We start from the raw sequence: 72,089 nt of genomic DNA on the forward strand, positions 1-72,089 counted from the left end.
GATCGATGGTAACATGAGATAGGGGACACGATGTTTACCCAGGTTCGGGCCCTCTTGATGGAGGCAGTACCCTACTACTCCTGCTTGATTGACTTTGTTGAATATAGGGGTTACAAGAGTTGATCTACCATGAGATCGTAATGGCTAAACCCTAGATGTCTAGCCTATATGATTATGATTGCCTCTATAGACTAAACCCTCCGGTTTATATAGACACCGGAGGGGGCTAGGGTTGTACAGAGTCGGTTTACAGAGAAAGGAATCTTCATGTCCGCACACTAAGCTTGCCTTCCACGCCAAGGAGAGTCCCATCCGGACACAGGGAAAGTCTTCCGTCTTGCCTCTCCACGACCCATTCGTCCGGCCCATATCACATAGCCTGAACGCCCGAGGACCCCATAATCCTAGACTCCCTCAGCAGCCCCTGAACCAGTCATCATGATGAAGTGTCCGGAGCGCAGATTGTCTTCGGCATTGCAATGCGGGTTCCTCCTCCGAACACTTCAAAGCAGTTGATCATTACTACTATATCCGGCTCTGTACAACAATCATACCTCGGAATCACTGGGGTAGAATATGGATAAGTTCTGTCCTCTGAAGATTTTACTGGTGAGACATCACGTCCGGCCATTTTATTATTTCAAACCATTTTTGATCTCCGTTTCATGTTTTGAGACGCAACCACCGACGACACGTCTTGTCAAAGTAGAGATTGTGCCCCTTATTACGGGATTCTCATCAATACGGGTTTGTGAAACCCAACCGTGCCGTTTTGCACGACCCCTTGGAAATAGGCGAGCTTTAAGGCTCGTGGGGGACACATGATATTCACTTCTTTTATAAGGAGATAAGATTCCCCCTTTTTACCCCATGCCTTCCCCTTCCTCGGCCCATCCGTCCTCAAGCTCCAGCACCCAAGCTTCAATCATGTCCGTTCCCAAAAAGTACTCCAGCCATGTCCGGATCGGGAACATAGGGAAAATGGATGGCTTATTCGATCACGGAGAAAAATATCAAGGAACTCCAGGAAGCGGTGTACCTGGCCAAGGAGATCGCCCACCGGCTCCCAGCCAAAAAGTGGATCATCCCCACACCAAAGCCCGGCGAGAGGGTAGTGTTTATCCCTCCTTTCCTTCGCAGACTAGGGTTTCCCCTTCATCCTTTCATCCTTGGACTCATGTTTTACTACGGCCTATACTTCCATGATCTAGCCCCAAATTATTTCCTCAATATTTCGGCGTTTATCGTCGTATGCGTGGCATTCCTCCGCATTTCCCCCCACTTCTTCCTACGGCCCAAGGTCTTCAATGTGAAGTCGAAAGTGGTGGATGGCCAGCACGCAAATTGCGGTGGCGCTATGGTGAGCAAACTTCCCAACGTCACTTGTCCCAAGGGCACCTTCGTGGAGACCGTGAAGGGATGGCAGCAGGGGTGGTTCTATGTCATAGAGCCCCGTGACTCCACATGGGATGTTCCTACGGAGTTCAATTCCGGTCCCCTAATGCGGCTGGCATCCTGGCTCCACAAGGGCCTGGACTGGGCGTCGTCTGACGAGGTGATGATGCTGCAGAAGCGTATAAAGAGCGTGGTAGATAAGAATACCAGCCTCGCTAGCATGGTCCAGGTGATGCTCTTCCACCGGATTCTCCACTGTCAGGTGCGTCAAGAGTTTATGTGGGAGTTCAACCCGGCCAGTCCCTGGACCCTGCAGCAGTTCTTTGGCACGAAGCACGAAGACACGTGGAAGCAGCACTTCAAGACCTAGAATTCATGGCCTAAGACAACCGAAGACCTCGGCTACGACAGCACCCATACTGCGACCCCGTAAGTTCTTTGATAACCTTAATTTTCTAGTCCAAGAAGCACACTAAACTCTCCATTTTCTTGCAGGGCTGGACGAAGAAAGCAGAACGGATTCACTGTCCGGCTCCGATGCCCGAAGACTCAACTATTCCTCTATTGACGAGGATGCTAGTCCCGACGCCGTACCAGGCGCCAGAAAAGAAAGCCAAGGAGAAGGGCAAGCCGACCAAGAGTGGCCTCCACCATAAGGGTGCTTCGGACGTAGCATCTGAGGACACTAGAACCCTCTCCTCTCCTGACGAAGAGGAATAGGAGGAGGAAGAGAGCAACTCCCCCCTAAGGGGGAGAAGAAGAAAAGGGCAGCCTCCACTAATCTAGAGGCGGAGGCATCCAAGAAGGGGAGTACCTCCCTTACGGATGACTCCGAGTCGGACGCCGAAGAGTGGCGCCCCAGGCCGAATCCCCTGGCCGGATCGTAAGTACTTGAAGGTATATACATGTCCGGCTTTTTTGGCTTATAGTTATAATATGCTTAAATTGCATGCTGCAGCCCGATTCATGTCCTCCCCCAGCGATCTTCCTCTTTTGAGAATTCGCTGAGTGCAAACATGATGGAGAGCCAGTCGCCTCCACCGGCTTCCTCCCCCACTGCAGCGGACTACACCGAGGTGTCGTCCCGAAGGACCCTTCCAGAACAGGGAGAGGTGCTGGAGGCTGCCAAGACGGTGCCGAAGGGTGAAACCTCGGCTACCGAGAACATGGGGGAACCGACTCCCATGGAGACTGGAGACGGGGGCCATGTCCAGTTTGGCCCCCAACCAAATGTCGCTCCGGAAACCTACACGGTTCTGGAAACAGATGAGCAACCCTCTTTGCAAGAAGGGGGCACACCTACTACACTGGCGACCTCTGTTAATGCGGAGGCGCGAGACACTCTGGTGAGAGCGCTTCAGAGCACCACCATTGTGGAAGAACATTGTACCCTTTATGGGTACGGTGATTGAAAAGGTTTAGTCCATGAAAAGCGGATTGAGCGAAGCCTAAAGTACCCTTTTAAGAGGCTTTGAGGTATGTGCTTTATAGTGTCTTTAGGTGTATAAAAAGAATGCATGTGTATAGATAGTAGCCCCTGAGACTCTATTTGGTGTTCGGAAAGAAAAACCGAACAGAGGATCTAATAACTCATGCAGGAGGTTAACGTACATATCTGTTTGAACAAACAGGCAGCGAAACAGGCGTCGACTGCCCATGCCGCCGAAGCTTCCGAGCTAAGGCGGAAGATAGAAGAAAAGCAAGGTATGTAATACTGCAACATGTCTGAAACGATGTCAGCTATGATGTGGTATCTCAATGAGTTTCATAATTATGTTTGCAGCTGACATGTCTGAGGTCGAGGCCCTCAAGAGTGCGCTGGCCGAGGCCAAGAAGGAGGCAGAGGAGGAACGAGCCTCCCGCCTTAGACATGAATCACGGGTGGAGGAAGTCCAGCAAGAGCTCAAGGATGCCATAGGAAAATTCGAGTCCTTAGAGCGCAAGAGTTCAGAGAAAAAAATATGAGCTTGGTAAGGCACTCCAAAGCACATAGGAGGCCCGGGACGAAGCCCAAAGAGTTGTCCTGGAAATCCAAGAGGCAAAGCAGATTCCGGTGGGTAAGGCCTTTAACATGCAGAGCAAATTTGTGAGGAAAAGGTATATCTTGCTAACCCGGATTTGGAGTTCTCTAGGAGTGTTTGCGGATCTGCCCCGGAGTGTTGCTGATGCCGCGGAGTTCTTTCAGGCCGAAGAGGGGAGCTCAACAGAGAAGTTGTTCTCGTCGCAGTACCTTCCACCAGAGCATCCCGTGCCCCTCATCGATCAGCTAAAGAAGTGGACCGAACTGCATAGGGTAGCCGAATTGGCCATGCGGGATTTGATAATCCATCTTTGGCCCGCCGAACCCATGCCCAATAGCTACTTCGGTCTTGTGAAGCGACTGGTTAGTGTCTTCCCTCGGCTTGATGCCATGAAGCGGTCGGTCTGCATCGAAGGTGCATGGATGGCCTTCGCCCATGTCATGGTGCAGTGGGCGAAGATGGACGCCGTCAAGCTTGCAACCGAGGGACCGCCCGCAGGCAAAGAGCACTACACGCCGGAGCGGTACCTCGATGATGTCCTAAAAGGATCCCGCATTGTAGAGGGCCAATGTTCGAAGGACATCCTTTTTGAATGAATGTATCTATGTTGTTCAATCTTGTATCATGAAACAAGGCTTATGTATGATATGTTGCTTGTATTATTTTAAAATATCTCCTCCTGTGCGGCTGTTTACGACATCTAAGAGTTCGCCAGTCGTCGGCTTCAGCCCCCTCGTAGGTAGTATGGGGGTGTTCAGTATGAAACTTAAACATGCTTGACCCAACGTATTGGTCCGTGAAGGAGGTGTTAGTGCGGTGAACCAGGCAATCAGACTATGTGGCTTTATCGCCCTCACTTAGCCATAGGAGTTTTACAATAGGGGTGTGGGCGCAACCCGTAGTATTGTTCGATTATCCGAACTTGGGTGCTGCAAATGCCCGGCCGGGTGAAGGCTGGCCTATCGCATAATGCGGAGAAATCGCGAGAGATTTGGACTTAGTCACCGAATAGCTGACCAGCTCTCGCCGCATCATGGCAGTCAGTTTTTGGCTTTCTCTACTGAGTTGTTTGTCCGGATGAACAGAAACACAGTAGTAGTAATTCTCCCTTTACTACCTTAGCCGATCAAGCGGAACGTAAGATAGTAACCACATGAGCCGGGCAACCCAACCTTTGACCAAAGACATGATTCGGAGCCAATGCACATAATGTTATATTCTGGACGCCGAATTTCACTGTGAAAGTTTTCGGACTTTGTTTTAGTATTTAAAAGATGTACACGGCTTAATAGAGCCCCTGATAGTTTAGGTCATACTGAGGTGTACATGACAATCGGACAAAAACAGGGAAACATATGTTAAGAGATAAGCCAACGGCATGCAGGTTTGGGCTAAAAACTGTTTCCATTGTAGTCTGATTGATACTCCAGAACGTATTGATACAAATAGTGCAATAAGCAACTAGGCTATTTTACACGCCGAACACAAGGGGAAGCTGTGCATGCGTCCTGAAAGCGGATGGGGTGATCTTTAAGGATCCTTTAGGTGCTCTGGCACGCATCTATGCTGCTTTTCTCCTTGGTATATTGTCCTTTGAGAGGATCATCGACCTGTGTTTTCATAGTAGGCCACGGAAAGAGGCCTTGGTATCGTCGAAAGGGTGGTGTGGGTTGTAAGGAACCTGGAAAAATAAAAAAATAAAGAGGGAAAGTGAGTGTCCCGATATGGTCTAGTCGTATTGTGGACCTTGCCCTTATTATGCATCCATCCTTTCCCATGTTATTTTTAGCGTGTAATTATGTACGCGTGGTACATATGCCACAATTTGGTAGGGGTGAGATGGAGGCCGAATTGCTAATCGTGCTCCTGACGAGCTGGACTGTCGTACAGTGGGGTAGTCCGGACTCGTTTAACAGTGTCCGAGGACTTGGCCGCCGACGTAATTGTTGGCTTGATGAGGCCACCCTGTACTTCCGCTGCCAGGGCCGTGGTGTGCTCCTTAGTGCGGAGGGAGCATTCCATGTTTCCATTCACTGTTTCAATCTTGAGTTTGAGATAGGCGTAGTGCGGGACTACATTGAAGCGAGCGAACGCGGTTCGTCCGAGCAGTGCATGGTAGCCACTTCGGAAGGGGACGATATCGAAGATCAAGTCTTTGCTGCAGAAGTTGTCTGGCGAACCGAAGACCACTTCCGATGTGATTTAGCCCGTGCACCAGGCCTCTACACCGAGTATCACTCCTCTAAAGGTAGTTTTAGTGGGCTTGATTCTTGACGGATCAATACCCATATTGCGGACTGTCTCCTGATAGAGCAGGTTAAGGCTGCTGCCGCCATCCATGAGGACTCACGTAAGGTGGAATCCGTCGATGATTGGATCGAGGACTAATGCGGTCGAACCTTCGTGACGGATACTGGTCGGATGGTCCTTGCGATCGAAGGTGATCGGACATGCCGACCATGGGTTAAATTTTGGGGCGACTGGCTCTATCGCATAGACGCCCCTTAGCTTGTGCTTGCGCTCCCTCTTGGGGATATGGGTGATGTATATCATATTCACCATTTTGACTTGGGGGGGGGGGGGAATTTCTTCTGTCCCCCTGTTTTTGGTGTGTGAGGTTCGTCGTCGTCATCCTCGCTGGGCGACCCTTTCTCCTTATGTTCGGCATTTAACTTGCCAGCTTGTTTGAAGACCCAACAGCTTCTATTGGTGTGGTTGGCAGGCTTATCAGGAGTGTTGTGGATCTGGTAGGGTCAATCAAGTATTCGGTTCAGGCTTGATGAACCATCTTTCTTTCGTTTGAATGGCTTGTTCCATTGACCGGATTTGCAACCACTAAATCCGGCATTGACTGTCGTATTCTCTATGTCATCATTGTTGCTCGGACTCTTATGTTTGTTGCGTCAGGGTCTTCCATTGCCGTTTCTGGCTTTGGAATTGCCGGGGTCGCTGGTACTGTTACCGCTACGGGCTACCCAGCTATCCTCTCCCGCGCAGAAGTGGGTCATTAGTGCTGTAAGGGCTGCCATGGACTTCGGCTTCTCTTGGCCGAGGTGTCGGGCGAGCCATTCATCGCGGATGCTATGTTTGAAGGCAGCTAGGGCTTCAGTGTCTGGACAGTCGACAATCTGGTTCTTTTTAATTAGGAACCTGGTCCAGAATTTCCTAGCCGACTCTCCGGGCTATTGGACTATATGACTGAGGTCATCGGCATCCGGAGGCCGGATATAAGTGCCTTGGAAGTTGTCTCTAAAGGCATCTTCCAAGTCTTCCCAGCTTCCAATAGAGTTTTCTGGGAGGCTGTTTAACCAGTGACTAGCTGGCCCCTTAAGTTTTAGGGGAAGGTATTTGATGGCATGTAGATCATCACCGCGAGCCATGTGAATGTGGAGAAAAAAATCTTCAATCCATACTGCGGGATCTGTTGTGCCGTCGTATGATTCGATGTTCACGGGTTTAAACCCTTCAGGGAACTGGTGCTCCACTACCTCATCGGTGAAGCATATGGGGTGTGTGGCGCCTCTGTATCGGGCCAAGTCACAACGCAGTTCGGATGAAGTCCATACGCAGTTTTCGGCCTGGGTGTGATTATGCTTGTCACGCCAGGCTTGATAGCCGTCTTCTCGCGTCGGTGCACACCCCCGCGATTCGTAGATTGATCTGGTCTGACCTGTTCTATTTTCCAGGTCATGTCGTAGGTCATATGTGTATTCCCGAGATGTTGTTTCTCTGCTTTTGGGGTGAGGTGGTGCAGGTTAGTGTTCTTCTTGAGTTGTCGTTCTGTCCCGGCCACGTGGTGGTCTATCGGGCCCGTCAGCCGCATTACGCACGGGTGGTATGGGCTCCAACGCCTCATCGTCGAATTGGGGTAGCAGCTTATGCTTCGGGTTACTCTTTTTTGGTCGCTCGAGGCCGTATTCTTCGGCTGCCAGGACATTAGTCCATATTTCGTTGAGCATGTCTTGGTCAGCTTGAAGCTTCTGCTGTTTCTTTTTTAGGCTTCTAGCCATGGCTATTAGTCGGCGCTTGAAGCGCTCTTGTTTGAGGGGTTCCTATGGCACGATAAAATCTTCGTCGCCGAGGCTTACGTCATCTTCGGAGAGTGGCAGATAATTCCTGTCCTCCGAGTCATTGTTCCCTGTTTGTTCATCAGGGTCAACTTGCCCGTCCTCCCGATCATCCTGTTCGGATGTTGGTTCGATGGGGTCTTCTTGGTCTTCGGCGTTCTCCGGAGTATGGTTGTCTTCGGTGCCGGTATTGATGTCCTTTCCGCGATGCGATTTAGAGCGGCGCCGCTGACGTCGGTGCTTTGGTTGTATCTCAGGAGGTTCGTCCTTGACTTGATTTTTCTCATCGTCGTCGCCTTGTTTAGGTGTGTCCACCATATATAAGTCGTACGAGGAAGTGGCCGTCCAGCGTCCGGTGAACGGCGGGTTTTGGGTCTGTTCCTCTCCGGCGTCCTTGTCCATACCGTCAATGTCTTCAGAGGCGTAGTCAAGCATGTGGGTTAGATCTTCGACAATGGCTACAAAGTGGGAGGTGGGTGGGAAGTAAAATTCCCTATTTTCAGCCCCTAGTCCGGGTTGGGCGTAATTCGGGAGCGGTTCCTCTGTGATGACGAGGGATCACATTAAGTCCAGAGCCTCGTTTAAGAGCAGGGTTTGGACGGGGTCGGAAGTTTCCGGGCTGAACTCGTATGACGCGGGCCTCCAGGGTTCGGAATTAGTATCCGGAGAAGAGTCCAGCTTTGTAATGATTGCCAGAGACACTATTCTCTCTGGTTTTCCGGTGTTGAGTGCTAAGGCCACAGAGAGTCTGACGGGCTCTAGACTCCCATCTTCGGACCTGATGACGTGCTCCGGATCTAAGGCCGGAGCGGTGGTTGGGGCTGCGAACCCTTGGAAGATCAAGTCTCCTCGGATATCAGCGACATAGTTTAGATTTCCAAAACTGATCTGGTGACCAGGGGCGTAGCTGTCGATCTACTCCAGGTGGACAACTGAGTTGGCACGCAGTGCGAAGCCGCCGAATACAAAGATCTGGCCTGGGAGAAAAAAACTCCTTTGAGGTAGCATTGTTGTAGATTATTGATGGAGCCATCGAGCCTTTCGACGACGACACATTGGAACTCTCAATGAAAGCACCAATGTCGGTGTCAAAACCGGTAGATCTTGGGTAGGGGGTCCCGGACTATGCGTCTAAGGATTGATGGTAACAGGAGATACGGGACACGATGTTTTCCCAGGTTTGGGCCCTCTTGATGGAGGTAATACCATACTTCCTACTTGATTGACTTTGATGAGTATAGGGGTTACAAGAGTTGATCTACCACGAGATCCTAATTTCTAAATCCTAGATGTCTAGCCTATATGATTATGATTGCCTCTACAGACTAAACCCTCCGGTTTATATAGACATCGGAGGGGGCTAGGGTTGTACAGAGTCGGTTTACAAAGAAAGGAATCTTCATGTCCGCACGCTAAGCTTACCTTCACTCCAAGGAGAGTCCCATCCAGACACGGGGAAAGTCTTCCATCTTGTATCTCCACGGCCCATTAGTCTAGCCCATATCACATAGCCCGGACGCCCGAGGACCCCATAATCCTGGACTCCCTCAGCTGATGCCGCATCCCAACAGCCCTTCTAGCTACAGCCCTACATCCCAGGTTCATCTTCCTTTTGGAGCCGGCTTGCTCCACTGCCGCAGCTCCCCACGTAGCTCCATCTCCATGTTGATATTTTTCTACTTCTACCGGCTTCTACTTGTGATGAGTTTATGTCTCATGAACTAGTGCCAGTACTATTATTCTAATCACACTTCTTCAATATCTTTGCCATCATGGATGCTCAGCTCAATTTTAGTGGAACTGCACAAAAGCATCGTATGATTTGAGGGTGCCAACCGTCTTTCGTTCGATAGGTTCTACCTAGACAAGAAATTAAATCATATTTAGGGTATAGGGTTTAAGTCGTAGTGACCCCATCAGTAGTTTTTCTTTTGTACACGCTTTCACAACTTTTATCTTTAGTTGTGAAGTAAATATTGGCTATGATCTGTGAATCATTGAGATGCATCAACATGCGTGTTAGTTTTCCTTTGTATTTGATGGAATGTTGTAATGGGGCAACCTTGGAGTAGGAATTAAAATGGAGTGGAAAGTTTCCATTTTTCCAGAGAAAAAATGGAAACAGGGAGAAACCAACGTTTTGTTTCGTTGGATCGCGCCATCAAGCAAAACCAACGTTTAAATCATGTCTGTCACGTTCGTGTGTCACCCTCGTCCACGACTCCACCCCACATGGTCGCTCGGCATGCCACTCACCGCAAACCGAGTATACGATAACTTCCCCGCCTGCTTGTTGATCGATTGCGCCATGGAGTACTAGCACTACTGGAAGAGATTGATGAGTTGGGGGAGGACAGATAGCTGCAGCATGGACTCCCAAGAACTTTTTACATGCATGTTGTGGCCGGCTATTGCGACCTTTGAACACGGAGCAGTCGTGTGCACCGGGAAGCGGCGCGGTGACGCTCTCTCGGCCGGCGCGCCGCTTCAATGTTGGCGCTAGTGAGAGGTCGCGTCCGCTCTGGCCGGGCATGAATGCGGCACTGACTGTTTCGGGCGGGAAGCACATGTGGGTGATGAAGGGGGTTCGGGTTGGTCAGGAGCGGGCGTGGTAGCGGTCCGGATGCCCACAAACAAGAGATGTTGTACGTTAATATTGCTGCGTATATAATTAACAACGTAAATAATGTGCCAGTTGGACAAATATGATTGGAGATGGAGATGGAGATGGAGATGGAATTTTACGTAAACACGGATATGCATGTCTATATCTATGTGTGTGTGCGCGACGACTCTCGCGATCTACAAGCGGGGGCGTGTTTTTGATCAAGTTTTCTTTCTTGGTACCTTAAAAAATTGTCCGCCAGTTTTCATTTCTTTTTTCCGGGAACACGCGTATTCTATTTAAAACCACAGATATGGAGAGATTTTTTACTCCATTGTATACATAGCCTCTTGTTTGATAGGGTTTCTCGCATCTCGCTCTCTCACCCTCTCCATATCAAAACAAGATGGCAGTGTCCACTCTATCTCTCTCCTCACCAGTGGTCACAGATCCGGCCGAATACCGTCCTCTCGAAGCATTGACGTTGTCGCTGTCGGTGATGGAGGAAGCCGATGCGCACCGTCCTCTCGGAGCCGGCGCTGGCGCGGACGAAGGTCCTCCGCGCCCTTGTTCGCTGCCGTCGTGTGGGCAGATCCTGCCCGCCCTCCTAAGTGATATCTCGCCCACCTGAGGTATAACTTCTTGTACTAGTCCAGCTCCCCAGGTTGCTGCATGCGGGTTTTCTTCTATGCGACTACTCCCCAGCTCCCCATGTACAGTAGCTAGGGTTCGTCGGCTGGTCCAACATCAGCTATTATTATAGAGGAAATGCCACTCGAAAAGTTGTCTTGGTTTATGCCTCGGTGGAGGTATACATGTTGTTTTGACAAAAAGTACATGGTGGTTGTGTGGTCATTGTCCATATGCTCCTATTGTTCTTGCTAATCTAATATTATCAGTGGTTAAATGAAGAAATGCTTTTTTTCCCGAGTATCCTGGTTTAGTTCCCATCAAGATAATCATGATGCTTCTGTTTGTTGGTGTACTTTTCATTAGTTCTTATTGACAATTGAGATGTCGCTGTTAATCTTGTACCACTGCCAAAACAAAGTAACAACACTATATCCCTTTTTATATTTTTGCAAACAGCGATGTGTATCTCCATACCCGGGCATGTCTTCCTCAATTTTGGTGGAAATGCACAAAATTGGATGGCCATTGTTGTTCCGCCTCACTATCCTCTGCCACGTGGTTCTTCCTTCCTCGAGCTTGATCACTGAGAAGAAACAGACCACGGTGAGGATTTGTCGAACATCATAGGTGCCTCGCCCAAACTTGATGCCAAATGGATGATGCATCACTATGATGACCTATCGATGCTCATGGTTGTGCCTCATGGTTGCATCAGTTCGTGGAGCTAATCGATTTTCAATGAAAAACAAGTTGTCTTCCATCAGTGCTCTTTGCTTGTTACCCACGAAGATGATATCCTTCATCAGTTCACCTTGGTTGCTTTGGAGACGCAGTCGTCTTTCACCTTGGTGCAATTTTATCACACAATTGGCTATGAACCAAATGTTTCCTCGAAGAAGGATTGACGTTGGTACTAAGAGCATAAGTTTTGTATTGATTTCTAAGCCTTCTCACAACTTCGTCTTCAGCTCCCCTGTAATTTTTTTTCCAGCTATTAACTTTGATTAAAAATGGTGTGGACTAAAAACGCGGATGAACGTAGTAGCCCTCCATTTTTATTTACTCCGCATATTAGATTTGACTGAAGTCAAACTTTGTAAAGTTTGACCAAGTTTAGGCCGAACACAACAAACCATAATTATTGAGAGAGGGCAAACTATACATACTCTCAAACCTAGATTTGCTGAAAAAGGTACACACATCTGTAAGGAACCGATCTCTTTGTTGAAAAAGGAAAGAAATTGAGGGGGTTGGGTAGTTTGTGCAGGACTAGATTTGCTACCCTCACATATGAAATAGGTTCAAAGAGAACAAATATGGGACAAACACAGATAAGCTGCTTGGCAACATACTTTGCATCACCCATTTATACGTGTGGATGCACATGGTGCTGGTATGTCCCATGTCCCATGTCCCATACAACCATTTTGTTGTCGTTAATCTAAGAATGCCACCGGAAAATTGAAGCAATGCAACTGTTTAAAGTAAATTACATTTTTAAATGTTGTTTTAAGAGAATGTCTCTGTTAATATGAATCAATGCAACCGTTTTAGGAATGCTACTATCCTACTTTGTTTTCCATCAAGGTAAGTTAGATGCTTCTTTTTGTTGCCGTTTGTTTCATCCTCCTTTATTGGCCAGTAATTGTTTCCTTTTTTGCCTCTGTGAATACAGGGATATCTATTCAACTTGTTGCTATAGCGAACTTAAATGTCACACCGGCAACTTAGCTTGATTTCAGTGCAATTGCACAAAACGAGATTGGATTTCCTATTCGGGTTGGTAGATTCGTATTTTATCTTGGTCGTCTCATGAAAGGTCAGTACAGGCCTTCGTCCACATGATTGTGCAATGTGCTTTGAGATGCTGTGCTACTTGTATTGGTACCATTTTAAATAAATGTTGAATTGAAGCTATTGTATTGCTGTCTTTTCCCATTAAGTAGTGAACAAAAATGGGACCAACCCAGACATGATGCTTGTTGCTTTGTTACAACAAACTCTGCATCACCCCCTTTATAAGTAGATGGAAACACATGGTGTTGTTGCGCCCACTCTCCCCTGGAACTGTTTATGCTTTTTGTTAATCTAATGCCGCTGGTAAAATTAAGCAATGCCACTCTCAAAATTAACTACTAAATCTTAGTTCAAAACTGCAACACTTGTTAGGGATTGGTGGGATTTCCATTTTTGTGGCCTCATGTTTCATCCTCCTTTTATTGGCCAGTAATTGATTCCTTTTTTGCCTCTGTTAAAACAGGGGTATCTATTCAACTTGTTGCTATAGCAAACTTAAATGTCACACCTTCAACTTTGCTTGATTTCAGTGCAACTGCACAAAACGAGATTGGATTTCCTATTCGTGTCGGTATATTCGTATTTTATCTTGGTCGTCTCATGAAATGTCAGTACATGCCTTCATCCACATGATGGTGCAATGTGCTTTGAGATGTTGTGCTACTTGTATTGGTACTTTTTAAATAAATGTTGAATTGAACCTATTGAATTGCTCTCTTTTCCCATTAAGTAGTGAACAAAAATGGGACGAACCCAGACATGATGCTTGTTGCTTTTTTACAACAAACTATGCATCACCCCGTTTCTAAGTAGATGGAAGCACATGGTGTTGTTGCGCCCACTCTCCCCTGGAACTGTTTATTCTTTTTGTTAATCTAATACCGCTGGTAAAATTAAGCAATGCCACTCTTGGAATTAACTACTGAATCTTAGTTCAAAATTGCAACACTTGTTAGGGATTGGCGGGATTTCCATTTTTGTGGCAGCAAGCTTCATCCTCCTTTATTGGCCAGTAATTGATTCCTTTTTTGCCTCTGTAAAAACAGGGGTATCTATTCAACTTGTCGCTATAGCGAACTTAAATGTCACACTAGCAACTTTGCTTTATTTCAGTGCAACTGCACAAAACGAGATTGGATTTCCTATTCATGTTGGTAGATTTGTGTTTTATCTTGTCTATCTCATGAAAGGTCAGTACATGCCTTCATCCACATGATTGTGCAATGTGCTTTGAGATGTTGTGCTACTTGTATTGGTATTGTTTTAAATAAATGTTGAATTGAAGCTATTGAATTGCTCTCTTTTCCCATTAAGTAGTGAACAAAAATGGGACTAACCCAGACATGATGCTTGTTTCTTTGTTACAACAAACTATGCATCACCCCGTTTATAAGTAGATGGAAGCACATGGTGTTGTTGCGCCCACTCTCCCCTGGAACTGTTTATTCTTGTTGTTAATCTAATACCGCTGGTAAAATTAAGCAATGCCACTCTCGGAATTAACTACTGAATCTTAGTTCAAAACTGCAACACTTGTTAGGGATTGGCGGGATTACCATTTTTTTGGCTTGTTGTTTCATCCTCCTTCAGGTCTTCCTCACAAGTTGTTTCAAATCTTGGTCTTGAAAGGTCAGTACCAACTTTCAGTACCGACTTTCCTCAGAATTAACTACTGAATCTTAGTTCAAAACTGTAAAACTTGTTAGGGATCGACGGGAGTACCATTTCTGTTAGGGATCGGCCGGAGTACATGTTTAAGAAATGTATTGTTCGGATAATGTCTCTGTTATTATACATCGGTTACAGTGTTTTAGAAATGGTACTATCCTGCTTTGTAGTTCTTTCTACATGTTTAACCAAGGTAATGTTAAGACAATGTCTCTATTAAAATGAATCAGTCGCATTGCTTTAGGAATGGTACTTTTTCTGCTTTGTCGTTCTTTATACATGTTGAAACAAGGCATTGTTAAGATAATGTCTCAGTTAATATGAATGAATCACACTAATTGAGAATTGCTACTCTCCTGCTTTGTTTCTCATTAAGTTAAGGTAGATCGGTAATTGTTTCTCAGTAATTGTTTCCCTTATTATACTTACTAGTCGTCAACCCATGCAAATGCACGGGCTAGTTTATCGAATTAGGATGTGAATATTTCATATTATGAACTACCTTGTAACTTTTGTCCAACTCTTATTGGTGGTTTGCATCCGATTCATCCATGAACGTTTTCTAGCGGAGGTACTATCTGGCCGCTAAGCTTCATTAAATAATACCATGGATTTTTTTTTCAATGCAGGATGTGAATATTTCATCATAAGAACTACCTTGTAAGTTTTGTCCAATTCTTATTGGTCGTTCGCATCCTATTCATCGATGGACCAATTCCAAGCATATATAGGAACTATCTGGTCCCTAAGCTTCATTAATTAATATCTTGTTTTTAAACAATTAATTAATTAATACACTATTTATTCTGTAATCATCCATGCATCTTCCACACTTGACCATATATCTAGGAATCCACATTCTTCATTGTCTATTTCTGATATTTTGGCACATATCTTTGTTATTACTTTGTTTATCAATTGCCTATTACATAAATTTTATACAAGATATTAATTGATATATACAATTTATAAGTTACATGACTTAGGATTATTCAGTCTATTTTTTGAGAAAAATATAGTAGGTTAAACCCCAACCGTGACCCGTTTTCTATTAATATGATGGATGAGGTACATGTGTATATGTACAGGAGGAGAAGAAAACAAATTACATGTCTTTCTATATGTGACCCCTCCTTTAGGCTAGGTTTTGACGTCTTCATGATGATACAAAAATGCTTCTTGAAACTGAATAGGCACGTCTCTATATTAGAATCTTTGTTATCAAAGATGTTTCTATGATTCCATATAGACCAACACCCACTACTCATGATCTTATTAAAACATATGATGGTATTGCTGTTATTTGCTTCATTAAGCATATCAGTGTCCCATCCAATACCCAGTTTCCACCGAAACAAATCTAACTGAATGCACCTGAGAAAAACGTACATCATAATTTCATTTGTGTCTTCCTCACATAGGATACAATTTTTATACCCAGCAAAAAAGTCTCTTCATCAAATCGCTATTGTTAAGTCTCTCCTGTATAAGAAGCCTGAAAAAAATTATTGTTTGGCTAAGCAAGAATATTTGCATAACCATTTGTATGGTGCTCGAGTAGGTTGAGGATCACCAATAAGGGTTTGGTTCTGGTACATTATTTTCCATTACCCAAGTTATATGACCAGCTGTCATATTGCATAACATCATTCTCAATGTTCAAACTCTGTATAACTGTTGTAGCTGTAGCTGTTGGACAAACAATGGATAACACATGGATGAGAAATAATTCATAAATATCAGTGTCGTCATGTAATCTAGCTTTGTTATGATCTTTAGCATATGAGTGCAACAGGAGGAAAGTTCTAAAGTGGTTGATCCTGCAAACTGTTACGCCATAATAGAATTGAGTCTAATTCATGGTCAGAGTTACATCTCAAAAATTATAAGCAGCCTCTTTTTGAAGTTGGGGGTAGTAAAATATTGCACAGTATCTATAATCAACAAAATCCAAGTGAAGACCTAACAAATGCTCGTGACTTCACTTAATACGTCTATAAAGTTAATGTAGATGATAAAGTACTAAAAATGGAACATTTGTTTGGCAGAAAAATATATGTCAAAACAGCAGCAGTTATTTCTATAGAAATTTAGTTTCATAAGCAGTCGCTTGACACTGCTTATTTTCTGGAAAAACTCAAGTGTCGTCACTAAAATAGGAAGTATTTCCAAAATTTTGCTAGACTTGCATGTAAACTGCCGTATATTTGTAATAAATAAATAAATATTGAAGCATTTAACTGCGTACAAACATTAGTTTTGCAATTAGTGCATCAAGTGTCCAACCACAAGTTATTAGAATATATGAATTATTATTAACAACAGCGCCTTATGTAGAGGAAAATGGATTTTGCAATGAGAATTACCATACATACACACTGTTTCTTTTCAGTCCAACAATTTCATCCACCTGAAAATAGAGCATAATATAGTGAATCATGTGTCCCCATAAGAATTTTCTCTGCGAACCAAAACATAGTACATCTAACTACTGTGAATGTATGAAGTAACCAAAGGTGTGATCTGCATTAATGGAATGGAACCTCACCAATACCTTTCAAAACTGAAAATGAAATCCTTGCAATTATTATGCTCTTAATCCTAACGCAAAGTCTTAGGAAATTACAGATATCACAACATAAAAACAGAGGCCAAAATCATATCTTGATATCTTTTCATGCTTGCAAAGTTCTAATATCAGGACACCATATAATTGTAGTAGATCTATAGAACTGCTAACGGAGCTCAAGTGTCCAACTAAACCTTATTAGAATATAGAAATTACTATTACTGCAATGCCTTGTGTAGAGGAAAGTGTATGTTTCAATGAAAATTACCTTATATACGCATAGATTTTTTTTCCATTTCCAGAAATTTCATTGGCCCGAAAGCAAAACAAAATACAGTGAATCATGCGTCCCCATAAGAATCCTCTCTGCCAACCAAAACGTAGTACATCAAAATATTGTGAATGTACGATCGAACCAAAGGTGCGATACATATATATGCTAATATCTTGTCATGCTTGCAAAGTTCTGATGCGAAGACATCATATAATTGTAGTAGATCTACAGAACTGCAAGGTAAGTACAAAATTAGGCATGTTGTGTAGCTTTCTCTGTAGAAACATACTAACACCTTCCAACACCTGAAGGAAAAATTCTCATAAAGATGATGGCTCTTATAATCCTGAGTAATGGACTATCAGCAAAATAAAGAGAAATCACAGAAAAACTAATAAATTGTAAGCTTCACAATCTTGTTTTCTAGATACACATGATAAATAAAACAAAGTGTAATTGCAAATCTAATTAGATACATATGGGCAACGATAATCAAAATCGTTTTCCACAACATCGATGAACATATCGGGCAACATAATTCAATGGTACAGATAAGGTTTTAAAATGTCTCAATCAGGTACAAATAAGGAAGCAACAATGGTGTCTACATCTATTGTACGTGGTCAGGGCATACTAGAACTCCCATAATCAAATCCTTCAAAACGAAGAGCAACAGTAGTTGATAAATTTGACATGCACATTGTTGCGAATTATTTTCTAAAAACATTCCTGAGTACAACTAATTCGAATGTACATGCAACATACCCAAATCATGTCAGTCTTCTTCTCATACAAAGCATCATGTCTGTAGCCCATGCAAAAACTGCAGGAAGAGAAACGAAGTAACCAAATGATGTTCAGTAGATGTGGGGAACTCACAGCTTCTTTTTCACAACCCTTGTTGAATGTAGGAGGCACTCAGTGAGCAGCATTTGCTGGGAAGTTGTGAGCACTTTGTGAGATGGGTGTGTCTCGCCAATAAATTGTATCACCGGATCCGAGTATGGAGCATGGGTAACGTTCCAGCGGATATGTATGCACACATTATTTCCCAGTTGGAGATAGAGCAAACATATGTGAGAGTTCCTTTGTGTTGAGGTTAATATCAATTTAGAGTATAACTTCTATATTACCCAACAATGCCATGATTAATCCTAGTTGATAGCACCAATTATTTCACACACCATTCTATTTAACCTAAAATTGTCAAAAAAAGGGCATTGAAATTTAGTAGTTGTCAGTTGTAACGCACAATTGACAGAAAATCAATCCCCATACTTATAGAAAGTGTAACAGCAATGACACTCAATGCTTTAGTAGTTGTCACATGCCATTGCTTTTATAAACCAATTGCCCGCAAAAACATTCAGATTTACAACACAAAACTATCAATGCTCTAATAGTTGACAGAGAGCTTCATTGCCAAGTGTTCCACAATATAACTATCTAACTGAAAGAGGATAAGAAGAATGTTCATCGGAAGTCAATTATCTAACCTACAATGGCCAGGACATGCCAGCTTGGGAAGGTACTTCCTTGAACAGGAGATTGTGGTAGACCAGCAAAAAAAGAAATCAAGAAAAGATATTAATCCTGCCATATAGGGTCCCTGGCATTTTTTGCCCATACAAAAATTGATATAGGAGTGGTTTAACCAATGGCATGTTAAAAACTGACATTAGCTCCTTCACGTTTATGTTTGTTTAGACAACATGTTTCTTAATTTATAAACTCACCTGATGAGCATACTTATGCCTCGACCGATCTTAGGCTTCCATAGGTTGTACTGTAGGTGAGAATATTCTAGATTGAATCCCTTGAGCGCACAACACTATCTGAAGGGGAAAACTAAGGCATAGCCTAGTGGTGGGAAGGGGCTGATGCCTTCCCACCCACCCAGGTTCAAGGCACGGTACTTGCAATTTGGGTTTGTTACACCAATTATATTGTAGGGGGTTCCCTTACAGTGTTTCTGTCAAAAAAACACTATCTGAAGGGGTGATTGAAAAAAAATTGAGTCCAAACCTGAAGTTAATGTGGATTCAAGTATAAACCAGAAAGAAAACAAATCCAGAACAAAAAAAATGTGGGAAAACGAACCTGATCCAGAGGAGGAAAATAATCTTGACGCAACAAGCTCCTTGATTACACAGGATCCATGCCTCAACTTGGTTTTGAGAGAGACGTGGATTTGTTTTTCATTGGGGGGAGGATAGAGAGGACTAAGGCGAGAGATGGTTCACGGTGGTGGGGAGCAGGGCGGCGGCGCGATCCTTGGTGAGCGACGGGTGGGGTGGTGGGCATGGGGGAATACAGGAGGACAACTTATTTTTTTACCAAATCAAGGGGAAAGGAATGTGGGCATTCAACCTTGATGAAAGGACGAATTAAGCACACCATTAAGGGAAAGTTACATGGGTTAATATCCACCCTAATAACTCGGTCCCACCAGAGATGAACGGTTCATAATTTTAATTAATATGGTAATTTCTTCAGAGTCTCTAATTAGTATGGGTATAGATTGTTGCTTACAAGGATATCAAAATTGAAGCTCGGTTTTATTCCGACTTTGATTTTAGTTGAACTGCACAAAAGGAGCCAATGTGACTAAGGCAAACCGCTGCATTAGTGGGTCCAGTTGGTCTTAACACTTTGCAGAAAGAAGCAATCACAGTTTGCGCTACATTAGAGAAGGAATGATTGAGAAGCTTTACAAAGTATTAGTAGATGTTGGTGACATGACTAGTCTGCAGAGAGCATAGGCAACTCTACAACACGCGGAGTGCACTGGGCAAAAAGTGCCCAAACAAGTACAAGAAGTCAGGACAGGACTCAAAGTCTATCAATGTCATTCTAAGCAACAATGATGGGGCATCTGGGTATGGTAATCTATTTACCGTACTTTCAGTTTGTTAGTCCACCGATTGGTGGGTTGACACTAGGGCCAATATTCATGTGTGTGCTAATGTGTCTTTGTTTTCTTGCAGCATATAAATACGAAGTCCATAGGCATGCTCAGCTTGATTTTAGTGGAACTGCACAAAATGTTCAGATGGTTCGTGTCCTCCATAATACTTCATCATGCACAATACATCGAATGGTTCTCTAATCATTTGTTGCCACCTTGAGCCACCGGACTATCAGATGACAAACTGATGACAAACCCTGCTTGTTCCACAATCATAGGCATTACATATTTTGAATGGTAAAAGCTTGTCAAAGTTTAATCATTGATCTTAACAAGAAGACATTAGTTTAATATATTGGAATTGGAAAACCTTGTCAAATTTTGCTCATTGATGTTAGCCAGAAGACATGCTTTTGATATTTTTGAGTGGGATGCCCTTTGCTGTGAGCAACGTCAATCGTTTTTTCCTATTCCTGTCTTTAGTTCAGAAGTAAATATTTACTCTTCTGAGATGCATAGTCACATGAATGTTGAATTATCTAAGGTATTTTAAGAGTTTGCTCTGAATGTTGTCTATGTAATGCCAGGCCTTGTGAGTTTGATTGCAAAGTTGAGCTTGGAATGATGTGGCATGCGGCATCATGAGCTGTTCACCGTGCCTCCTGAGAATAATGCTTCATATTGTTTTGCATGTTGAGCTAATGCCTGTGATTTGCACGTTAAGAAGATCATCCTCTTCTGTTGTTTCTGTGCTTAAGAAGTTCATTGTCTTATGTTTCATTCATAGCCTATACGACAACTCGGGTAGGTTAGAGGTGAAACCATATGATCTTCTGACCAACTCATCATCTTAGGCCGTGATTGGATCGTCGTTTTCCAACCAAAACTGCTTGTAAAACTGACTCTTATAAATAAAAGTAGATGGTCTCGGGTGAAGTGCTTGGTTGGTCGATTTCGACTAGTAAAATATACATTGGTCTCTCAAATTACATGCATAACACACCAGTTTTCGTTAGAGACCTCGGGCCCTCGGTTTCATTATGCCTGTATTTTATGCGTTGTTTTCGATGACGAGTAAATTACACTTGTATCTTAATACAAGTGTGAAATAAACCAGAGCTCCCAAGCGCGGCCTTACCATTTCATGCCGTCTCAGTCTCTCGAAGGTTCTCATAGGTGTCCAATGATCCTGGCTTCCTGAATGAGTAGCGGGCGCTGTATCAGACCATCCATAGGGCCCGCGAGGCCCTCTTTGTCATCTTTCGAGTTGTTGCGCTCGTCATGGCGCCGAGCATTGTCAACATGGTCAACGAACATGAGGATTTAGGATATGACTTTATTTTGACTGGATGACAGTAGGAACCCACTAGGGCCATAGCCGTATGTACGCAAGTTCCTCCTTATTATATACAACTATAGTTTTTCTTGCTTCCTCCTGGTTTCCTGACATCACAATCCCACGCCATCATCAACCTATATAGTCAATAAACAAGAGAATTGAACAAGGTGCGGCCAATAGTTGGGACCTAGCAACTCGAGCAGTATTTATTATTTTAGGTGTAAGCGGAGTTTTTCTTGAGCGAGTTTTTGTTGTTGTTCAGAGGAGCAGGGTATCAACTGGGCGGGCTGTGGTACATCTAGCCTAGGCTATTATTTTATATCGACCAAATATCCAGCCCAGATATTATTTTTTCAAGGTGAAAATGGCCAGCCCAGCTATACTTTTTTTGCGGAATACACAACCCAGGTCAACTTGTTATTCTCCACCCCGCTGGGCTGTAAATCTTTCCTATTAGGTCTAACAAGAAAATGGGCTTTAAGAAATAATAAATGGGATGTAATTATAAAAACTGGGCCGTAAATATACAAAAACGCACCAAGCAGGTAATTAGTTTCAAAAATAATATTGTTTGAATTTGGAAATTTTCATTTCATTACTTATTGCATGCGCATTATTTTTTTAGATTTTTACTTAATACAAATTCATTTTGAACCTATATTTAATCTGACTCAAAATTTTGGGATAATTGTTTCGGATCCCCCAAATGTGGGATTTTTGGTTGAATTTTGTTTTGAGAGGTTGGTTTAAATTATTAATCGTTGTCCTAGCTAGAAAATGGGTTGTAATTTTAACAAACTGTAAATGGGTTGTAGCAAATTCCATTAGAATTCAAAAATGGGCTATACACTATTACAAATCGCAAATGGGCTATATGTTCTCTGCCACAGACGTGATGCTCACTTGTGGGCCTACTATTTTTTTGAGAATTATAGTCAGTGACGCGCACGGAAGGCTTTTGGGCCTACTAAGGCATATGGAAAGCTTTGTAAACTTATAGTCAAGACATGATTTGATGTAGGGTAGGAACCCTAGGGGCCGATCTTTCACGAAAGGAGCGGATCCCGCGAAGAACACGAAGAACACGGGGAAGAACGGTGAGAAATCACAAGGGGAAACACTCAAAAACAAGTCCAATCACACATCCACTAGACAATCAAACACACAAGATCCACAAGGTACATGAACAACAGAGGGAAAGATACAAGATAAGGTTCATCTCCATGAGGAGGTCTTGAAGGGGGCCACCCAAAGGGGGGTCTTGAATCCAAGGGGATCTTCTCCGAAAAGGGGCCGTGGTCTCTCTTGTGGAGTAGATCCGTAATGGATGAGCAAAGCTCTATGTCTAAATGAGCTACTACTTTGCTGACCCTAGAAAGGAGATGGGGTTGGTCTATATATAGTCTAAGCCACGAAGGGGTAAGTGGGAGAGAGATACAAGGCCAAATGCCCGGCTGCGCACAGGAAGGGCGGTAGTACCGGTCCCTCGGGCGGTAGTACCGCTTGAACAGGTGGTAGTACCGGACTTGTGCCGCTCGATCACAGGAGTTTGTCGGGTTGAGCAGCAGTAGAGCGGAAGTTGGCCGGTAGTACCACTTGTGGGCATTCAGCGGTAGTACCACTTGGTGTGGGCGGTAGTACCGCTCATCCTGGACTGGGTGGATCCTCTTCTTCCTTCTCTTCCATGCTTCTGTCGCGGATGGTGTAGTTGTACACTTGTGCTTGCCCTCCTCCTCCTCGTCGATGGTGTTCCGACAATACCTTTGTGTATGTGAAGTAGATGTCGCATGTGTCACTTGCCGAACGGATTCTTGACATGGTGATGTCCATAGGATGCTCCGCATCATCCCTCCCCCTTGGGAAAGATCCGACCTCGGATCGAAAACCAAATCACCATGGGAGAGAGATGGCTTTGCCGTGTAGAAGCGGACATTCACCAAGTAGTCATCATCTTCAAGATTGGAGTGGGCACTCTCCAATGTCGCACCGTCTAGTGATTCCTTCAAAATGAGCAAGGACAACAAACACTTGGAAAAATAAATGTGGTTAGAATTAGTGCAAAACCAAGCATTCAAGAGGTGATTCACCAGACAAGTGTCGTCATCATGCAAAGCATATGGTGTGACAAAGGATTGTGACATGGCATGTAAGCACATAAATTGAGCACAAGCAAAGGTATCATGGGGACAAGCATGTAAATGTGAGGTAGATGCAAATATGAGTAACAAGAGAAGAAGAATCAACCTCAAGGTCATAGAAATCATGCATAAAGCGCTTGACAAATGGTCAATTGTAGGCATAAGAAACATTCACAACACCAAATACAATGAAGTGTCTAAACACATGGGACAAGTGTAAGACAATCCAAGCATAACGTGCATAGGGTGTAGTGAAGATAGTATGGCACTCAACACAATAGAAAGAGCAAGTGTTCATCATGTGTGAGGCAATCAAGGAAAGCATGTAGCAATCATTGGGACGTGACATATGTGAAGAAACTACATTGTTGCAACCAAACATGTGATAGGAGCAAGTAATCCATGAATTGGATGCAACACACAAGGCATATATATCATGATGCATGGAATTGTGAAAATGACAAGTCGAAGCAAGATCTCTAACAAGTGTGTGATCAAGTGGTCCAACATGAACAATAAATCTCATGGTGCAAGCAACACTAGTATGATCCACAATATCCATGCTCAAGAAAGATGTCACCTTGAAGGCGTGTCCTTGTGCATTCTTCACATTGCCGAAGTTGTAAGAAAGGTGGTGTCGAAGCGAGTCGTGGTCGAATGTATGAGGATCGCTCTCAAGAGCTCGAATGGTCAACTCATGTGACATGGAAGTTGACACAAAGTCCAAGTATCCTACACATGCACACAACAAAACAAAGAACGTATGCGCATGGTAGATAAACACATCATCCATCATGATGGTTCTGTTCTTTCGCACATAACCATTAGAAGCACAAGTGCATGAATAATATGATGCAATAATGGCTATATTCATGGCACTAGGTATATGGTGCAAAGAGGCAAGACAATTATGCTTCACAAGGAATATGTCAAAATCTCCAAACATATGTGAGAATGCTATGGGGGCAATCTCATTAGCAAGACGAAAATCATGGTTGCGCTCAATACATGGCAAATCATCTAGCATGAGAGAGGCAACATATGGAGATATATGATGGCAAGCAATAATAATCATGTGCAAATCATGTAGATGGTTGTCATCAACCGCATGAAATGAGCAAGTATGAATCATCGGTGATGCAACATAAGCAATCAGAGGAATCAAGTCGTGCAAGCTAGTAGTGTGAAGATGCAACATACTAGAGGAAATCATGGCAATCATGTCATGTGAGCAAATAATAGGCATAGGTAATGCACATGACATATCGCAAGCATAAACACAAAGCAATATCATAGTATCATAGTAGGCATGGGGCACAAAGCAAACATGGCAATAACAAGCAATATCTCCACCAATCTTGCAAATACACATACAAGTATGAGAATCAATCATCATGTGTAATGCAAAGCATGGGTCATGAATGCATGACAAAGGCATAGTAATGAGCATATCATGCAAAGTGAACATGGCAAGATGGGCATATAATATATAATGGACAATACCCCATAGCCAAGTGAGGGCCATGTAGAAGAAATGGGCCAAGTATTTGCACGAAGAGAGCGATGGGAAAGACAATCCATGGGTTCCCAAGTCATCATTGCTCTCTAGAGCTCGTTTTGTCAACTCGTGGGATTGCGAGGTTGACAAGAATTCATGGGTACCTACACAAAAGAAACACAAACGAAATAAATTGTGTGTGTGGTAAATGTACACATCATCCATCATGATGTGTATGTGCAGGTGAGAGTTAGCACACGATAAGCATCACTCAAAGAAATTTGATGCATGGTATAGGAACATGTCATCCATCATGAAAGAATAGTTATTGTGTATAACACGATGTGGACACAAATTGAGAATGCAAGTATATGGCACATCAATAGCATGTTTATTCATGGGAAGCATATGGTGCGCACAAGTATTGGGATCTTGCAATGAATGGGAGTGATCAAAGTCTCCTAAAATGTATGAGGAAACTATGGGGGTCTCCTCATGAGCAATATCGGAACATCATATGGAGAAAATGGACAACATCCAACACAAGGTGGTTATGGCATGGCATATGAGATAAATGATGCAAACGGAGCATATCAATATCATCACAAGAAAAACAAATGCCAATAACCATGGGCTTGTCATCTATGCCATAAGTGCAAATTGGGTTTATTTTAATAGAATATGCATAGTCACTATGAAGAGATTGCAAATATGACATATGATTGATCTCATGCATAGCATATGACAAGTCAAGCGGATTGGCAAACATGATGTGACCTAAAGAATTATCACAAGAAATCCTATGTAACATGGCATCACAACTAATAGACTCCACATGAAAATCATCATACTCATCATAAATGGGTAAATCATCGCATGGGGAAGTAGCACTAGCATGAAGCATGGTAATAGGTTGATCAACATCATGCAAGCAATCAATGTCAAGGATGTCACTAGTGGGACTAGAGCATCACCTCCACCTATGTTACCTTTGTCATTCCACTCAAGTGGTGTAGGTGAGGTGGTAAAGACCAAATGGTGGTCATCATCATCAACTTGATGGAACCATGTGGGGGGTGCATCATATTCCACCATGGCCATCGTCTTGTCCAAAGGTAGAACGTAGTCGTCGTGAATCGGCGCGTCATCATATATGGGACCTAGCACCAAATGAGAAGACACAATAGAGGTAGAGGTCAAGTCATTAGAAATCATAGTGGCCTCACATGCCCATCAACTATCTCACTCTCTCTATGTGGTGGTTCACTCACTCCCTCGTAATAGGTGCACTCAAACTCACATATGGCGGGGTCACTCATCTCACTCAAGTGGTGGGGGTTGTGGCTATCCTCACATGGGAATTGTGGAAACACATCATATATGGGGCTAGTGGTGAAGTCACTCTCACTCTCAATATGGTGGAAAAAGTCACTCAAGTCATCATACGTCGCTGTGGTCGAGGTGAAATACTCAACCATCGCATCACCGTCGCCATGGATGAAGGCCGAAGATGGCACATCATCACTCTCGCCTCCTAATATGGAAGCATCATCCTTGCTCGCCACCTCGCCGCTCGCCTCCAAAGCATGTTCCTTGATTGGCTCCATAGTCGTAGTCGTTGATGCACCGTCTTGAAAAAGAGTCATGGAGGACTCGGCATCATCAATGCCACAAAGAGGGATGGCGGTGAAGTCGAACTTGGGAGCATCATCTTGGAGCTCGTCGGGCTTGGACATCATGGTGGTACTAGCCTCATGCTCGTTCTTATGGAGCTTGGTCATCGCGAAGTGAGCTTGGGGTGGAGAAGCTTTGGCCTACATGAGTTCTTGTTCCGCCTTGAGAGCACCAATGTAGTTGTCGTTGAGGGACTTGTAGTTCTCGGGGAAGATCGTCTTGGAGATGTCGTTGTGCAATCCCATCATGAAGTGGAACTTCATCGAAATGGCATCGTCCACGCCGGCTTGTCGCAAGGCAATCTTCATCTCCTTGAAGTACTCGTTGATGGACTTTGATCCTTGGATGGTGTTCTCCAATTGGCGTAGAAGTTGTTCCGTGTAGGTTGGAGACACAAACTCTCACCGCAAAGCTCTCTTCGTCTTGGGCCAACTCATGTTGTAGGTCTCCGAAGCTGCATGAAGTCACCATGTGGACGCATAGTCATGGAAGTTCCTTATGGAGCACTTCACTTGATCTTCGGGAGGAACTTGATGTAGCTTGAGGTAGTCGTCCATCAAACGCTCCCATTCGAGATACTCCTCGGGTTCTTGAGTCCCATAGAAAGGTATCGCATGGTCGATGTCGAGGTAGTAGCTTGTGGAAGTCGAGGACTTGAGCTTGGGGAGCTTCTCTTGAAGTGCTTGTGGGCGAAGATGCAGTATGTCCATAGGCCAAGATGCCTTGAAGTCACTTGGCGAAGATGCCAAGGGAGATGGTGAAGTCGTTGAGTGGTTGTTGGTGTTGAGCTCTTGACCTTCACGTTCATGGTGGTGATGGTGTCGATGCCGATGAGACCTTGCCGGAGATGGTAGTTTGGAAGCATGTGTACTTGAGCGTCTTCTCGAAGATGAGGAAGATCGCTTGTAGGACTTGATGAGGGCTTTGATCTCCTCCATTTGAGGTAGCATCATGGCATCGGTAGAGTTATTTGTGGCATCGAACTCGCCATTGTTGTTGTAGACCGAAGGTGAAATGCCTTGCCTATCCATCACAAGACTCAAGTAGAGGTGAGTAGGAAATGAGATGAACAATACCAAGTTACCTTTTCCCAAAGTTGAGGATGTATCCCGTTTCACTCAATGTGAGATGAAAGAATAGTGGAATTGGTACCGGACTTATTCACTCACACCTACAAACTAAAGCTTATGGAGTAGCTCGGTGAGGATAGTGGCACAAAAATTTAATGCAAAATGTTAGCAAGAGCCAATAATGTTGAAAGAGATTCACAAATTCGCAAGTGAAACAAGTAGACCAATAGCAATATATGTCACACGGAAACCCACACACAGATAGATAAATGGGGTCGTGCAACCAAGGGATGAGCACAAAATGTGGAATCCACGGAAAACGCTCGTGTTGCACAACTCAAGGGATACGCTAGCACGATTGCTTAATAGGCGGATATGACACTTGTGCACAACCTATAAGATGCAAAATATAAGGACGTTCTATCCCAAGTATGCTATGTGTATGATGTTTCGGTGCTTTAGCACAAGATGATCCAAGATGATCGGATATGACAATCTTATATGCAATGTGGTATGGTGTTATGGCTATTGCTTACAAGCTTCTTGTGTTTCTCTCTTTTTGCTTAAAAGCTTATTCTTTTTTTTGTATGGCCACTTATGCGAAATGCACAAACCAATATAGCGATTGGGTATATGCGGGAACAAACTTGAGGCACAAGAGATGATATGATGATACCAATATGATACCGATATGGTATGGTATGTATCTAATGAAAGGTGTAGACCACTAATGTGCACAAGTAACGTTGCCGGCAATACTCAAAGGCTAGTCTCGATAGGCAAGTGACGCAAAATAGGCTAGGGGTTATCAATGCAATGGCAAGGGAATATACAATGGAGGGATAACACGATACCAAGATGATATGGAGGTTACCGTCCTTGGCGATGATGAGTGGCGGTGATCTTGATGGAGATACCAAGATGATGGAGACTCTTCCCTAAGTAGCCGAAACACCTTAGGAAACGGAAAAACTGTGAACTCAAAATCTCAAATGTCAAATGTAAAAATGGTGGTAGCGGGATGCGGTGGTGGAATGATGGGTTATGCAAGTAGGCAATGCGGAAATGGAGTGTAAAGTGGTGGACCATACACGGTGTCGGAGTTGGAAGCACGGTCCCTAACTAGCCGAAACACCTTAGGAGACACAACTCACAACACAAACAAAATTGGCTTAAGTTGGTGTGGAAGAAGTGTATGGTTGGTAAGCCTATGCGGAAGTGGTGGTGGTGGTTGATGAAGAAGAAACCGTCCCTAAGTAGCCTAGACACCTTAGGAAACTCAAATCACTCCTCAAGCAACCACTAATGCGATGGGGAACAAAATTGGTTAGGTTGCGGAAGTCGGTGGTGGTGTAGCGGATGATGTGGTGGAAGCCCTAGGCAAAGATGCCAAAGTTCCAAAATTTTGATGGAGTCAAATGGTGTTGAAACCTATGTATATGGATGGGGGATGTCAATGGCTACTCAACGAGCTAAAAATGCGAAAATCGTACTCCGGATGTGAAAGTTATGGTCGATACGGTGAAACTCGGAACGCTGAAACTGGTAGGGGCGGAAGTACCGCTTGGAAAGGCGGTAGTACCGCTTGTGGTACTCAGCGGTAGTACTTCTTGGTGGGGCGGTAGTACCGTCGTGTCGGGAAAATTCGCACAACTGGATCGGGACGAATTTTGGGGCAGAAAAGGATGATGTCGTGGTCAAAATTCGAGCGATTTCCTTGATGGAAAGTGGAGAAAATTGGGGAGATGCTAGATCCACTTGAAACCAAGCAAATTTATGGATCAAATCCAACAAAACTTCATGAGAATAACAAATCACAAAACAATTTGGGGCTATTTTTGGTGGGGATTTTTGAAATTGTAGAAGAACACAACAAAATTAGGCTAGAAAACGAAGAGGGGAGGCTCCGAAATCATGATCAACGTGGCTCTGATACCAAGATGATGTAGGGTAGGAACCCTAGGGGCCAATCTTTCACGAAATTAGCGGATCCCGCGAAGAACACGAAGAACATGGGGAAGAACGGTGAGAAATCACAAGGGGAAACACTCAAAAACAAGTCCAATCATACATCCACTAGACAATCAAACTGTCGGAGTAATGGGCCACGGGTAGGCCAACCCGAGTCCCACAACCTTTCAAGACATTAGGGCAGGCTGCGCCCCTCAAGACCCCAGGGCGAAGAGCCGCCTCCTGAGGAGTCGACGGCAGGGCGGCCGACTGCCCGCTCACGGCCGAGTCCCGGGGACGACTTCCAAAGAAGCCGGCTTTGGGGAGTCGGCCGGCGACTCCAACAAACCCATGACCTCATTGAAGGGGACGGGGCAGGGGCGTGGCTACAGTGAAGCCCACTCCCGCCCCTCACCAAGGGCAGGCATGCCACAGCACGCAGTACTCGGGAAGATCTCCGTGCGACGTGGCACTGTTGCCCTGCCGGCCCTGACATCAGCACCACAGTACCGAGTCCTGCGCCCACGACAGCTTGTCTGAACGGCCCGGAAGCAGCAGGTCCCACCAGTCAGTGAGACCCTAGGAGACGGCGAGAGGACCGCCAGTCGGATCCGTGAGGAGTCGGCTCGGGGAGTCGGCCGAGCCCTGCCCTAGGCCCCATGCGCCATTAATCAAGATGTGATGGGGAGTGGCAATAGTGATCGCCCGTCAGGCAGCGGGACTGTTGCCACGACCCCATGACCAAGCCCGCGTCATCAGAAGCACGGCTACAGTAATCAGCAGCCGGCAAAGACCCGCCCGCGGGGGACGCGGCCTGTCGGCTCCGTACCAGACCAGTCGACAGGGCCCACCAACCGGCGGGCCCCGGCAGTCGGCGGAGAAATCGGAGGCCAAAGGCACTGACGGCTGGGCCCGCGCCTAGACGAATTACCATTGTACCCTTGGGGGGTAGGCCTATATAAACCCCCAGGGCACCCATGCAAAGGGTTGGAACCCAGTAGCTCTAGACCATACCAGATAGAAGGAGAGAGCTAGCCTTGCCCTCTCCTACCTCTAAGAAACAGCTCAAGGAGCAACCGTGTAAACACTTGGCCATAGTGATCATGCGGAGACCCCGCAGAGCAGCAGTAGGGGTATTATCTCCCCGGAGAGCCCTGAAGCTGGGTAAGATTCGCCGGCGTGCATGTCTTCGCCTCATCCCGTTTCCAGGCACCGGCGACGTTCTACTCGCCCCCACCATGATAAGCCATCTGTTGGCATATGTCGCACCAAACCCCCAACATTTGGCGCCCACTGTGGGGCCTGGTGCACCGCCGTCCAGAGATCTGTTCTGGACGGGAACCCTTTTCCTCCCTGGCGAGCGCAGCCAGCCAGGCACGCCAGACGAAGTTTGCATCGACGCGCTGCGCGGCGTTGAGATCGCCTGCGCGGCCAGCTCCTTGGCCAAAGTTGTCGGCGAGGTCCGCCTCTCCGACGAACCTGCGTCCGACGTAGGCACGGGCAGCCCCGAGAACCCCCTCGCGGGCCTCCTCGATTAACTCCACGTTTCCGGCGGGCCTGCCGTAGACTTGGAGTCCGTAGGCTCCACCGACCCGATGCTGGTCGACTCTGACACCGCGTCGCTCGACGCGTTCCCCACCAACGTGGTGGTCTACGACGAACCTCTCCCCCACGCAGAGAGGGACGGAAGCACCATCACGGAGGTGCTAGTCATCAGTCATGACGAGTTCCCTGGCGGAGGAGCGCCCGACTCACTCGGCGCGGCGCTGCAAGACCTAACTGCGCCCATTCCGGAAGATGCTGACGTAGAGACGTTAGAAGCGCGCTGCCTTCAGCTCGTTGAAGGCACGAAGAAGCTGGCCAGCATAAGACGCTTGTCAGAAGCTTACCAGCGGGAGATGGGTCGCGCCGTTGGCGGCTCGCCGGCCCCGGCAGGGCCCAGCCGCCTTGGCGCGGTTCAGCAGCGCGGCGTAGCCATCGCCAGCCTGTTTGGGGCTAGCCGCCCCGTGTACGCTACACCAGCGGAGAACATCCGAGCCTCCCAGGCAGCGGCGGATGAGCTAGACAATTTCGAGGGCAAAGAACGCCGCCTCATGATGGAGTGAGTCCAGCGGCTCCTCGATGCGGCCGCCGCGCAGAACGAGGCCGCCTGCCTCATGGAGGCGCCACAACGGCCAAATGACGACCCGCACCGAGATCAAGGCGCGATGTCTCGGACGCCGACTGGCGGCGCCCGAGGAAGAAAGGACAAGGAGCCGGCTGTCAGCCACAGTTGGACTCGCATTACCATAGAGCGCGACCGAGATGGCCGCCCGAGAGCAGTGGAACGACGGGACGACTGTCCGCCTCCCCCTCCCCGTAAGGAGAGGCGAGTCTCCCCGCCGCCTGTTGACCATCCGACTCTCGGTGACCGCCTTGGCCTCCGAGAGGGAGTTGGAGAGAATGACGCCCGCCACCGGATCGACCGACTTCACCGGTCCCTGGCGCTGGAAGAAGAAGACGAGCTGGGTCCGCCTTGTTTCGGGCCCCGCATTCGGGACGAGCCCTTTCCCAGAGGGTTCACGCTCCCAAGAGACACGCCCAAGTATACTGGTTCCGTGAAGCCGGAAGACTGGCTAGTCGACTACTCCACGGCTGTCAGCATAGCAAACGGCAACAAGTGTGTCGCCGTAAAGTACGTTCCGCTCATGCTCCAGGGCACGGCCCGGACATGGCTGAACAGCCTAAAGCCCCGCAGCATCAACAGCTGGGTCGACTTCACCGAAGCATTCGTCTGCAAATTCACCAGCACGTACAAGCGTCCTCCCAAGCCTCGTCAGCTCTCCTTGTGCGTGCAAGGTCCTGTCGAGTCGACTCGCGACTACCTCACGCGTTGGGCTGCGCTCCGGAACTCCTACGAGGGCATGCACGAGGTGCAGGCCATCGAGTACTTCACAGCCGGGTGCCGAGAAGGCACCCTCCTCAAGCACAAGCTCCTCTGCGACGAGCCAGAAACCCTCGAAGAGCTGCTGATCATAGCGGACAAGTACGCCACGGCCGACACCTCCATGAAAGCGGAAATTCAAATCAGCACAACTGGCAAAGTGGCTCCTCAAGCTCCAAGAACTCCGGCGGCAGACGCCGGCCGGCAACAATAGCAGGGCAACAACAAGCGCAAGGCCCCGCAGCCGGCTTCCAGCAACCGGCAGGTCGCGACCGTTGAAGCCCAGCAGCCAAAAGAGCAGCCTCCGCCCAAGCGACAGAAAGGCGGCAAGCCTAACTTGTTGCCAGCCTTCTCCTATGAGCAGACCTTGGATGGACCTTGCAAGTTCCACAGCGGCGCAAAGCCGTCGAATCACACCACCTGGAAGTGCCACTGGCTCACCAGGATCGCCAAGGGAGACGGCCTCCTCCCACCCCCACCTGCTGGGCAGCCGCCTCCGCCCCAGCAGCCAGCAGTCAGGCCAGTCGGCGCAGTACAAGACGAATACCCCGAAGAACACGGAGCCTACATGGTGTTCACCAGTATGCCTGATGATCGATGCAGCAGGCGGCTGCAGCGACAAGAGGTGAACGCAGTAGCCTCAGAGACGCCAGAGTTCATGCACTGGTCTGAGAAGCCCATCAGCTGGAGCAAGGCTGACCACCCAGAAGTGATGCCGAGTCCGGGCTCCTACACCTTGGTCCTGGACGCCACCTTTGCTACGGACGAACGGGCCGCACATTTCTCTCGAGTTCTGATAGACGGGGGCAGCAGCATCAATATCCTGTACAAGGATACCATGGAGAAGTTAGGAATCAAGCAAAGACAGCTTCAGAGCAGCCGGACAATGTTCCACGGCATTGTACCTGGGCTTTCCTACTCGCTGATCGGCAAGATCCTGATGGACATCCTCTTTGGGGACAAAGATCACTTCCGAAGAGAGTCTGTTTGGTTTGAGGTGGTGGACCTTGAGAGCCCATACCATGCGCTACTTGGCCGACATGCCTTGGCCATGTTCATGGCAGTCCCCCACTACGCTTACGTCAAGATGAAGATGCCCAGTTCCAGGGGAATTCTGACTGTGGCAGGCAACTACCGGAAGTCGTCTTCTTGCGCAGCTGAGAGCAGTCGGCTGGCCGAGGCCCTGGTAATCGTGGCTGAGAAGCGGCTCCTTCAGCGAGTTGTGGCGATGGCCGGCAAGCAGCCTGAGGTATCGCCCAACCCAAAAGAGTCGGAGGCTGAGGGTTCGTTCAAGCTGGCTAAAGAGACAAAGAAGACACCCTTGGATCTGGAGCACCCAGAGAGGTACGCCGTTGTAGGTGCAAACCTCGACAGCAAATAGGAAGGCGAGCTCGTTGATTTCCTCCGTGAGAATCGGGACATCTTCGCATGGTCCCCCAAAGACATGCCAGGTTTATCGATGGATTTCGCCGAGCATAAGTTACATGTCCGATCTGATGCAAAGCCGGTCAGGCAGCCCCTGCGCTGCTTATCAGAAGAGAAGAGAAGAGTTGTCGGAGAAGAGATAGCCCGACTCCTAGCAGCCGGCATCATTATGGAAGTTTTCTTTCCGGAGTGGATGGCAAATCCGGTCCTGGTACTAAAGAAGAACAAGTAGTGGTGAATGTGTATTGACTACACGAGCCTCAACAAGGCCTGCCCCAAGGACCCATTTGCTCTACCAGGAATCGATCAGGTGATAGACTCCACAGCCGGATGTGAGCTATTGAGTTTCTTGGATGCATACTCAGGATATCACCAGATCAAGCTGAACCCGGCTGACAGATTGAAGACAGCCTTCATCACGCCGTTTGGAGCATTCTGCTACCTCACCATGACGTTCGGATTGAGGAATGCCGGCGCCACCTTTCAGCGTTGCATGCAGAAGTGTCTCGTCAAGCAGCTCGGTAGGAACGCCCACGTCTACGTGGACGACGTAGTGGTGAAAACGGAAAAGCGTGGAACACTACTGGAAGACCTCAAGGAGACCTTTGAGAACCTGCGCCGGTTCCAGATCAAGCTCAAACCCGAGAAGTGTGTCTTCGGAGTACCAGCCGGCCAGCTCCTAGGTTTCCTGGTCTCTGAACGCGGCATAGAATGCAACCCAGTAAAAATCAAGGCCATCGAGAGAATGGATGTACCCAGCCGACTGCTGGATGTGCATAAGTTCACCGGCTGCTTAGCGTCCATCAGCCGATTCATCAGTCGGTTGGGCGAGAAAGCTCTCCCCTTATACCAACTCATGAAGAAGACCACTTTTTTTGAGTGGAACCATAAGGCGGATGAAGCTTTTCACCAGTTGAAGAAGATGTTGACTACTCCGCCTGTCCTGGCGGCTCCGACTCCCAAGGAACCTATGCTCCTGTACATCGCCGCCAACAGCCGGGTAGTCAGCACAGTCATTGTACTGGAGCGCAAGGAGGAAGGCAAGGCGCTGCCTGTCCAGAGACCAACCTGAGCGAGGTACTGTCGACCTCCAAGCGGAACTACCCCCACTAGCAGAAGATGTGCTATGGCGTACACTTTGCTGCCAAGAAATTGAAGCCTTACTTTCAAGAGCATCCAATCATGGTGGTCTGCATGGCCCCACTTGCCGAGATCATTGGTAGCCGAGATGCTTCTGGTCGAGTGGCCAAGTGGGCCATAGAGCTGGCTCCTTACACCATCTACTACAAGCCCCGCACCGCTATCAAATCACAAGCACTGGCCGACTTCCTCGTCGACTGGGCCGAGACCCAGTACCTGCCTCCAGCACCTGATTCCACCCATTGGCGGATGCATTTCGACGACTCCAAGATGTGCACTGGCTTGGGAGTCGGCGTCATCCTCACCTCTCCCAAAGACGACAAGCTCAAGTATGCGCTGCAAATCCACTTTTCCTGTCGGCGTTCTAGGAACGAGGGTCCCCAGACTTGCCTGCCTGCGGCCTGCGGCATGGCTCAAAAGGGGGCCTAGCGCGGCCCATCTTTATCAACACAGACCCAAGACCCTCGCGAGGGGCCAAGCCTCGCGGGGCGGACGACACGGAGCTTCCTCAGGCATGGCCTCATCAGGCTGGCTCGCGAGGAGGCGGAGAGATCAAGGCGGGGTACCTCACGAGGTGCCCGTGACGCAAGCCATGACGACCAAAGGCGCCAGGCGGGCGCCAGCCGCGTAGTGTCCTCCTTTCCTCTTTGGTGCAAAGGGAGCAAGCGCAGGCGAGAGCAACAAGCAAAGGCACCCGTTTCGGTGCAACGAGACCAAGACCAGTCCAACGGCAGGGAGGAAGTCATTGTGGAGCCCAAGCCAGCGTCACCACCAGAGCCTTTGGCAGGCGAGGACCAACTTTAGTCAGGATAAGTGTACCAGATGTTCCCCTTCAAAATGGCCAATTTTTGGCGCCCTTCCCGCTCAATATTTGGGAAGAGGCCCAGGGCCTTTGCCTATAAATAGGACTAGCCACCCCCAAGGTAGGGGGCAATCAAGAAGGGAGAATCTAGAAGCCAAGGGAGAAACTAGCTAGGATCGGATCGAGTAGCATCACACACACACAGAGAGAGAAGGGCGACTGAACTCCTCCTAGCAGTTCATCCCCCCAGCCAAGAACACACCCTCGCGACGTTGTTCTTCCTTGTATTGCTCATCATCATCAGCCCAAGAGGCAATCCACCACACCACACACTGGAGTAGGGTATTACACCACAACGGTGTTCGAACCTCAAGGGTCTGCCGGAACCCAAAATCCGACATTTGGCGCGCCAGGTAGGGGTGCGCCGGAATTCGTCTTCCACCACCCCGTTCTCCTCCGACCATCGCGTACATGTCTGACGCTCGTCGGGCCCGCGCCGAGCGCCTGGCCGCTCTCGCTTCCCGCGTCGCCCAGACGGCTCCTATCGGCGGGCGTCCTCGCCGTTCCCCGTCACCTGCCATCAACACCGCCACCGGCCTGGCCGGGAACGAGCAGCAAGCGTCGTCTCAGCATCCGTCCGTGCGGCAAGACAGCCGCACCGCTACTCCCTCGCTCACCCTAGCTGGTTCTTCGTCCCGCGCGCTCCGCGCACCAATGGAGGCTCGAGCTGCTCTCATCGCGGCAAACGAGCTCCTGCGCTACCGTCCCATCGACAAAGTCTATGAAGAATGGCTCGACCGCGTCGCCGAGCTTGTTCGCGCCACAGGGGGCTCTCCTGTGCCGTCCGTTCCGCTGCACCGCACCCCGCCCCACGCGGGCGACGAAGCTTCGGGGGCGCCCCAACCGCCTCCTCCTCAAGAAGGCGCCATGGCTCCAAGGCGCGTGGCCCCTGGGCGGAACCCGCTCCGTCAGGTGCCAGCGCCGCAAGAGCAGAGCTGCCAAGAAGTCCCTCGCCCGCAAGAAGCTGCCCGGGCGCTCCCTGCTCCAGCACGTCGCGACCATGCTCCTGCTCCCGCACGTCAAGACCCCGCGCTGCTCCCAGCTGTAGCGCGTGGGGACATGCAAGACCAAGCTCTCTGTCACCCAAGGCCTCCTGTGGCCATAGTAGGCTGTCGTGCCTTCACCACCAAGCTACGCAACGTCGCGTGGCCCGGCAAGTTCAAGCCAGACCTACCTCCTCGTTACGACGGCACGGCCGACCCTGCGGAGTTCCTCCAGCTCTATGAGCTGGGCATCGAAGCTGCCAACGGAGACGAAAAGGTCATGGCGAACTGGTTTCCCATGGTGCTCAAGGACGGGGCCCGCACCTGGCTCCTGAACCTGGCTCCAGGCATGATCTCCTCTTGGGACGAGATGCGTAGCCACTTCATCGCCAATGTCCAAGGTACTCGCGACCGGCCACCCGCCGTGAGCGACATGCTACGCATCAAGCAACAACCCGGAGAGACCCTGCAGAAGTACATCCAGCGCTTCAACAATGCACGCCTCAAGATTCCCAAGGTAACCGAGGAGGCCATCATCTCAGCCTTCTCTGACGGCGTGCGCGATGTCAAGATGAAGGAGGAGCTGGCGATGCATGAAGACATGTGCACTTCCTTGGAGTTCTTCAACTTGGCAACCAAGTGCGCCAGGGCTGAGGAAGGGCGTCTCTCCCTCGTCGAGCTGCCTGCCGCAGACCCAGAAGAGAAGAAACCCAAGGCCAAGGATGTGAAGTGCAAGGGGGCTGCCATGCTCGCGGCAGAACCAGACACCAAGCGGGGCAGAGATCAGCCCGAAACTTCCAAGGGCAGTCGGTACTGTGTGTACCACGACCTCCACACCCACAACACCAACGAATGTCAATAGCTCCGAGCCATGCGAGAAGGAAGGATCGGCCGTTGCCCCGACCACGGTGACCGGGGCTACGATCGAGGAGGAGGAAGGAACACAGGACGCTGGGAAGACCGCTGCCCGCGCCAAGGTTGGCGCAATCGACCTCGCGGGGATCGCTGGCAAGACACGCCTCGCGAGGGAGACTGGAGGGATCAGCCTCGCGAGGATCGCCCGCAAGGCAACGCAGGCCTCCCTCCGCTGCGCCGCAGCCAAGGAGAAACGAGGACCGCCATCAGGACGAGGGGGCTGGGGGCTTCCAGGAGCCGCGCGCGATCGCCTGCATCCTGGGCGTGGCTCAAGCCCCAGCCTCTCAATGCATCTTCAAGCAGTTCGCCCGCGAAGTGCATGCACTCCTCCCCAAGCTTGAAGCCACGCGCCCTCTCAGGTGGTCGGCGTGCGCCATCACGTTCAGCTCAGCAGATCAGCTCAAGTGTGCGGCCACAGCTGGAGTCCTCCCGATGCTTTGTTCCCCAATCATCAGCAACGTGGTGGTCACCAGGAACCTCATCGATGGCGGGTCAGGGCTCAACGTCCTGTCCGTGGAAACATTCAACAATCTCCAAGTGCCCTACAACTAGCTTCAGCCAACCAAGCCTTTCTCCGGAGTCACCGACGGCTCCACGGTCCCAATTGGGCAGGTCCGCCTCCCTGTCACCTTCGGGGCACGTGACAACTACCGCACCGATCTCATCGACTTCGACGTCCCTCACATTCGCCTGCCGTACAACGCCATCCTTGGGTACCCAGCGTTGGCCAAGTTCATGGCCGTAACTCACCACGGCTACAACGTCCTCAAGATGCCAGGAAGTGGCGGAGTCATCACGGTGCCCTGTGAAGAGAAGGACGCGGTGTGTTCCCTGGAACGAGCCTTTCAGGCCGCATCACTGGAAGACCCGGATCGCGGAAGCAGGAAGCTTCCCGAGACCGCCCCCAAGAAGAGGAAGACATCGTCCGGCCCGGCCCCTCAGGTGGCAGGCCCCTCAGGGCCCGCGCCTGCCCAGGGGGAACCTCCTTCCATCGCATAGGAAAGCGCGCCCGGCGCCCTCCTCAGGCAGGGCTCGGGGGCTCTCCCTTGGAGGGCCACCGACCTGGCTAAGGTCACGAGGGAGGCGCTTGGGCACCACATGGAGGCGTGTTTCGAAGCATGTTTCCCTCAAGAAGGAGTAAGGCAAGGAGGGCCAGACCCTCAGGAGTTCTTCAGCAAGGCCATTCAGGAGCTACAGGAGTCAAGAGTCATGAAAGGCGGCTGCCGCCTACCAGCTATGGCTCCCCATCCAGGCGAGGATGGTGGGCTGCGCGTCTGCATCGACATACCAGGGCTCAATCGAGTCGCCTCTCTGGAGCGCCTCTGGCCCTCGCGAGTGGGGCGCTGTGAAGGTCCACCCCACAGCTACGTTCACATGCCTTACAGCTTGCCGAACGCGACTGCCACGTACCAGCGCCTCATGAGGGGCATCATGGAGGCTCAAGAGGCCAGGCATTCCGCAGCCCTGGCGGAGATGGAGATGGTCCGCGAGGAGCCACCAGCGCCTCCGGAGCCTCCCGAGGCCCCTGGGCCTGGGGGCTCATGAGGATCGGCTTCCGCAGCCCACCGAGTCTACTACGCCAACACTCCTTCGTCCTCAACATCATCAGGTGACATCTTTCAAGTTTCATTTCCAGCTGGGAGCGGCCCCCAGGGCTGCATTATTCCCAGGCCGCGTCGGTCCGTCCCTGCGGCATGTATCCCTTTTATTTCATGTTGTTAGCTTACCTTGTTGGGGGCGCCCCTCGGGCTGCATCACCCCCCAAGTCGCTCGGGCCAGACCCAGCGGCATGTATCCCTTTTGCGTTTATTTCCGGCTATGCGTTCGACCCACCATGCTTGATTATTTGATGCCTGTCCACGGCACCTCTTCTTCTCCATGCCGACCACTTGCACGTTAAAGGGGGGGGTACCTGAGCATCACGACTCAGGGCTCTTACTGGCTCTCCAGCCCTCACCTTCTGGCCTTGTCCACGGCATCGCGACCTGGCATACCAGCGACGGCTGCGACCAGCTCGAGGGCCGGGACCCGAGGACGTAGAGTGCCGGCATCTAACCAAATTTGCAGGGACACATCACAAGATAAGGCCCAGTGCCAGGCGCAACCCGCCTAGAGGTAGGGCCCCGTGAGTCCCGCGCTGGCTCACGGGTGCCCAGATACACCTCGCCAGGCCCTACCGTGCCAGCCACGTGTCAGGGCAGGGCTGTACATGCCCCGGGGGCTCCTCCCGGAGGGGAGCCCCCTCCCACGTACCAGTGGAAGCACCATGCTCCGTGCTGGCTGACGATACTGCCGAGGAGCGGCTATGCCCGTACACATACGCAAGCGCTATGCTCCGCGCTGGTGATAAACAACTGAGGGCGGCCCCCGGGCCGCATCAACCTCAGGGAGCCCAGAGCTTAGTGTCTAGCCTCATCATAACGCCTCCCCTCAGGAGTGCCGCGCGAGGGGGATGGGCACGGGGGCTGCGCCTGGGTCACGCCCAGATGCACGCCACCCAGCCAGGCACCCCCGGGCCTGGTTCGTCGCGCGTCTCTCCCCGAGCGGAGCCAAGGTACGAAGGCCATTTGAGCATCAAGGGGGACTCCTGAGCATCGCGACTCAGGAGCCTAACTGGTCACGTAGCCCCTCACTCCTTAGTTCCGAAAGGCTAACGGCGGTTGAGGTATGCACGCGGCCGGGATCTGCAGACGTAAAACGGTAGATCCACCCACATCACACCTCCCTGCTTGCTGTTCGTGCGCCAAGGGGGACTCCTGAGCATCGCGACTCAGGAGCCTAACTTGTCACATAGCCCCTCACTCCTTGGTCCCGTCCTGGTTTCCGGTCGGGGCTAACGGCGGCTGAGGTATGCGCGGGGCCGGGCTCTGCCGGCGTAGAACATAAGCAAGTAGGAAGGAAAAGCGTAAATTTCAAGGAATTCAAAAGCAAGTATTACAGTCCACACTGTTATCTCAATGCCAAACGCAAGTTTAAACGCCTCCCCGAGGCATGATACATATGCAGGAATTAAAGGCAGGACAGGAGCCACAACGGAGTCACTTGTTGGCGGTGGAGCAGCGGAGTGGGTTCGCCTCATGGAGCAGCGGGGTCGGCAGCGCCTTGCTTCGGCTTGGTGCTGAAGGCCCGAAACTTCCCCAGCAGAGCCTCCACGCGACCCTTCACGGCCTCGGCAGCGGCAGCGGCACGCTTGCCGCTTACTGGCTCCAGCAGGCTGTCGAGGTCGACGCCGGGATCGCGAAGGTAGATGTGGGTGAGGACCTGCGTCATCGCTGCAGAAGACAGGACACGCGCCTCGGCCTCGGCTGTGGGGCCAAGGCCAAGGGCGACATCTTCAAGAGCGCGAACCAGGAAGGGAAGCAGCTTGGCGGGGCCGTCCTTGGCCCCAGCCAGCGGGCTCTCCAGGCCGCTGTCGTAAAGCGTCCTCAGCGAGGAGCGAGCCTTCGCCTCCATCTCTGCGAAGGCCACACAGTCCTCGGCAAGAACCTCGGCCTTGTCGTACAGCTCGACCTTCCTCGCCCCCAACTCCTGCTCCAACGCGCCTAGGCGGTCACGGCGCCTCTTAAGCTTGACCTCCCTCTCCTTGACGGCCGCCTCGCGGGCCTTCACGCCTTCTTCCTGCTCTTGGCGAAGGCGGGCCTCTTTCGCGAGCTGGTCCCACAGGCCTTGCAGCTCGTCCTCCAGTGCCTTGCAGCGACCACGGACGTCGACCACCTCCCCCAGGGCTGCGTCATGAGCAGCCTTCGCCTCAAGGACGGCCTGCCTCTCCTCATCGCAAGCCGTCGAGGCCTGGACCAGCGCCGCCCGAATCGAAGCGTCAGAGCGAATCCATCCTGAAGCCAGCTCCAAGCGCCCGGCCACCAAGCGAGGTCGGCGCCAAGAAGATCCTACCGCAGCCGGTCTAGCTCAGCAGCAGCACGATCCATTACGGCAGGAGGAGTCAGAGAGACAGCAGTCGGTGGAGTAGGAGGAGAAGGCGGCAGCGTGACGACAGCATCCTGAGGCGGAGCCTGCTACGCCCCAACGGCTGTAGTGGCGACAGCAGGCAAAGGCACCTCGGGAGTCACCTGGGCCATGGGAGCTGAGCTCGCCCCAGCCGGCTCAGCCAGGCCTCACGAGGACGACCGGGCAGGAGAAACCCGTGCATCGCGGTCACCTTCCTTCGCGAGCAGAGGCGCTGCCACGGATGGAACCTCAGGAGGTCCCTTCGGCTTCTTTGCTGCGGGCACCAGCCTGTCCAAGAGATGTGGACGTCAAGCCTCAGCAGCAGAACAAGAAATAAAGACAAGAATCAAGCGCTTACGGGTCATCGCCAGTGAGCTCAGGCAGCCTCCGGCCAAATTTGAAGCCTGAAAGCCGGCTGGAAGGGTCAACCTTGGGAAGCTTGGGAGCGGAAGGCGCGTCTGCGGTCCGCCTCGGGGCCGGGGCAGACCCTCAGGAGATCAGCCCGGTCCTGTCCTTCTTCAGGATCGGGGGCAAGCTCCCGCCGCCCTGCTCGTCATCATCCTCGTCGTCATCGCTTGGAGAGAGGCGGAGAGCGGGGGACCCGCGCTGGGGGAGGGGAGCCCTTGACTCTCCGTCAGTCGCCTCGGAGTCAGGCCCTTTTTCCCGCTCCCCTCCTTCCTCCTCTTCGCTAGAGTCGTCAGAGGACACGTCCACCCATTCCCCGGGAGTTTCCATGGGCACGGGCCCGTCCCTGTTGAAGACGGGCATGGACTCCACTACCTGCTCTCAGACGTCGCGGAGGAACAAGGGCGTAGGAGCGCCCTCCAACCTCGCCACATCGCCCCCGACCAGAGATTGGAGGACCGCAGCCAGATATTCGTCGGCCAAGGCCGCGGGGCTCGGATGGGGACTCCACATCGGAAGTGAGTACTGCTGAAGCGGAGCCAGCAGGTGCTCCAGGAATTCCCTCAGCAGCGACGCGCCGGTCAGCTTCGCCGCCACCATGTTGGCCGGCCTTAGATCCGCGTCTATCTTCTCCAACATCAGCTTCGCGTGGGGGTCCGCGAGCTCCGCTCGACCCCAATCGCTGGAGCTCGTGGGTTGCTCCGTGGGCAAGATCAGCCGAGGGTGGATGCGCCCAGCATCTGCCAAGACCCACTTGCTCCTGAAGCCCTCAATCCTTTTCCCGGGGTTCGAAATGGCAATGGTGCCACCGTACGCGATGAAGCTCGCGCACGCGTAAGCAGGACCGCGAGAGGTCCGGAGGTAGAAGTAGTGGCGCAGCAAGGCCACTGAGGGCTGCACCCCTACGTGAGCCTCGCAGTAATAGGCGAAGATTGCCAGGAGAAGGACGGAGTTGGGGTGGCGATGCGGATCCTGTAGCTTATAATGGCGGATGACAGAGAAGAAGAACTCGGAGAAGGGAGGCACCAGGCCAGCCGCAATGGTGCTTACAAAGAACGGATAGAAGGTGCTCCCTTGGCCCTCAGGGGTGGCAGAGCCGGCCTTGAACACCTTCGCCCCGTCGATGCCCTACGCCGCCGCCATCCGGCGCAACCGGGCGAGGCTCGCCTCCGACACGTTCGGCGAGTCCAGGGCAGACGAGTACCAAGCTCCGGCCGGGGACTGACGAGGCGCCATGGCTTCCTAGGTCATGCGGTCGGAGTAGATCTAGAAATTTTGGAGGAAGGAAGGAGAGGCGCAAGAAAGGGGATGTGAGCAGCAAACGGAGAAAGCAAAAAAAGCAAAGCCTAGGCAGATGCCGCTCCCTTATCAACTCGCGCGGTTGCTGAGGCGCCCACGTCCAGTCAACCGCCACGCGGCACCTAAGGACGCAGGCTATTAGGGCCCGCAGTGCTTCGCTCTTGCCCTTTCGCCTCCCTGCATGGCCAAGTCCGGGCGTGCCTTGGGCCCGGGGCCTACTGTCGGTGTTCTGGGAACGGGGGTCCCCAGACTTGCCTGCCTGCGGCCTGCGGCGTGGCTCTAAAGGGGGCCCAGCATGGCCCATCTTCGTCAACACAGACCCAAGACCCTCGCGAGGGGCCAAGCCTCGCGGGGCGGACGACACGGAGCTTCCTCAAGCATGGCCTCATCAGGCTGGCTCGCGAGGAGGCGGAGAGATCAAGGCGGGGTACCTCACGAGGTGCCCGTGACGCAAGCCATGATGACCAAAGGCGCCAGGCGGGCGCCAGCCGCGCAGTGTCCTCCTTTCCTCTTTGGTGCAAAGGGAGCAAGCACAGGCGAGAGCATCAAGCAAAGGCACCCGTTTCGGTGCAACGAGACCAAGACCAGTCCAACGGCAGCGAGGAAGTCATTGTGGAGCCCAAGCCAGCGTCACCACCAGAGCCTTTGGCAGGTGAGGACCAACTTTAGTAAGCATAATTGTACCAGATGTTCCCCTTCAAAATGGCCAATTGTTGGCGCCCTTCCTGCTCAATATTTGGGAAGAGGCCCAGGGCCTTTGCCTATAAATAGGACTAGCCACCCCCAGGGTAGGGGGCAATCAAGAAGGGAGAATCTGGAAGCCAAGAGAGAAACTAGCTAGGCTCGGATCGAGTAGCATCACACAGAGAGAGAGAGAGAAGGGCGACTGAACTCCTCCTAGAAGTTCATCCCCCCAGCCAAAACAGACCCTCGTGAGGCTGTTCTTACTTGTATTGCTCATCATCATCAGCCCAAGAGGCAATCCACCACACCACACACTGGAGTAGGGTATTACACCACAACGGTGGCCCGAACCAGTATAAACCCTGTGTCTCTTATGTTGTTCTTTCCATAGCTTAGATCTTAGCGAGGCGGAGGGGTGCAGGTAGGTAGAAGGCGAAATCTCCGTGCGCACCCCAGTGTTCAAACCTCAAGGGTCTGCCGGAACCCGAAATCCGACATTGCCGCCTCCAACAACGTCACCGAGTACAAGGCGCTCATCCACGGGCTCCGGCTTGCCAAAGAGCTTGGCATCCGCCGGATCTTGTGTTATGGTGACTCGGACTTAGTGGTCCAGCAATCATCCGGCGACTGGGACGTGAAAGATGCAAACATGGCGAGCTACCGTTTCCTCGTGCAGCAACTCAGCAGGTATTTCGAAGGATGCGAGTTCCTTCATATACCAAGGAATGACAACGACCAAGAAGATGCATTGGCACGAATCGGCTCTACCCGCCAAGCAATACCATCTAGTGTCGCCCTTCAACGCCTTCTCAAGCCATCCGTCTCTAGAGCCTTCGCAGGCGGCACGAGGATCTCGGTAGATGACTCCGGAGCCGCCATAGTCGAGGCTAGCCCAGGGACTGCGGAACCCGGCCTGGGGACTGCGGTGGCGGACTCAAAGATTCCAGAACTCGGCCCAAGGACCGCGCCAGTCGGCTCGGGGACTTCATCAACCCAGCAAGCGGCTGTTGACTACAACCCGCCGCCTCCCAGCCTAGCCGCCCTCGTCCAAGTCATAGTTCTGGTAGTCGATGAAATAGCAGCACCCTCATGGGCCCAGCCCATCCTCAAATTCCTGGTGAACAAAGAGCTACCAACTGATGAGACCTCAGCTCGGCAAGTACAACGCCGGGCGGCAGCCTATACCATAGTCAATAGAGAGCTGGTCAGGCGCAGTGTCACTGGTGTCTACCAGCGCTGCGTAGAGCCAGAGCAAGGCCAAGCGATTCTCAAAGACATCCATCAAGGAGAATGCGGCCACCATGCAGCTTCAAGAGCACTCGTCGCCAAAGCCTTTCGGCACGGTTTCTTCTGGCCGACTGCCTTAGAAGAGGCCAAGGAGTTGGTCCAAAAATGCAAAGGATGCCAAAAGTTCAGCTCCAAGCCACACCAGCCGGCTTCTGCGCTCAAGACCATCCCCATTTCCTGGCCTTTCGCAGTTTGGGGTCTAGACATGGTGGGACCATTCAAGACAGCACGAGGTGGTTTAACTCACCTACTTGTCGCAGTGGACAAGTTCACCAAGTGGATAGAAGCGGAGCCAATTAAGAAACTGAACGGTCCGACTGACATGACTTTCATCACCGATATCACAATTCGGTATGGCATACCACACAGCATCATCACCGACAACGGCACCAATTTTGCCAAAGGCACCTTGGCCCGTTTCTACACAACACAGGGCATCCGACTGGACCTAGCGTCCGTCGCCCACACGCAGTCAAACGACCAAGTGGAGCGAGCAAACGGCCTCATCCTGTCCGGCATCAAGCCTCGGTTGATCGAGCCTCTGGAGCACTCGGCTGGCTGTTGGCTCGACGAGCTGCCAGTCGTCCTCTGGAGTCTGCGCATGACTCCAAACAAGTCAACCGGCTTCACGCCCTTCTTCCTCGTCCATGGTGCCGAAGCCATCATCCCAACAGACATAGAGTTCGACTCCCCACGAGTCACCATGTACACCGAGGAGGAAGCAGAAGAAGCACGACAAGACGGCGTCGATCTGCTGGAAGAGGGCCGGTTGTTGGCACTCAACCGGTCCAGCATCTACCAGCAGAGCCTGCACCGGTACCACAACAGGAAGGTCAGGCCAAGATCTTTCCAAGAAGGCGACCTTGTGCTCCGGCTGATCCAGTGAATAGCCGGCCAGCACAAGCTGTCGATGCCTTGGGAAGGCCCTTTCATCATCAGCAAAGTACCGGGCAACGATTCCTACTACCTGATCGACGCTTAGAAGCCCCGAGCACGCAAGAGGGACAACTCCAGCAAGGAGACAGAACGGCCATGGAATGCAAATCTCCTTCGAAGGTTTTACAGTTGATGCAGTATGTACCACGCTACCTTTTGTATTAAAGAACCAAGACTTCGGGCCCCCCAAGGTGAGCTCGGGGACTGCCCTCTTTTTTCTGTATGATAAAAATTATGACTGCAAGTATGTTAGTCCCTTTTATGTCGTTTGGCACCGGGCTCGACAAATCGGCCTGGGGACTTGCCGCCTTGCACTATGAAATGCTTCCTACAGTCGGACAAGTAGTGTGTAAACGGCCAAACCGTCTCCTGTCAGAAGCCGCAGCTCACAGAGCGACTGTACAGTGGGTAGCAGTAAGGTAGAATGGGCATTCGCATGAAAAATGGCTAAGGACCCAAAGCATAAAACATAGCTCAAGACGGCTTCCAGCCTTTCTCGCAAACCGACTCTCGGATAGTCGAACTACCTCTTCCTATCCAACTTGCTCAAAAAAAATCTTGAAATCGGCTAAGTACTTGCTTTCCCAAAGTAGCCTAGCACATGATCCAGCAACAGTCCGCAGAGCGGCTGTCCGATTGGCAAGGCAGGCAACTAAGAGAAAGCGGCAAAGGAAAAAAGCCAAAAAAACAATGAGCAAGAAAAGATAGATATATATATTTACATAACATAGGCCCTTGGCCAAATTGTCGAGTTGAGGTTCAAAATACACCCTGCGGGTGGAATTGTGCGAATTAACAAGTTCTTCAAAGACTACTGAAGCAGATAAAATAAAAGATACAGCGGCAGCTTAGGAGGCAGCAGACGGATTCGGAGGGTCGGAGGAGGCGCCAGCATCAGGCGTCGGGGCAGCCGGCTGGCTAGTCTCGGCTTGATCACCTCCGGCGGCAGTCGACTCGGTCGCACGCGGCTCGTTGCTGGAGGCGCGGTCGGGCTGAGGCTGGACGTCTTCTCTGTCTTCTGGTGCCTCTGCCTCGCCTCCACCTCGTCCTCCTCCTCGATGATGGAGCCAATCACCTCCGCCGAGTTTTCGCCGTAGTCTGGGTTCATCCCAAACCACTCCGGCGGTACCTCCTCGCCGTCTTCAGACTGCTCGGGGACGAAGATGCTGGTGTCGGTGTACTTGACGATCGCCGCAGCACGTTTGACGAGGGTATCTTACGCAGCCGCCAGCTCCGGCTAGGCCTCCGACCGAAGCGTGGCCGACCGGTCTAGATCCAGCCCCGGGTACCATGCCTTGACGAACTCCAAGGCCCGGCGTGCTCCAGCCCGGGCCGAAGAGCCCTTCCAGGCCTCAAGACGACCACCCGCGACCTCCAGCCAGTTGGTCGTCAGGCTGGGGTTGCGCGGAGCCTGCATATGCGGCCAAAGGGCGGCAATTGCCTGGGCACCGACGCGCTGAAGCCGGCGCAGCATCCGGTGAGCCAGCCGGAGGTGAGCCTCGATGCTCAGGATGTGCTCATCAAGAGTTCGCGGGGCATCGGCGGCGATCTCTGCGCCCTCCGCCCTCCGACTTTCACGGTCAGCCTCGATGGCTTGAATGGCGGCCTGCGACTGCCCAGGGAAGAAGTCTGCAAAGACGCGAAGAAACGAGGAAGCTAGTCAAAAACCAGGAGTCGGCACGATTTAAATCGGCAGCTTGAAGAAAGAGAATAAAGAGACTCGCCATCAACGATGTCTTCAATCTCGTGGAAGCCGGAGGACAGCAGCGCCTCCTTGTCAGACCAGGAGGAGCGGTCGCTCGCAAACTCGGCCAAGAGGGCGGTTTCCGTTTCCTCCGCCTCCCTCTGCGACTTCACAAGCAGCTCCTTCTGCTCTGCCAACTGAGTGGCCAGCAGATCGCGCTCTGTGGCGAGCCTGCTGCACTCCTCCCCTTTGGCGCGCAGGGCGGAGTTGGCTTCGCTCAGCTGCTGTTAAAGAGTAGCGTTGGCTCCTGAAGAAAAGGAAGAAAGATAACAGTCGTCAATAAAGTAGGTCGCCGGGGAGATCCGGCCCGATTTCTCAGCAGTCGTCCCGAATCTCGGGGACTACAGCCCTCGGGTGCGCTAGCGCGCCCCCGCAGAGAAGAAAAAAGGACTTACTCCGGCTCTCCGCCAAGTCGGCGGTCTGCTTGCTCAGCTCTTCAACGTTACGGTTGAAGGCAGTGACGCGGAGGTTGTGGTAATCCTGCGACAAGCATTTCAGACAAAGTTGGTACCCAGAAGTTCATCAATTGGAGTTCCGGGCCGCTTGCTCAGCAGCCGGCCCGAAAATCGGGGACTACACCCAGTGGGTGCGCTGGCGTGCCCCCACAGAGAGGAACAAGAAAACAAAGACCAAAGGAAAAAACATACCCGGACGGCTGCCCGCGATGCTAGGAACGCCTTGGTGCAACTCTGTAGAGCGTCGCCCTCAGCACGGAGCTTCGCCTGGACATCCAGGAGCGCCCGGTTCAGCGGCCCTGTGCCGCCTCCTCGCACCCACCCAATACGTGTGGCGCTTGTCGCTTCGGCGTCTGGGGCCGCCGAGCTGGCAGTGCCGGCTTCCAGGGGCGGGGTGCCGAATTCGCCTTCTCCAGACGACGACGCGTTGGCGAGCCGACTTGGAGGAGTAGCCTCGCCACGGCCTTGTCTTCGGTCGGCGGCACTGGAGGGTCCGCTGGCTGCTAGCCTTGCGCGCCTTCAGACGGCGGCGAAGGCGGCAGTGGAACGTTCGTGTCCGGAGTAGAGGGGTCGCCGCCTTCCCTCTCCTCGACGGGGTTCTCCCCGCCGGCTTCTGCAGTTGGCCCCGTGAACTCTGGAAGCGGCGGCGCAGAGTTCAACGGGGTGACGAGCACTGCCGACTGGCGGCATGCGGCTTCCTCAGCCCGCTGCTTCGCCACGGTGGCGGCTTCGGCCTCCACTAGTTTTTTCTTAGCGGAGGCCTCCGCCCTGTCGGCCTCCGCCTTCTCCAGGCGGAGGGCCTCTTCTTTGTTGCGCTTCTCCTGCGCATTTCGCTCCGTCGCCTCCCGGAGGTCAGCAGCGGGGTCAATCCGCCGAGTGGTGGCAGAAGTCTCCGCTGACCTCATGATGGAGGCCGCGGCGACCCGCTCAAGAGAGAGGGGAGCCCTGAAGCAAGAGGGGCAAGCAGAGACTCAGACAAATCATGAAGAAAGAATAAAACTTTGAAGACAGAATACTTACGCGGAGACCAACGGTGGCTTCTTCACTTCCTTATGGAAGTGGATGGCCTTCGCGGCTGCCTCGTCCCGCCGGGTAGCCGCAGCCGAGCCCTTGGGCTTCTTCGGTCGACTGCCGAACAAGGTCGGCACGGCCCTGCGCTTCTTCCCGCCGCCTGGAGCGCCCGGTGCGGCAGAAGAGCCCGTGCCAGGCTGGCTGGCTCCTGGCCGATGGTGAGGGGCGACTTCTCCCTCGGCGTTGTCTTTAGGCCAGTCGGCGAAGGTAGCCGAAGGCCTGAAGTCGCCTTCCATCCCTCCTCCTCCCTCGGCATTGTCTTCCAGAGCCGCCGCCCCTAGATCGGGGTCGTCGACGTCACTCTCCGCCCGGTCGGCGAGGAACTCACGGGCCGGCCCCGAGGTGCCGGCTGGTGGGTGAAGAAGGGGATTCTAACCAAAGCCGACTGGTCAAAACAAAACTCGGCAAGAAGAAGACAATCTAAAGAAACAAAAGAAAGGCGACTCACCGCGGGCGGGGGGTTGGCGCAGGAGTACGGCTCCTTGCCGAATCGCCAGTCCTCCAGGAGCCTGCTGTCCGAGAGGTAGTTCACCATGAAGGCCACCTCTTCGTGAGGCATGTCCTTGGTGCACATCTGACTCGGGTCGCGGTGCCCGCTCATCTGGCATATCATGTGAGGGTGGCCTTGGAGTGGGAGAATTCGGCGCGAAACGAAGGTGGCCAGCAGGTCCGGACCAGTCAGACCCTCCGACTGCGTCAGCGCTCGGAGTCGCGTGATGGCGCCGGCTCCCGCAAGCGTCAGCGACCTGGCCCGGTACGACCAGTTGGGCAGTCTCCCAGCTGGCGGGCCGGCTTCGAAAGCCGGCAGGTTGACCCAGTCACCCCTCGTGGCGACGTTCCAAAACTTGGAGGTAAAGATGCTGCCACGGTCTGAAGAGATCACCTGTGGAATACCGTGCAGAGAGACAATCCAAGAGGTATAGAGCTTTGCCAATTGAGCTGCAGTGATACACTCTTTGATAAGCAGAAAGTGAACCACTTTAGTGAGTTTGTCGATGACAACGAATATAGCATCATTGCCACGCTTGGACTTTGGAAACCCAGTCACGAAGTACATCTCAATGTGGTCAAACTTCCATTCTGGAATGGCAAGAGGTTGGAGGAGACCAGCTGGCCTTTGGTGTTCTGCCTTCACTCTTCTGCAGACATCACACTCATTCATGAACTGAGCAATCTTGCGCTTCATTCGAGTCCACCAATAAGCCTGCTTGAGGTCCTGATACATCTTCGTGCTCCCAGGGTGGATGGAGAGGAGTGAATTGTGAGCCTCGTTCATGATAACTTTACGAAGGTCTCCTTTGGGCACAACAATACAATCCTCGAAGAAGAGAGTATCCTTGTCAACAAGGCGGTAGCACTTGTACTTGGGTTGACTCTTGGCAATCCCAATCTTCACCTTCTTCACCATAGCATCAAAAAGTTGAGCCTCGCGAATCTGGTCTTCCAAGGTAGGGGAGACATGAAGGTTGGCGAGGAAACCTTGAGGAACAACTTGTAGATTGTGTTTGCGGAAAGCTTCACAAAGCTCGGGTTGATAAGGCTTGAGAATCAGACTGTTGCAGTAAGCCTTCCTGCTCAATGCGTCCGCAATCACATTGGCCTTGCCTGGAGTATAATCGATACTCGGATTATACTCTTGAATCATTTCGACCCAACGAGTCTTCCTGAGGTTGAGATTAGGCTGAGTGAAGATGTACTTGAGACTCTTGTGGTCAGTGAAGATGTCCACTTTTCTTCCCAATAAGAGATGTCTCCAAGTCAAAAGAGCATGCACAACTGCCGCCGACTCGAGGTCATGAGTGGGGTAGTTCTTCTCGTTGGGCTTCAACTGGCGAGAGGTATAAGCCACAACTTTCTTCTCTTGCATCAACACTGCACCAAGACCTTGAAGAGAGGCATCGCAGAAGACCTCGAACAGTTTGGATTCATCAGGAGGAGTCAGAACTGGAGCAGTGACCAATTTTTCTTTCAAAGTGTTTAAAGCGATGTCACATTCCGGAGACCAAACATACTTGACGTGCTTCTGGAGAAGGTTAGAAAGAGGCTTCGCGATCTTTGAAAAGTTCTCAACGAACCTTCGATAGTAGCTTGCGAGACCAAGGAAGCAACGGAGTTGCTTCACGTTCTGAGGTGGTTCCCAATTCACAATTGCAGACACCTTCTCAGGATTCACCGCAATGCCCTTGGCAGAGATGATATGCCCTAAATAAAGAACCTCATCGAGCCAAAACTCGCACTTTGAGAACTTGGCGTAGAACTGATGCTCACTGAGCTTATCGAGCACCAAACGCAAGTGCTTGGCATGATCTTCCTTGTTCTTCGAAAAGACCAGAATGTCGTCGAGATAGACCAAAACAAAGTCATTTGTGTAGGCGTTGAAGATGAAGTTCATCATGCGAGATAAAGTCGGTGGAGCGTTGACGAGGCCAAAAGACATGACAGTGTATTCATATGAACCATAGCTTGTTTTGAAAGCCGTCTTGGGAATATCTTGCTCACGGATTCGAATCTGGTGATAACCCATACGGAGATCAAGCTTGGAGAATACTTGGGCACCTTTGAGTTGTTCGAACAGCTCGTTGATGTTGGGAAGTGGGTACTTGTTCTTGATAGTCTTCTTGTTCAATGGACGGTAGTCAACACAAAATCGGTTTGTTCCATCCTTCTTCTTCACAAAAAGTACTCCACAACCCCACGGAGAAGAGCTAGGTCTGATGAGACCCATTCGCTCTTGAATATCGAGTTGCTTATTCAGCTCCTTCAACTCTTCAGGTCCGAGCTTGTAAGGACGTTTGCACACCGGTTCCGTGCCAGGCTCAAGATCGATGACGAATTCAACTGGCCGGTGCGGAGGCATTCCTAGAAGCTCTTATGGAAAGACGTCTTGATATTCGCAAACGACTGGAATTTGAGAGATGGCATCCAGTTCACCCTTCTCATTGAGAGAAAACAGACGGATGGTATCATCACGAGCGGCAAAGACAATTACATCCTCAGACGAATGAGTCCATTGAATCTGCCTGGCAGCACAATCAAGCTGAGCCTTGTGCTTAGAAAGCCAATCCATTCCGAGAATAAGATCAATATTCGAGTTACCAAGGACCCTTGGGGAAGAAAGGAACTTGTAGTCACCCAAGGTGATAGTAACATCTGGAACCTCCAGACTTGCACTCAAACGTTTGCCAGGAGAAATGATATCCATTTGTTTTCCCAAATGAGAAGAAACGAATTCATGCTTGGCAAAAAATGGCTTTGACATGAAACAATGCGATGCACCAGTATCAAAAAGTACTTTTGCAGGAACATCGTTAACAGGAAGATTACCCATGATGACATCTGACGAGTCCTTTGCCTGAGCTGCATTCATCAAGTTGACCTTGGCATGCTTGGGGTTATGCTTGACCACAACTGTACTTGCCGATCTCACAGGAGGAGGAGGAGGAGGAGGGAGACGCCTCTGGTTGAAGCATTTGTTGGCATAGTGACCCTTCTGTTGGCACTTGTTGCATGTGACCTCTGAAAGCGGACGGTGATACGGAGCACTTGATCTTGGAGCTTGAGACGAAGTCTTGTTCTGAAAGCCAGGGTTCGGTGGGTGGGAAGATCCACTGCCACCTTTGCTCTTCTGTTGATACGGCTGACGAAACGGAGGAGGAGGAAGCCAATACTTCTGCTGCTTAGCCACTTGAGTAGAGGAAGCAGGAGTAGCGTCTCTGACTCGCTTCTTGGAAGCATCACACTTCAGTTGAGCAGCCTCTTGCTTCAATGCCATGTTGTAAAACTCATCGTACCTCAAGGGCTCGAAGAGAACAAGAGCTAGATGGATTTCCTCTCTGAGACCACCCCTGAATTGGTATATCATGCTCTTCTCATCAGGGACGTCCTGCTTAGCAAAGCGGGCGAGCTTCTGAAACAACTTGTTGTAGTCATAGACAGACATAGAGCCTTGCTTCAGGTTGCAGAATTCCTCATGCTTGCTTTCAACCACGCTCTGAGGAATATGATGAGCTTTGAAGTCTTGACGGAATTCATCCCAGGTAATCACACGGCCTCCTCTAGAATCTTTGTACTTCTGGAACCATTCTGCAGCTTGGTCTTTGAGTTGGAACGAAGCAAACTTGACAAAGTCCTCAGGCCTGATGTTACTACACTCGAAATGCTTGCACAAGTCCACGAGCCAATTGTCAGCATCAGTTTCCTCAACACAATTGCTGAAGGTCTTTGGCTGGTTAGCAAGGAACTGGTTGAGTGTAGCAAAGTGATTCTGATTGTTGCCTTGGTTGCCTTGGTATGCTTGGTTGCGCTCTTGAAGAATTTGCATGATCAACTGCATGTTTGCATTGGTAGCGGCCATTACAGCTTGCCATGCCTCCGGAGGTGGAGGTGGTGGTGGCGGATAAGGATTCGGAGTCGTGCGCGTTGGAGGAGCCATCCTGAAGAGGTTGACATCCATTAGCACATTGATAGACAAAATTGAAGCTGAATCCAACGGGATGAAATTGCAACATATAGTCTTCACATCAGAACAAAATGAACGAATGCATTCCAATTGAAATGGTCACATATCCATAAATTGAGAAGCCACTTAGAATTTAGGTAGAGGAATAAAATCAACTAGGTACGGAACAAGAACGAATACTCGGTAAGGATCACCCAATCTCAAACCAAATATCCGTGGAAGAAGAACTAGAGCTACAAGAATTCCCACCTATGAAACTCCCGAACCTTTTCGGTTATGCAATCAGGTGTTGGGGATACAGGGGAAGCGTAATATCTCACCCAAATCTAGCAATTCCTACATCCAGCTGTATCCATCCTTCAACACATAACTGAGAAAAACTTCGGAAATCGTCTACCTCAACCTTCGAAAAGCATCTGTTATACAAGTTATGGCAATACTCCCGAACTCCCGCCCCGGTACTGGGTGGCGTCGAGGTTATCTCACCAACAACTGCATAAAAGAGATTTTCGATGTCGGCGAACTAAACTCAGGTATTCCAGAACTGCAACGATAAAATTGTGACGACAACACCTCGGAGCTCAACTCCCCGGGACACTGCCACAACCCCTAAATGACAGGAGGCACCAAGAACAATGTTCTCGTCACAAAACCATCGGAACGATTCCAAGATACCCGCGTGATCCTAAAAAATTTTTAGTGAAATTTGAGAAGAGAAGAGTCAAAACTCTACGTCATGACGCCTTACCAGAGCGATGAAGGGACTGGGGAGTAAAAAGAATTCCTAAACTCTCCGATATATAATTCCTAAATGACTCAAAACATTTTTTTCTAGACTCAACAATGGCAGCTAATAACGATCAATTAGTGGGGGCTCCTAAGGTCGGGGAAGGCTCTAATTACCAACTTGTAACTCCCTCGATGCGGCTATATCTCCTACGTGTCGAAGCACGACTTAGAGGCATAACCGCATCGAAAGCAATGTCGCAAGTAAGGTAATCTTCACAACATCCCATGTAATACATAATAAGGGGAAAAGTACATAGTTGGCTTACACTCGCCACGTCACACAAAGTACATAAATAGCATTACAACATCCAATACACTCATGGTCCGACTACGGTACCAAAATAAAAGATCAACCCAACATGCGACACGGTCCCGATCACCCCAACTGGGCACCACTACTGATCATCAGGGAAACACACATAGTAACAGCGTGAGTCTTCGTCGAACTCCCACTTGAGCTCAAGAGCATCATCTGGAACGGAGTCATCGGGCCCTGCATCTGGTTTGGAAGTAATTTGTGAGCCACGGGAACTCAGCAATCTCGCACCCTGGCGATCAAGACTATTTAAGCTTATAGGAAAGGCAAGGTAATATGTGGAGCTGCAGCAAGTGACTAGCATATATGGTGGCTAACTTGTATGCAAAAGAGAGCGAGAAGAGAAGGCAAAGCACGAATGAAGAACTAGAGAACAACCTACGGCAAACATTACTCCAACAACGTGTTCACTTCCCGGACTCCGCCGAGAAGAGACCATCACGGTAACACACACAGTTGATTCATTTTAATTAAGTTAAGGTTCAAGTTATCTACAACCGGACATTAACAAATTCCCATCTGCCCATAACCGTGGGCACGGCTTTTGAAAGTTCAAATCCCTGAAGGGGAGTCCCAACTTAGCCCATGACAAGCTCTCACGGTCAACGAAGGATATACCTTCTCCCGGGACATTCCGATCAGACTCGGCATCCCGGTTCTACAAGACAACTTCGACAAGGACAAAACAAGTCCAGCAACACCGCCCGAATGTGCCGACAAATCCCGATAGGAGCTGCACATATCTCGTTCTCAGGGCACATTCAGATAGGTCAAGCTACGAGTAAAACCAACGCTCGAGTTTCCCCGAGGTGGCCCCGCAGGCTGCCCAGTTCGGACCAACACTCAGAGGAGCACTGGCCCGGGGGGGTTAAATAAGATGACCCTTGGGCTTCGGAAACCCAAGGGAAAAAGAGGCTAGGTGGCAAATAGTAAAACCAAGGTTGGGCATTGCTGGAGGAGTTTTATTCAAGGCGAACTGTCAAGGGGTTCCCATTATTACCCAACCGCGTAAGGAACGCAAAATCCGGGAACATAACACCGATATGACGGAAACTAGGGCGGCAAGAGTGGAACAAAACACCAGGCATAAGGCCGAGCCTTCCACCCTTTACCAATTATATAGATGCATTAATATAACAAGATAATATAGTGATATCCCAACAAATAAACAATGTTCCAACAAGGAACGATCTCCAATCTTCACCTGCAACTAGCAACGCTATAAGAGGGGCTGAGAAAAGCGGTAACATAGCCAATCAACGGTTTGCTAGGACATGGTGGGTTAGAGGTTTGACATGGCAATTTGGGAGGCATGATAAGCAAGTGGTAGGCATCGTAGCATAGGCATAGCAAAAGAGCGAGCATCTAGCAAAGCAAAGATAGAAGTGATTTCGAGGGTATGATCATCTTGCCTGCAAAGTTGTTAGAGTTGACTGGATCCTCGAAAGCAAACTCAACGGGCTCCTCATTAGCGAACTCGTCTCCCGGCTCTACCCAAACAAGACAAACAAGCACAAGGAACACAATCAACCACGTGCAAAGCTCAAACAACATGATGCAAACATGGTATCCTATGCGGGATGCGATATGTGATGCATATGCATGATTTGACAAGGAATGATTGCACCTGGCCTCAACTTGGAAATCCAAGTGTGCCACTGGAAAGTTGAGGTGATTTCGGTTGAAATCGATATAAAGAACACCGGAATCGGATGCACGGTTTGGAAATGGCAAGCAAAACAAATATGGCACCGGTCTGCGATAAACAGCAAGTAGCCATCTAAATGCATCAAGATAAATATGCTACGGCACTCAAACATGACAACAAAATACATGGCAGGGATCCAATCATGATTCTTAACAAAAGATGAACACTGAGCTATGGCCAATTCATCCAATAACAGGTTCAAACAAGCATGGCAAAAGTGCAATTGGTAAACAGGTTTCAGACTTAGTGAAATTAACACTAGTCTGGAATTTCAGATTAGGTAGCACACTTTGGAGCATAAAAACTAGATGCTACAGGAACTTAACATGGCAAAGTAAAGCATGGAATGAAGCTACTAAAAGATCTTAACAAAAGTCCCCTAGTGAGCATGAGCCAAAAGGGATCAGAAAATACAATTGCAAGCATGTGAACATGGCAAAAACACAATCAGATCTCAGACTTAGAGAAAAACTGGAGCATGCAAATCTGTTAACAAGTAGGCACGTTCACGAGCTCGATGCACTCACTACAGAGCAAGGCATGACAATATAAGCATACACCCATCAATAATACACATTATATAAGCTAGACATGGCAAGAACAACAACATAGCATGCACGGACCAACAACAACATCCTCAGCAAAATCGCTAACAAGTAGACAATCTGCCCAGATTCACGAAATAGCAAAAGTAGAGCTTGATTGACTCAAGCTAGGGTGCTCCATAATTGCAAACAAAGACATGGATGGATAGAGCACCACAATATTAACAAAACATCCTTACTAATCATCCTCACGGCGCGGGCGGTTGGGCGGCGGGGAGACGCCCTGGCGCGGCGCGGCGGCGGATGGGCCTCGGGGGCCCGACCTGGGCCTCCCGGGCCGGCGGCGGCGGTGAAGTGGGCGTGAGGCGCGGGCCAATGGGGGCGTGCCACGTGGCGGCGGGGTGGAACCGAACACGTCCGGCGCTGGCGGACGTTGTCCGGCGCGCGGAGGAAGACGGAGGCTAGGGTTTCGGGAGGAGAGATCCGAAATTTCGGGGACAGACCTATATATAGGCATAGGGGGAGCTAGGAGAGTCCAAATGAGGTGCGGTTTTCGGCCACGCGATCGTGATCGAACGCTCTAGATGATGGAGAGGGTTTTGGTGGGTTTTGGGCCAAATTGGAGGGGTGTTGGGCTGCAACACACACGAGGCCTTCTCGGTCCCTCGGTTAACCGTTGGAGTATCAAACGAAGTCCAAATGGTACGAAACTTGACAGGCGGTCTACCGGTAGTAAACCAAGGCCGCTTCGCAAGTCTCGGTCCAATCCGGAAATGTCTAACCCCCACACACGAAAGGAAGGTAGAAAGGACCACCGGAGGAGATAGGAGCGCCGGAATGCAAAACGGACAACGGGGAAAATGCTCAGATGCATGAGACGAACACGTATGCAAATGCAATGCAGATGATGACATGATATGAGCTGCATGACAAAGACAACAACACACGGAGACGAAACCCGAACCCGAGGAAATAAAATAACTTAGCGCCGGAAATGGCAAGAGTTGGAGTACATATAAGGTAAATTACATTCGGGGTGTTACAATCTGTAATGGATGAGCAAAGCTCTATCTCTAAATGAAAGAGGTGGGGTTGGTCTATATATAGTCTAATCCATGAAGGGGTAAGTGGGAGAGAGATACAAGGCCAAAGGCCCGACTGCGCATTGGCAGGGCGGTAGTACCGCTTGTACGGGCGGTAGTACCGTACTTGTGCCGCTCGATCACAGGAGTTTGTCGGGTTGAGCGGCAGTAGAGCGGAAGTTGGCCGGTAGTACGGCTTGTGCGCCTTCAGCGGTAGTACCGCTTGGTGTGGGCGGTAGTACTGCTCATCCTGGACTGGGTGGATCCTCTTCTTCCTTCTCTTCCATGCTTCTCTCGCGGATGGTGTAGTTGTACACTTGTGCTCGCCCTCCTCCTCCTCGTCCATGGTGTTCCGACAATACCTTTGTGTATGTGTAGTAGATGTCGCACGTGTCGCTTGCCGAACGGACTCTTGACATGGTGATGTCCATAGTATGCTCCGCATCATGATTCTAGTAGCAGTGGCTGTTGGATGTCCATCCAATGGCTGTAGTGCTTCTTCAATCTCGGATATTCTTGCTTTAGCCGCCCAAACCATCGCCGGCGGTACCAGCTTCTACCGCCTCCCCTGGCCAGATATGCTGCCGAGCAGGCTTCACCGGCCCACTCTAGTCCCAAACGCAGTCCTGGCCATTCCTCTACTCACCAACACCTCATGTTCTTCACCGGCGATGGCAGCCTCACACCGCAGCCGAACCAATGAACCCTCGTACTCCCCTCCGTGTGGGCATCCAGATGTGTATTCGCCGACTCCGGGTCGTTCCCTTCGTAATACTCGCCATTGTTCACTACGTTGGTTCTCTCGGCGCGGCATGATATGTCTCCAACGTATCTATAATTTTTGATTGTTCCATGCTATTATATTATCTATTTTGGATGTTTAATGGGCTTTAATATACATTTTAATATTATTTTTGGGACTAACCAATTAACCAAAAGCCCAGTGCAAATTGTTGTTTTTTTGCCTATTTCAGTGTTTCGCAGAAAAGGAATATCAAACGGAATCCAAACGGAATGAAACCTTCGCGAGGATCTTTTTTGGAACAAACATGATCCAGGAGACTTGGAGTGGACGTCAAGGAAGCAGCGAGGTGTTCACGAGGTAGGAGGGCATGCCGCCAACCCTCGTGGGCCCCTTGCAGCTCCACCGACCTACTTCTTTCACCTATATATACTCTCGTACCCTGAAACCTTCGGGGAGAGCAACGAAACACCTTTTCCACCACCGCAACCTTCTGTACACGTGAGATCCCATCTTGGGGCCTTTTTCGGCGATCTGCCGGAGGGGGATTCGATCATGAAGGGCTTCTACATCAACACCATAGCCTCTCCGATGATGTGTGAGTAGCTTACCATAGACCTTCGGGTCCATAGTTATTAGCTAGATGGTTTCTTCTCTCTCTTTGGATCTCAATACAAAGTTCTCCTCGATCTTCTTGGAGATCTATTCGATGTAACTCTTTTTGCGGTGTGTTTGCCGAGATCCGACGAATTGTGGGTTTAAGATTTAATTATCTATGAATATTATTTGATTCTCCTTTAAATTCTTATATGCATGATTTGATATCTTTGCAAGTCTCTTCGAATTATCAGTTTGGTTTGGCCTACTAGATTGATCTTTCTTGCAATGGGAGAAGTGCTTAGCTTTGGGTTCATTCTTGCGGTGTCCTTTCCCAATGACAGCAGGGGCAGCAAGGCATGTATTGTATTGTTGCCATCAAGGATAAAAAGATGGGGTTTATATCATATTGCTTGAGTTTATCCCTCTACATCATGTCATCTTGCCTAATGCGTTACTCTGTTCTTATGAACTTAATACTCTAGATGCATGCTGGATAGCGGTTGATGTGTGGAGTAATAGTAGTAGATGCAGAATCGTTTTGGTCTACTTGTCAGCGACGTGATTCCTATTCATGATCATTGCCTTAGATATCATCATAACTATGCGCTTTTCTATCAATTGCTCGGCAGTAATTTGATCACCCACCGTAATATATGCTATCTTGAGAGAAGCCACCAGTGAAACCTGTGGTCCCCGGGTCTACTTTATATCATATAAGTTTCCAATCAACAATTCTAGTTTACTATTTATTTTGTAATCTTTATTTTCCAATCTATATCACAAAAATACCAAAAATATTTATCTTATTATCTCTATCAGATCTCACTCTCGTAAGTGACCGTGAAGGGATTGACAACCCCTTTATCGCGTTGGTTGCGAGGTTCTTATTTGTTTGTGCAGGTACGAGGGGATTTGCGTGTAGTCTCCTACTGGATTGATACCTTGGTTCTCAAAAACTGAGGGAAATACTTACGCTACTTTGCTGCATCACCCTTTCCTCTTCAAGGGAAAACCAACACATGCTTAAGAGGTAGCAAGAAGGATTTCTGGCACCGTTGCCGGGGAGATCTACGCACAAGTCAAGACGTACCAAGTACCCATCACAAACTCTTATCCCTCGCCTTACATTATTTGACATTCGCCTCTCGTTTTCATCTCCCCCACTTCACCCTTGTCGTTTTATTTGCCTCCTTTCCATTCGCCCTTTTTACGTTCGTCTCTTTTCGCTTGCCTCTTGTTTGCTTGTGTGTTGGATTGATTGGTTGTCACGATGGCTCAAGATAATACTAAATTATGCGGCTTTACCAATACCAACAACAATGATTTTATTAGCACTCCGATTGCTCCTCTTACCGATGCTAAATCTTGTGAAATTAACACTGCTTTACTGAATCTTGTCATGAAAGATCAATTTGCTAGCCTTCCTAGTGAAGACGCCGCTACCCATCTAAATAGCTTTGTTGATTTATGTGATATGCAAAAGAAGAAAGATGTGGATAACGATATTGTTAAATTGAAGCTATTTCCATTTTCGCTTAGAGATCGTGCTAAAACTTGATTCTCTTCTTTGCCTAAAAATAGTATTGATTCTTGGAATAAGTGCAAAGATGCTTTTCTCTCTTAAGTATTTTCCTCCCGCTAAGATCATCTCTCTTAGAAATGATATTATGAATTTTAAGCAACTTGATCACGAGCGTGTTGCACAAGCTTGGGAGAGGATGATATTAATGATACGTAATTGCCCTACACATGATTTGAATTTATGGATGATTATACAATTTTTTATGCTGGATTAAATTTTGCTTCTAGAAATCTTTTAGATTCGGCCGCAAGAGGCACTTTTATGGAAATCACTTTAGGAGAAGCTACTAAACTCCTAGATAATATTATGGTTAATTATTCTCAATGGCACATCGATAGATCTACTAGTAAAAAGGTTCATGCGATAGAAGAGATTAATGTCTTGAGTGGAAAGATGGATGAACTTATGAAATTGCTTGCTAATAAGAGTGTTTCTTCTGATCCTAATGATATGCCTTTGTCTACTTTGATTGAGAATAATAATTAATCTATGGATGTGAATTTTGTTGGTAGGAACAATTTTGGTAACAACACGTATAGAGGAAACTTTAATTCTAGGCTGTTCCCTAGTAATTCCTCTAATAATTATGGTAATTCCTACAACAACTCTTACGGAAATTTTAATAAGATGCCATCTGATTTTGAGACTAGTGTTAAAGAATTTATGAATTCGCAAAAGAATTGCATTGCTTTGCTTGAAGAAAAATTGCTTAAGATTGATGAGTTTGGCTAGGGACGTGGATAGAATTTCTCTTGATATTGATTCTTTGAAACTTAGATCTATTCCACCTAAGCATGATATCAATGAGTCTCTCAAAGCCAGGAGAATTTCCATTGATGAGTGCAAAGAAAGAACCGCTAGGATGCGTGCTAAGAAAGATTGCTTTGTAAAAGCATGTTCTAGTTTTCATGATAATAATGATGAAGATATAAAAGTGATTGGTGTGTCTCATATTAAATCTTTGTTTGCCAATATGAATCTTGATAAAGATGGGACTGGAAATGAGTCAACTTTATTTAGAAGGTGTCCCAATGAATCAGAGTTTTTAGATCTTGATGCAAAAATTGGTAAAAGTGGGATTGAAGAGGTTAAAACTTGACTTAGCAATGAACCCACTATTTTGGATTTAAAGGAATTTAATTCTGATAATTGCTCTTTGATAGATTGTATTTCCTTGTTGCAATCCGTGTTAAATTCTCCTCATGCTTATGATCAAAACAAAGCTTTCACAAAACATATAGTTGATGCTTTAATGCAATCTTATGAAGAAAAACTTGAATTAGAAGTTTCTATCCCTATAAAACTTTATCATGAGTGCGAACCTGCTATCAAAATTAAGATTAAAGATCATGAATTCTATGCTTTATGTGATTTGGGTGCTAGTGTTTCCACGATTCCAAAAACTTTGTGTGATGTGTTAGGTTTCCGTGAATTTGATGATTGTTCTTTAAATTTCCATCTTGCGGATTCCACCATTAAGAAACCTATGGGAAGGATTAATGATGTTATTATTGTTGCAAATAGGAATTATGTGCCCATAGATTTCATTGTTCTTGATATAGATTGCAATCCTACGTGTCCTATTATTCTTGGTAGACCTCTCCTTAGAACGATTGGTGCAATTATTGACATGAAAGAAGGAAATGTTAAATTCCTATTTCCCTTAAGGAAAGGCATGGAACGCTTTCCTAGAAAGAAAATTAAATTACCTTATGAATCTACTATGATAGCCACTTATGGATTGCATACCAAAAATGATAATACCTAAATTTATTCTTGCTTTTATGCCTAGCTAGGGGCGTTAAACGATAGCGCTTGTTGGGAGGCAACCCAATTTTATTTTTGTTCCTTGCTTTTTGTTCCTGTTTAGTAATAAATAAATCATCTATCCTGTGTTATGATTGTGTTTTTTATGTTTTAATTAGTGTTTGTGCCAAGTAAAGCCTTTAGGATCTTCTCGGATGATTGTTACTTGATCTTGCTGAAGAAATAACAGAAAGTATGCGCTCACGAGAATAATTTTCATTTTTAACAAGAGAGAGATAAAATACTGATTCCAACTGTGGTAGATCAATATACAAATTATTTAGGTCGTACTAATTTGGTAGGATTTTTGGAGTTACAGAAGTATTCGAAACCTATAGATTACTACAGACTATTCTGTTTTTGTGTGTTGTTTGCTTATTTTGATGAATCTATGGTTAGTATCGGGGGGTATGAACCATAGAAAAGTTGGAATACAGTAGGTTTAACACCAATATAAACAAAGAATGAGTTCATTCCAATACCTTAAGTGGTGATTTGTTTTCTCATACTAACGGAGCTCATGAAATTTTCTGTTGAGTTTTGTGTTGTGAAGTTTTCATGTTTTTGGGTAAAGATTTGATGGGTTTTGGAACAAGGAGTGGCAAGAGCCTAAACTTGGGGATGCCCAAGGCACCCCAAGGTAAAATCCAAGGACAACCAAAAGCCTAAGCTTGGGGATGCCCTGGAAGGCATCCCCTCTTTAGTCTTCGTCTATTGGTAACTTTACTTGAGGCTATATTTTTATTCACCACATGATATGTGTTTTGCTTCGAGCGTCTTGTATGATTTGAGTCTTTGCCTTTTAGTTTACCACAATCATCCTTCATGTACACACCTTTTGGGAGAGACACACATGAAGCGGAATTTACTAGAATACTCTATGTGCTTCACTTATATCTTTTGAGCTAGATAATTTTGCTCTACTGCTTCACTTATATATATTTTTTAGCACGGTGGTGGATTTATTTTGTAGAAATTATTGATCTCTCATGCTTCACTTATATTATTTTGAGAGTCTTTTAGAACAGCATGGTAATTTTCTTCGGCTATAAAACTAGTCCTAATATGATAGGCATCCAAGATGGGTATAATAAAAACTTTCATATAAAGTGCATTGAATACTATGAGAAGTTTGATACTTGGTGATTGTTTTGAGATATGAAGATGGTAATATTAGAGTCATGTTAGTTGAGTAGTTGTGAATTTGAGAGATACTTGTGTTAAAGTTTGTGATTCCCGTAGCATGCACGTATAGTGAAACGTTATGTGATGAAGTCGGAGCATGATTTAATTATTGATTGGCTTCCTTATGAGTGGCGATCAGGGACGAGCGATGGTCTTTTCCTACCAATCTATCCCCTAGGAGTATGCACGTAGTACTTTGTTTCAATAACTAATAGATATTTGCAATAAGTATGTGAGTTCTTTATGACTAATGTTGAGTCCATGGATTATACGCACTCTCACCCTTCCACCATTGCTAGCCTCTCTAGTACTGTGCAAGTTTCCCCGATACCATAAACCCACCATATATGTTCCTCAAAACAGCCACCATACCTACCTATTCTGGAATTTCCATAGCCATTCCGAGATATATTGCCATGCAACTTTCCACCGTTCCGTTTATTATGACACGCTTCATCATTGTCATATTTCTTTGCATGATCATGTAGTTGACATCGTATTTGTGGCAAAGCCATCGTTCATAATTCTTTCATACATGTCACTCTTGATTCATCGCATATCCTGGTACACCACCGGAGGCATTCACATAGAGTCATATTTTTGTTCTAGTATCGAGTTGTAATTCTTGAGTTGCAAGTAAATAAAAGTGTGATTCTCATCATTATTAGAGCATTGTCCCAGTGAGGAAAGGATGATGGAGACTATGATTCCCCCACAAGTCGTGATGAGACTCCGGACGAAAAAACATAAAGAAAAAAAGGAGGCCATAAAAAAGGGGAGAAAAGGCCCAAATAAAAAATTGAGAGAAAAAGAGAGAAGGGGCAATTCTACTATCCTTTTACCACACTTGTGCTTCAAAGTAGCACCATGATCTTCATGATAGAGAGTCTCCTATGTTGTCACTTTCATATACTAGTGGGAATCTTTCATTATAGAACTTGGCTTGTATATTCCAATGATGGGCGGCCTCAAAATGCCCTAGGTCTTCGTGAGCAAGCAAGTTGGATGCACACCCACTTAGTTTCTTTTGGAGCATTCATACACTTATAGCTCTAGTGCATCCGTTGCATGGCAATACCTACTCATTTACATTGATATCTATTGATATTCATCTTCATAGCCCGTTGATACGTCTAGTTGATGTGAGACTATCTTCTCTTTTTTGTCTTCTCCACAACCACCATTCTATCCCACCTATAGTGTTATACCCATGGCTCACGCTCATGTATTGCGTGAAGATTGAAAAAGTTTGAGAACGTCAAAAGTATGAAACAATTGCTTGGCTTGTCATCAGGGTTGTGCATGATTTAAATATTTTGTGTGGTGAAGATAGAGCATAGCCAGACTATATGATTTTGTAGGTATAACTTTCTTTGGCCATGTTATTTTGAGAAGACATAATTTCTTTTTTAGTATGCTTGAAGTATTATTATTTCTATGTCAATATTAAACTTTTATCTTGAATCTTTTGGATCTGAACATTCATGCCACAATAAAGAGAATTACATTGAAAATTATGTTAGGAAGCATTCCACATCAAAAATTCTGTTTTTATCATTTTCCACCTCGAGGACGAGCAGGAATTAAGCTTGGGGATGCTTGATATGTCTCCAACATATCTATAATTTTTTATTGTTCCAGGGTATTATATTATCTGTTTTGGATGTTTAATGGGCTTTAAAATACCTTTTTTATATTATTTTCGGGACTAACCTATTAACCGAAAGCCCAGTGCAAATTGCTGTTTTTTTTCCTATTTTAGTGTTTCGCAGAAAAGGAATATCAAACGGAATCTGAAAGGAATGAAACCTTTGTGAGGATCTTTTTTGGAACAAACGTGATCCAGGAGACTTGGAGTGGACGTCAAGGAAGCAGCGAGGCAGCCACGAGGTAGGAGGGCGCGCCCCCACCCTCGTGGGCCCCTCGCAGCTCCACCGACCTACTTCTTTCACCTATATATACTCTCGTACCCCGAAACCTTCGGGGAGAGCAACGAAACACCTTTTCCACCACCGCAACCTTCTGTACCCATGAGATCCCATCTTAGGGGACTTTTCCGGCGATCTGCCAGAGGGGGATTCTATCACGGAGGGCTTCTACATCAACACCATAGCCTCTCTGATGATGTGTGAGTAGTTTGCCACAGACCTTTGGGTCCATAGTTATTAGCTAGATGGCTTCTTCTGTCTCTTACAAAGTTATCCTCGATCTTCTTGGAGATCTATCCGATGTAACTCTTTTTGCGGTGTGTTTGCTGAGATCCGATGAATTGTGAGTTTATGATTTGATTATCTATGAATATTATTTGATTCTCCTCTGAATTCTTATATGCATGATTTGCTATCTTTGCAAGTCTCTTCGAATTATCAGTTTGGTTTGGCCTACTAGATTGATCTTTCTTGCAATGGGAGAAGTGCTTTGCTTTGAGTTCAATCTTGCGGTGTCCTTTCCTAGTGACAGTAGGGGCAGCAAGGCATGTATTGTATTTTTGCCATCGAGGATAAAAAGATGGGTTTTATATCATATTGCTTGAGTTTATCCCTCTACATCATGTCATCTTGCCTAATGCGTTACTCTGTTCTTATGAACTTAATACTCTAGATGCATGCTGGATAACGGTCGCTGTGTGGAGTAATAGTAGTAGACGCAGAATCGTTTTGGTCTACCTGTCAGCGACGTGATGCCTATATTCATGATCATTGCCTTAGATATCATCATAACTATGCGCTTTTCTATCAATTTCTCGGCAGTAATTATTTCACCCACATAATATATGCTATCTTGAGAGAAGCCACTAGTGAAACCTATGGCCCCAGGTCTACTTTATATCATATAAGTTTCCAATCTACAATTCTAGTTTACTATTTATTTTGCAATCTTTATTTTCCAATCTTTATCTCACTCTCGTAAGTGACCGTGAAGGGATTGATAACCCCTTTATCGCATTGGTTTTGTGGTTCTTACTTGTTTGTGCAGGTACTAGGGGATTTGCGTGTAGTCTCCTACTGGATCGATACATTGGTTCTCAAAAACCAAGGGAAATACTTATGCTACTTTGCTGCATCACCCTTTCCTCTTCAAGGGAAAACCAACGCATGCTCAAGAGGTAGCACGACATGGTCAACTTTGTCAACAAATGACAACCATCGGGGACAGAGATCCAGTATCTTGCCCACAGCAAGGCACGGCGTAACTGGCGGCTAGCCAGCCGTTGGATCAGGGGGGCGGCTCAGATGAGGCATGTACGTGGATTGGCTGACAGTAGGGATGCACATGGCCCATGGCCGCAGGCAGCAAGTGCCCCCGTATTATGCAAAAACAAATAATTTCACCCCCTGACAGGTTTGACCCACCAATTACATCTTCACACGCAAAGAAGTGCTTCCTTTATTGCGCAGAAATAAAAAGTTTCCTCTTTGTGACAACTGGGGCCCACCAGCTTTATTATGATCCTTTTCATGAAAATATAGATTGTACCGAAGATCCTAAATTGTTTTATTTCCATTCTAACTCGAAAAGGAAGAAATAAAAAAAACCAGAAAACATCTTCGCACGCAAGGAAGTGCCGCCTTATTACACGAAAAAAATGATTCCCCCTGCTAGCTGGGACCCACCAGATTTGTAGGCTGACTTGTGGGCCTACTAAGTTAACGCGTATGAATGGCTTTGTCAACTTAGTCAATAAACGATTCTAGCTGCACTGACCGTTCGATGTTAATCCAACGGCCAAGCTGCATCTTCAACCTCTAGTCTTGTTGCTCCGGCCGCCCAAACCTGCGTCCGCCGTATCGCCTGCCCCAGCCTCCCATCGCCGGCTGTGCTACCGCGCAGGCCTCACCGCCCGACCGTACTACTACTGGCCAGGCCTTCCCTCTACTCACCCACACCCCCTATTATTCTCCGAAGATGGCAGCCTCAAACTGCAGCCGAAGCAGTCAACCCTCGTACTCCCCTCCGCATGGGCATCCACTAATGCGTATTCGCCGGCTCCGGGCCATTCGCTTCCTAGGTCGCATCGTCGTCCACCACCTTGGTGCTCTCGGGCGGTAAGGCATCGTCAATGGTCAACGAACGACAACCATCAGAAGAGGACTGTATGTGGAGAGGCCGACAGCTGGGTCCATGGCCGCACACAAGGAAGTGCCTCCTTATTACGTGCAAAATAATTATTCCTCCACCTGACACCTCGGACCTACCGGAAGGGCCTCTGTATTTCATGAAAAAAAAGTTCCCCCCTGACAACTGGGACCCACCGGCTTTATCTTCGCACGGAAGGAACTGCGTTCTTACCCCCTGACAGCTGGGACCCATCAGGTTGAAGCAAAGATAGCGTTATCTGTCCGGCCACGAACCTATACGTACATAGCGGCCGATCGGTGTCTTTGTAGCAACGTACCGTGGCCGAGTAAGGATCGGCACGTGTTGAAGTAGAGGCGCCGACATAGCATGTCACGCAGTCCCGTCTATATCGTGTACACGTACGTACGGCCACGCTCCAACATTGTAAATACGGCTACATACGTACATACGGCCGGGGCCTCTAACGCGTACATCGACTAATGCCGTTCATCGGAAGCCAACCGGCTGGGTCGGAAAGGAGAAACCGCGTCGTCGTCGTGTTCATGGGGAGGCAATGGAATGCGTCGTGTTCATCGGGAGGCAACGGAATACATTGTGTTCATCAGGAGCCAACCGGCTTGGACGGAACAGCCGATCGAAACGAGGCATGGCGTACCGCAGAACGGAGGAAACGGCCTTGTGTTCGACCGGCCACCGTCCAACACAAGTCTGTTTCCTCCGTTTTGTGGTACGCCACACCCCTCCCGATCAACAGGACCCCGTTTCGACTGTAGGAGGTCCGTTTCCTCCGTTTTGCGGTGCGCCAGACCCCTTCTGATGAACAGGATCCCGTTTCGACCGTGGCCGGTCGAACACAAGGCCGTTTCCTCCGTTCTGCAGTACGCCAGGCCTCGTTTCCATTGGCTGTTCCATCCAAGCCGGTTGGCTCCCGATGAACACGACGATGCATTCCATTCCGACTCAGCCGGTTGCCTCCCCATGATCACGATGATGGCGCAGCTTCTCCGTTCCGACCCAGCCATGTACACGAGTCTTGGTCGTACGTATGCACGAGTAGGCGATCGAGACCCCACCCATATGTACGTATGTGGCCGTATTTTCTTTCTTGCACCCTGGCCCTGTACGTACGTGTACATGCTACCTGCGCCTCTACTACAACACGTGCATGCCTCTACTACGACACGTGTTTGCCTCTACTTCGACACGTGCGCACCTCTACATCGACTAGTATGTACGTACACGTTCGCGATGAGAATGAAAACGCTATGTACGCTTCGACCGGGTGGGTCCCAACTGTTAGGCACTTCCTTGCGTGCGAAGATGTAGCTGGTGGGTCCTAGCAGTCATGGGGGAAACGTTTTTTCACGAAATACGGTGGCCTGTCCAGTGGGTCCCTGCTATCAGGTGGTGAATCATTATTTTCCGCGCAATAAGGAGGCACTTCCTTGCTGTGGCGTTGGACCCAGCTGTCAGCCTCTCCACATACAGTACTCTTCCGATGGAAGTCGTTCTTTGACCATGTTGACCACGCCGCGTCGAGAGCACCAAGGCGGTGGACGACGGCAAGGCCTAGGAAGGGGACGACGTGGAGCCGGGGAAGACACGACAGTGGATGCCCACGTGGAGAGGAGTATGAGGGTTCACTGGTTCGGCTACCGTGTGAGGCTCCAGTCACCGCAAGGCCTGGCCAGCGGTGGGAGTAGTAGGGGGCTGTGAGGCCTCCGCGGCAGCATAACCGGCCATGGGAGGCAGGAGCAGGCGGCACGACTGGCGCTGCTTTGTGCGGCTGGAGCAAGAAGACTAGAGGTTGAAGAAGCACGACAGCCGTTAGATGGACATCATACGGTCACTGCAGCTAGAGTCGTTTATATTGACTAAGTTGACAAAGCCCTTGGTACGCGCCAACTTAGTAGGCCCAGAGGTCGGCCTCCGAGATGGTGCGCCCCAAATATTAGGGGGAGGAATCATTTTTTTGGGCGGGTGAAGCTAGAATATCCGAGATTGAAGAAGAAGCACGACATCCGTTGGATGGACATCCAACGGGCATTGTTGCTAGAACCATGTGTTGCCTATAAGTTGATAAATCCTTGCATACGCGTCAACTTATTTTTTTGAGGTGACGCGTCAACTTAGTAGGCCCACAAGTGTGTGGCAGAGAACTTATAGCCCATTTGAGATTTGTAAGAATGTACATCCCATTTTTGAATTCTAATGGAATTTACTATAGCCGATTTACAGTTTGTAAAAGTACAACCCATTTTCTAGCTAGGACAACGATTAATAATTTCAACCAACCATTCAAAACAGAATTCAATAAAATTTCCCACATTTTGATGGGATCCAAAATATTTTTATCCCGAAATTTCTAGTCAGATTAAATACAATTTCAATATAAATTTGTCTTACGTAAAAATCCAATGAAACATTGCGCGTGCAACAATTATTGAAATTAAAATTTTCAAAATCCAAAAATAATATTTTATAAACTAATTGCGTGTCTCGTGCTTTTTTTTAGTTATAGCCCTATTTTTATAATTACATCCCATTTATTATTTCTTAAAGCCCATTTTCTTGTTAAACCTAATGCATCTCTCCTAGAAAAGATTTGCAGCCCAGTGGGGTGGAGAATAACAAGTTGACCTTGCCTGGGTATTCCTAAAAAAAGTATAGCTGGGCTAGCCATTTTCAGCTTGAAAAAAATTAATATCTGGGCTAGATACCTGGCATGGGCTAGACAGGCCACAGCCCGCCCAATTAATACCTTGCTCTCCTCTGAACAACAATGAAAACATCTCTCTTGTCTAAAAAACCGAAAACATCGCTCAAGAAAAACTCCGCAGTGCTCACACCTCAAAAACACATATACTGCTCGAGTTGCTTGGTCCAAGCTATCGGCCGCTCCTTGTGCAATTATCTCGTTTATTGACTACGTAGGTTGACAATGGTGTGGGACCGTGATGTCAGGAAACCAGGAGGAAGCAAAAAAATTACAGTTGTAGTATATAATAAGGAGGCACTTGCGTACGTGCGGTTATGGCCCTGGTGGGTCCCCACTGTCATCCTCTCCAAGTAAAGTCATCTCCTCATTCCTGATGTTTGTTGACCATGTTGACAACGCAAGACAGTGGCGCCACGGTGAGCGCAACAACTCGAAGGACGACGGAGAGGGCCTCGCAGGCCCTACGAATGGTTTGATACAGCGCCCGCTGCTCATTCGGGAAGCCAGGATCATAGGGCCACATGTCCACGACGGCATTGTCGTTCGCTTGTTCACCGGTACTCGTTGATGAGATGTTGGTTGCATCACAGGTCCTCCTGCGCTGGTAGCTCTTCCGCCATTAGGGCGTGGAAGTGCGGCCACACCTTCTCTATGGTGAACACGGCATGAACCGGCTTAGACAATGGCGCCGACTGCTGGTCGGAAGCTACATCCATCGTTCGATTGTCATTGCTCAACTCAGAAAGCTCGCTGGCGAGCCAGCATGTCCGGCTGCTGGACCGACCCGCTGCCAAGC

This window comes from Triticum urartu, chromosome 1A (genome assembly GCF_056163025.1).
Source record: "Triticum urartu cultivar PI428250 chromosome 1A, HENAU_Tu73, whole genome shotgun sequence".
Lineage (NCBI taxonomy): Eukaryota > Viridiplantae > Streptophyta > Magnoliopsida > Poales > Poaceae > Triticum > Triticum urartu.